Source organism: Perognathus longimembris, chromosome 25, assembly GCF_023159225.1.
Source record: "Perognathus longimembris pacificus isolate PPM17 chromosome 25, ASM2315922v1, whole genome shotgun sequence".
Classification (NCBI taxonomy): domain Eukaryota; kingdom Metazoa; phylum Chordata; class Mammalia; order Rodentia; family Heteromyidae; genus Perognathus; species Perognathus longimembris.
In genome coordinates this window covers 18,577,044-18,649,132 of record NC_063185.1, presented here as the reverse complement: position 1 = coordinate 18,649,132, position 72,089 = coordinate 18,577,044, and positions in this window count along the sequence as shown.

Genomic DNA, 72,089 nt, shown 5'->3' with positions numbered 1-72,089 from the left:
TCTGCATAGGTTCCAGATCCTTTCAAAATGTATTACAATTCAATATTCATTTTTGGAAAGTAACTCCCACTGATGTGAATTCTGTGCTCATCCCAGTAAAATGAAATGAGATTGGCTCTTGAGAGCCAGCAGCTGGCCGGGAGCAGGGGCAGGAAGGGTAGAGGTGGGAGAACAGGAGGCAGTGCAACCCAGTGGTCAGAACTCAGGCTCTGTCGGCTCTGCCACGGGCTAGCTGTGTGGCACCTGACTCCAGCTAGGCCTCACATCTCTGGGTCTCATTTTCTCACTTGCGCTGGATGTCTAATGTCTCTATTACTGAACTGGGCAAAGCAATGATTGCGGCTATAAAGGCCTACGAGTGGACAGCAGCGTGTTTAGAAGCATCCCTGGCTATGCACTAGATGCTGAGAGCATCTCCCCATCCCAGGTGTGAGAACCAAATGCATTTCCAGACAGCGCCAACTCTTGCCTGGCACACATCCTGCCGAGAAGCACAGTTTGTACAGAATGGGTTGTGGAGAAGAACGGGACAGGATGAGTCCTGTGTGGAAGGTACCAGGATGATGTCAACTTGGCAAATGTTCAATGGAGGTGTGCTACACAAATACATAAACTACCTGGAGGAAAAGCTTCTGCAGGCATAAACAAGGCATTTAGCAGACCTGCCATTTTGTGAATTTAACCAGTGATCCCATCAGCCTGAGAGCTTCCATCTAGATCTACCTCTTTCTCTTTCACCAAAAGGAGCCAGGCCCAGGGTCTCTCAAGTAATGTGGGCAGAAAGACCCTGCAAATGGGATATGACTGCCTTCACAGATTTAATGGTGCTTTTTTTTAATGTAGATAATTACAGGGCCTCTCCCAAGCAAGTGCACCGGTGGGGGGAGGCTGCGGGCTCTGGGGCACCGTGCACCCGCATAGCTCAGCTCCATGGAGCTGATGGTAATGTTATTAAATGTGCTCTCTCCTTTTATTAGGCATCTTAATAACCTCTAAGTTGCACCCAGGAGAGTTGGTGCAGAAAAGGAATTCTGGCCAACCTAATTTGTATTTGAAAATACCCCATAGGCCAGTGGAACAAGATTCAGATGAATTTCACAGGCAGCTGAGGGCTACACAAGGCAAGTGCTTCCAAATTGTTCCCCATCCTGGATGTACACCACCAGCCTCTCTGTTTGCCCCCATCCCTTTGCCCTCCCCTTTCATTCTGTGTCTGTGTACCCTACACAAATACATGCAACCCACACTGCAGCCACGGACTAACAAAGAATGCTCATGCGGGGCCCTCTGTCAACAGGGGAAGATCAGGGGAGCTCAAACTGTGTGTTACATGGGCAAGACCCCACTATGGTCCTCACAACAACCGGGAAAGCAAATGCTAACATCATCAGCAATTCACAGCTGCCCTCGGAAGGGTTAGTGTATTCATGTATGAAAATCTCATAATTAAACCTAAAATTAATATACACTAATAAAAAAAATTCCCAAGTTCAAAACAAGTCAGCGTTTTATCAGAATAAAATATACAACTAAGTCAATATAGATTGATGGCATAAGCCAAACTCTTGGTTTCTATCACCAAGGCTAACATTGTTTTTCAAGAACTGGCCAACAACGAGGAGGTCCCCAAGTGTGGGTGGCCTGGGGTGCAGATCTTTGAGGAATGCAGATGAAAACATGACCCTACCCTCAGGTATGTCATCATAAAAATCTCAAACACTGAAAAAAAAGAGGACTGTGACTGGGGAAAGTATTTTAAAGGAACTAGGAAACAGTAATTCAACTCACAGTCATTCAACAAACATCTAGTGAAAATTTATATATTCCAGGCAGTGTTCTACCAACTAGTAATGGTGCTTTGGCCACAAATCAATGCAAGAGATCTGCACCACACACGAAGAACGAAGCAAAGAGAATCTGGAGGCGTTGCCAAAATAGAGAAGGGGACAGGGACAAAGCAAAAATGACAAAAATTGCCCACACATGGTTTACTGTAGGGACCATTAGCAAACTATTAGCTAAGGCTGAGGACGGGATTTGGGAAAGAAGATGGTGGCTCTGCTTTCAGATAGGTTGAGTTGGTGTTGTCATCAGACATTGCATTCATATCCTGTTGTTTCTGTAAACTTGGGAGTTTTAAGCAACACAGATTTAATTTCCTTTCGTTCTGGAGATCTAAAATCCAAAATGAGTACTAAGGGAATAAAGTCAAGGTGTTGGCAGGGCTGGATCCTTCTCGAAGCTACATGAAAAAAATGGGAGAATCCGTTCTTTGTCTCTTCCAGGTTCCTGGAGCTGCCAGTCTTTCTTGGCTTGGGCTGTATCACTCCAGCCTGTTTCTCAGGCATCACAAAACTCTATTCAGCTGATGGCTATTGTGCCTTTCTTATAACATTTAAGCAAGTCTGCCCACATAATCATGGATAGTTTTCTCACATCAAGATCCTTAACTTCTGTCTCCTGCCTGCCCCCCCCCCCGCTCTGACGTGTGTGTGTGTGTGTGTGTGTGTGTGTGTGTGTGTGTGTGTGTCAGAGTTTAATCTCTGGGCCTCACTCTTGCTAGGCAGATACTATCCTACTTGAGCCACACACCCAGTTCTTCTTACTGCAATTATTTTTACTACAATTATTTTTTTTCAAATAGGGTCATTCATCCACCATTTGGTAATTATTGTACTTATTTGTTAAATAGTGCCAAGATGATAAATTTTACTAAAGTACTTGTTTTGAGGCTCCTGACTATAGTTCATCATTGGAAGACATCTAGGGAAAGGGAGAATTAGAAAGTGAATAGCACAGACTGGACGTGATGTGTTAATGTAATGGAGGAGCAGACAGAAAAAGGTAAGCCAGTGTATACTTGCCCAGCTTACAAGGTGGCCTGTCATTGTGTGAATGATTAACTTAGGACATGAGCAATGTGGCTTCAAAGCTCACTGTCTCCAGCACAGGCTGAAGGGGACATTCAAGTTGAGAGGGAAAGAGAAAGGGAAGGAGTGGGGAGAGGGAGAGGGAAAGGTAGAGGGAGAGGGAGATGGAGACAGAAACAGAGACAGAGATAGACACAGAGACAGAGACAGACAGAGACACAGAGAGCACACACTACAGAAACTGTAGTTCTGGGCTCTTCTTCCTCCTTTTCTTCACAAAGTATAGCCACTATGTACTTCACATCCAATCAGTGGAGAGCTAGCGTTTGGCTTCCCCGGTAATGGAGGCAGCAAGAATTTAATCCAGGGCAGCCTCAGGTGCAGAAAGATGATACTGAATATTTCATTCCCGGGATGATGGGAACTGGAAGCCCCTGGAGATGATCCGGCTGAATCTTTTAAGTGAACCCTTCCAGGAATCCATTGGGTAACAGTGCCGTTGGCAGTAATGACTGCCACTTGGGCCTTAGCTTCCCAATGGGAGGGGAACTGCATTAATGTGTAACAGTGCTAAGAGGCCGGCTCCAACTCGGGTTCTAGGAAATTAGATTCTTTTTTTTAATCGTGCTTTCAGAAGTTTCCTGTCACCTATTTGGATCCAAAACACATTCGCTGCCCAATTTTCTTTTTTTTTTTTTCCTTTTTTCCATACAGAGCCAAATGAGAGGAGAATAAAAAAAAAAGATGTAACGAAGATAAATCGTTTAAGGCATATTTCTTTTCTTCAGGAAATTACCTGCTTTGGCTTGTATCTTTAACTTTTCTCCATCTTCAGAGTGAGCACAAGAAGACAAGTAAGTATTAGAATGGTCGGAAGAAAACATGCATTATCCGGGTAGAAAATTGCATGGATTGTATTGGTAAGTAAATGTCATTTGCTAAGCTCTGGGATACTAATATTAAAGAAAAAGACAGAGACTATTTTTTTTCCTTTTAAAAATCAGGTGTTTTGAAAAAATGGATGGGAATTTTTTTTCATTACTCTTCTACAAACTTAAGAAAACATGGCCAGATTGAGAAGGTCAACTTTTGTTTGTAACAGAGAGGTTGGATGTCCTTCAGTATGACCCTTTACCTCTGAAGACCTGTGTGCAGATGTAATTTCTGTCTTTGGCCCAGACCTGCATAATCTACAGGAGAACCAGAAGTCAGAGACAAGGAAGCCTGAAGAAAACCTCTCGCAGAGATTTGGATGCACCCGTTTCACCCGCCCATCCTTCCACAGAAGCTTTTGGTGTCTGGGCTCTTTCCTTGATAACTGGATCATCACTCCATCACAGGTCTTGTTTCTTTCAAGAAAGCATTGACAGTTGGGGCAGCAGGAAGGCAACCATTAGGAACATACAAGCTTCCATCTCTCCGGCTCCCAAACTATTTCTGGTTCCTCTGCAGGTTGGCTGAATTTGCCAATGGAGCAGTTTTTATGCATCTTTGTGCTTAGTCTCCTCTGTGTTTACCACAAATGACAGCGCACTGGTCAATGAATGAAACATGACTACAGAGGGAGGGTAGATACATCTTCTAAAGAAAGCAGATTTCTAAATAGTAAACATTACTAGCAGCTACAGAAGAGAAAGTACTTCCTATTTAGTAGTCATAGTTATTGTTATACTTTGTCCTAGAAATATCATGACTGGGCTCAGTGGTAGAATGCTTGCCTGACTATGTGTGGTGCCCTAGGTTTGATCTCCAGCACTGAAAAAACAAAAAGGAGACTATGACAATGAAGTACAAATATGATTACACTGTCCAACGTGAATAAATAAAAAACACTAACAGTATATATGCACTGATAACAAAACTCATCAAGGTAACATGCAAAGACTAAACTGCTGGGGAAACACTGCTTGCTGTAGGCCATCTAGCACAATTATGTTATCCAATAAATAATTGTCATTTGTGTTTTTACCTCAAACTCTATGATTTTGTTTGATTTTGTACTACGGCTTGAGCTCAGGGTCCCTTTGATCAGATTTCTTGCTCACGGCTGGCATTCTACCCCTATAGCTTTGTCTTCAATTAGTCTTGCAGACTTTTTTGCCTGGGCTGGTTTCGAAACATGATCCTTCAGGTCTCAGGGGCCTGAGTACATAGGAATACAGGCATGAGCTACAGGTGCCTCACTTGAAAAAAAAATGCTTTTGTTCACTATCAATATTGTGGTTTTGTTTTTATTTAATCCTGAGAAAATGGCATGATGTTGCTTTAGCCTTCAACACAATATACTATGGTATCCGAACAGATTTTCACTCAAAATCTTGTCCTGTTATTTTCTAACTGGACTGACTCAAGTGTAAATAATTACTTGATCAGTGCTTCTGTGCTTCCTTTTGCAAAATCAGTTTGTAAGGAAGAAGAAATGAAATAATATAAATACAGTCCTATCTTGGCCCCATAGAAAGAATGTTGATTTATGGTGGTGATTACTATTAATTATGGTAGCATGGGGGAGCAAATAAAGCAGAAGGATGAGGAGTGTAGCCCAAAGGGTAAGGCACTTACTTAACAAGCACATGACTTTCAATTCAATCCCCAGTAAAACAGTAATAATAATAATAATATAATAAATAAGCTAATATTTTATACAAATACCTGTTTTTTCTGTCCAAAAATGTTACTAGAAAAACTGATTATTTATTTATATGCAGGGGTCTGAAACTTGATCTCATCTCTTGCCTTGTACAAAATTCCACCCCAAATAGATTGAATAATTCAATGTAAGACTATAAACATTAGATCTGAGATAAGAAAATATAGGAAAAACACTGGAAGTTAAAAGAATAGGAAAATACCTGTCTTTTAAAAGACTTTATCCATATGACGAGAAACATACCCACTACCTTATTATGTAACTGTACCCCCTCTTTACATCACGTTGTCAACAAAATTTTAATTTAAAAAGACTTTATCCAAGCATTAGAATTTATTCAATCCATGTATAGGGAACTAGTAATTACACAAGATCCAGGGATCTAACTTTGAATAAGAAATGTACAACTGCGTGGTAGGCAGTGAGTTCCAGAAACACACTCTAGAACTGGGTTGCCTATTTTATCATCTAAGCTTAGCCACTTCTGGTGGTGTGGTCTTCAGCAAGTAACCTGCATTTCCATACCTCAGTTTCCTCATCTGTAAAACAGGGATAACAGAAACAACCACCTTGCAGGGTCAGGGTGAGCATTAAGTGAGCTGGCAGATCTAAAGTGGATCAACATTTTGATCACAAATGTACAGAACGGCCTCACTTTGTCTTAGCTGCCATTGATGTGTTCGTTCTGGACCTCACAGGTCTACCAGGTCATTTTCCATATTCCTCACAGGAGCAACTGTTTTCTAAGCTGTGTATTTGCCACAAATTACACCCAGCCTACTAACTCAGAGATAAGGGTGGAGTTGTATAAGAATGTCTGAGAACATTTTATCATTGAGCCCAATCATCACTTCATGTGGATTCATATCATGCCAATTTTATAATTAAGATAGAGTACAAGGTCACCTATCTCATGTATTCTTTTAGCCATTAGGAAAATGCTCGCCATCTCTATAGTATCTGGAGATAGAGCTCACAGATAGAGGCACATAGCATACCCTTCCATTGCATCGGATTGCTTTATCAAAAGTTGTTATTGAGAACCATCGAAGTAGCTATTTGCTTCAAATGTGAAACTAAGGCTGATTTGGAGCATGCACTGGCATGGAGCCTTCTGGAAAAATAAGACTGGTTATCAGAACATGTTCATCTTTTCTGTGCAAACCCAGCAAAAGATATAGAGAACCCTGGTTGTTTTCTAATCTAACTAGTTGTTCCCTGTGGAAAATCCTGGTGGACACCTGCGTATCCACACTCATTGAAGATCATGACACTGCATGAACCCAACCGTGTTAGATTACACTTTGACAAGAGAAGCCAGCCAAGTCAAGAGACACATTGTAGTCAGAGACCGTGGCTGCTCGTCTTGATAGAAATAGCTGCTCCAGGGCTGGGGATATAGCCTAGTGGCAAGAGTGCCTGCCTCGGTATACCCGAGGCCCTAGGTTCGATTCCCCAGTACCACATATACAGAAAACGGCCAGAAGCGGCGCTGTGGCTCAAGTGGCAGAGTGCTAGCCTTGAGCCGGAAGAAGCCAGGGACAGTGCTTAGGCCCTGAGTCCAAGGCCCAGGACTGGCCAAAAAAATAAAAAAAAGAAAAAAAAAAAAAGAAATAGCTGCTCCAATCAGCCTGTGCCAATGTGGCCCCAGACAGAAAGATGATGAGGGGCTGTTTTCAAAGTCCAAAGTCTTGCCTCAGGACTATTTAGAAAACACTGCTGGCTAGGGAGCCATCAGACACACAGTCAATGAAATATTACTCCTAATTGAGTGGGCCATTTGAGAATGCAACCAGGAATGTGTCCAAGGAGTCAGCACGCACCTTTACAACTCCCCAAGCCCCTCCTGAGTTAGAATCCATTTAAAGAGAGAGGGGGAACACCACTTTCATCACTTAAGTGTAAATGAATCAAAGTATGATATAGATGGGGAGCAATCGGCTTCCCCAATGACTTATCTGTTAAAGGGAGTGACGTGACGGGTCATTCATTCCGGATGTGGTGTTCCTAACACATACTGCTGGATCATCGATTCGAGGCTTCCCGAAAACCCGCAGATATAGAGAGGCATTCGCAACTTCAGATGGAGTGGAGGATGAAGGAGAACTGGTGGCCTTTAAAACTGGAAAGACTTGGGTGTATCAGATGGGGCCATGCAGGGCAAGCCACTTTGACCTCTAAGTGAGTCTTTAATTTGGCATTAAGTCTTCCAGAGAGGCTAAAGGCAAAGCTTTGTCTGAAAAGCCAAATGTCTCCCTTTAGTAAAGAATATACAATATACAATATAAAGAATATACAATATAGTTGGGTACCAGTAACTCATGCCTATAATTCTAGCTAGTCAGGAAGATGAGATCTAATAATGATCAAACTTCTAAGCCAAACTGGGCAGAAAAGTCTATGAGACTCTTATCTCCAGTTATCCAGCTTCTGCAAGTAGAAGCATGTTCAACTGGTAAAGAACCAGCCTCAAGCAAACCAGCTAAGTGAGAACACATGACCCTAAGTTCTAAATCCAGTAACTAAAAAATGGTGAGCTGGCAAAACTGTTCTATAGTCTTTGGTCCAAACAGTACTGCTATTATTATCATCTTAGCTGTAAGTATTTAAATATCTCTGGGATTTTCCATGTGTTTGTAGCAAGAATCAGCCAGACCTAAGTAGCTAAAAGTTCTTCAAAACTGTCCCCACAGTCTGTACCGTGACTCTCTGACACATTTATGTCTACTGTTGGCTGCTGTAGGCACTGAGTTTGCAATTGCTGTCAAGAAGTCACTCTGGTGTCTTCACCAGAAAGGAACTATTTATCTATGTTAGAAATGAATGTGAACGAAGTTAGAAACTACTGACTTGACATGAAACTCCACCCAGCAGAGACCTCACACAGGGTGCTTTAAAAAAGTGACTCATTTAGAACCTCTCTCTTAGAAAATACGACAAGCAACTTGAACTAGCTGTTAGTTTTCCATGAGGCCTACCATATATGTTCTGAAAGTCCTGTCCATGAAGATTCAGTAACTATTATAACAAAGTCCTATTTCTGGAACTAATCTAACATCATCTCTTTCTAGAAATATTAAAGACAAAAAGGTATCCCTTCAGTGTATCCCCAAGTTCAATCCTCTCTATACTCTTAACTCCATGAGGCAAGTCACTTCAATAGGCTACAAAGTGCCATGACGTTGAGCAGGGCCTCAGAACCCTATCGCCGAGTTTGACTTGTAGTTCTACATCGTGCTACATGATCCTAATAAGTCTAAATGAATAAATATGTGAAAAAATGAGAATTGATTTGGAAAGGAAATGATTTCCCAAGCAGGGAAGAGATCATGACTAAAGTTACCAGAACTATGGCAAAGACCAGTTGTAGCCCCACATCGGGAAAAAAAAAAGAAAATCAAATTCATACAGACATTGAGTTTACTATGGATTTTAGTGCTGGTTTGTTACATTTATGAAATCCTATGACTAAGTCATAAGCATCTGAGCCTCTAACTCATACAAGCAATTATTGTTACTATTATTTTGTGCCAGTACTGGGGTTTGAAATCAGAGCTTCTTGCTTATTCAGTTTGATTGCTCATACCTAGTACTCTACCCCCTTAACTATGTCTCCAGACAATTTTTTGCTGGTTCCTTTGGAGATGGAGTATTGAAGACTTTTCTGCCAGTGCTGGCGTCAAACAGAAATCCTCTTGAGTAGCTAAGTATGAGCCACTGCTAGTACGCAGCAATTATTGTTATTATTTTATCTATGTTAGAGATAAGCACAGTGAGGCTATGAGAGATTAAGATATTAACCCAAGGTCACGACATCTAGTAAGTGCCAAGACCCAGAACAAAGCTCAGGTCTTCAGAATGTTCTGTTTTGGTATCTGATGACTTAGGGAGGCCGAGTACAGCTTCCGGACTATTTGATGATTTTATAATGTGCTGTGGGATTTATGGATGTTATTTTGTTGGTACCTCTTCACTCCATAATCCACAATGGCAGTGTCTGCCTTTTGTCTATGAAATGTAGAAAAGTACCAGAGACTGTTAAGTGGTGGGGACATCCAATAAATACATAAATCATAAAAATACAAAGAGCATATGATGGCTGCTTTCCTTTCTGACAAATCTGTTTCCTTCCTGACAAGAGATGCCGCCCTGTGGTTCTTCATGTGGGGAAATAAATGTCATAAGTGATCAGCCATTTAGTATTATGCCTTGTATGCACCTAGAGTCCTGGGGGATTTAAATTTCAAATTGAGGCACATCATTTATGAGACTTGGCCTAGCGCTGTGCATCTGCAATGTCTGTGGGCCCTTTTAAGAGGTTATTTGACAGCCCACAAAACTGTCTCTCCTGTCCCAAAATACTTTTGCCTACTGTCTTGCCACAGTCCCCCAAAACTCCACCTTTATGTAGTTTGTTGCATCAAGTTATTAAAGGACCTCCATTTATTCCAGAAATAGTTACTGTGTTGCAACACATTAGGCTTGGTTCTAGCTGCCCATGATACAGCAATGAGCAAAACAGCTAATGCCACACTCCATACAGAGGCTGCTCTCTCCTGAAAAGCAGAGGGGAGGGAGATAAAAAACAAACACATAATCATAAAATTTTGCTCAATAATTAAGTGCCCAGTGCATGTGCATTTAGCAAAGGCCCTAAAATAGTTTACCTCAGATGTCACTTAGGGTAACTTAGGGATGGGGACATGGCTCAGTTGTACAACAGAAGCTCTAGCATGCATATGGTACTTGGTTCTATCCCCAGCACTACAGAAAAAAAAGTGGTAATTTAACTCAGGTGCTTGTGGCTCACACCTGTAATTCTATCTATTCAGGAGGCTGGAATTTGAGGTTCACAGGCTGAAGCCAACCCCTGCACAAACAAATTTGAGAGATCCTTACATTCATTTAATCAGCAAAAAGTCAGAAGTGAAGGTGTACCTAAAGTGGTAGAGCAAAAGCCTTGAGTAAAAGAGTTAAACAAGAGCACAAGTTCCTGAGTTCAAACCTCAGTACCATCACAAATGCACACACGCACGCACCCCTAATTCATCAGATTAACTAGGGAGACTTCTGATACAATCAAGAAACTTCAGGTGATATCAAATCTTGTATCTATCATCTCTCAGTCTCTCTTTCCTGCCCAGAAATCTTTTGGCTTGGTTCCACCTCCAGATACAGTCCTCACTGGACATGGACAAGAAATTAACAATGCTAGCATCCACCTCTGTACAATGTCCCCAATTTATCTTCCTAACCATACTTCCTTCATTTTTTCTCCATGTCCTTATGAGCCTACTATGTATTAAATGTTAAAGATATAAAGATGAGGTAAGCCTGTTCTGAGGCCATCACAGCCTCTTGTAAAAACAAAAACCAGAAATAAATTATAGCCTCGATGTTGTTCTCAGAGGCTTTCCTGCTCTTCCTTCTAAATAAATTCACCCCCATATTTCCACCGGTTTCAAACACCACTAGCCAACAGAACTTCTGCAATGACAGAAATGTCCCATTAACGCTATCAGACATGGTAGCTATGTTCTTTCAACATACGGCTACTGAGCAGATAAAACTGGCTAGTAAAAAAAGGGAAACAAAGGAGCTCATTTTTTAATTTATTTAAATTTAAATCTAGGTCTGTACATGTAGCCAGTGGCTACCAAATTGGATAGCACCGATCTAGAATGAGAACTTGGTCCAAGGTGACAAGTCCTAACAAGAGAACTCCACACGGAGGGGCAATGAGGGGATAGAGTTCTAATGGACCACCACGAAAGTATTCCCTGGGTCCTTTGTGTCATGACTGACTACGAAAAAGAAACAAAAGAACATCAAATAGCAAATTTAGAAAACAGTTGCTGGTCAATAATGAATGAGCAGAAACATGAAACTATCATACAGAGGTAACAAAGTCAGACTTACAGGAGCCCAGCAGGCCATGGCTCCTCAGACAGGTCTAAAAAGAGCTACATGACTTACTGAAGGAGTCACCAAAAGTAACCACAATAATAGAATGGCTCCATGACAAATTCACTCTCCAAATATGTACTATATGGTTTCATAATTTTCTAATTCTTCTCAGCACCACAGTTCTGTTCTCAACATGGCAACCAGAAGACTTCATCTTGGGCTAGGAATATGGCCTAGTGGCAAGAGTGCTTGACTTGTATACATGAAGACCTGGGTTCAATTCCCCAGCACCACATATATAGAAAACGGCCAGAAGTGGCGCTGTGGCTCAAGTGGCAGAGTGCTAGCCTTGAGCAAAAAAAAAGAAGCCAGGGACAGTGCTCAGGCCCTGAGTCCAAGGCCCAGGACTGGCAAAAAAAAATAAAAATAAAAATAAATTTAAAAAAATTTAAAAAAAGACTTCATCTTCCCAATGCTGACTTAGCATTGTGTCTAGCCTGTGGGAGACCAGTAAACAAAAGTGGGGGAGAAAAGGGACACTGTATATATAAACACACAAATATACACACATACATTATATACATAAATATAACATATTGCAATATATTATATGTGTGTAATATGGTTGACATACATGCTTAAGATTGTTGAATGAGTAGTAGGAAGTCAAACACTGTAATCTGAACACACAACAAGTATGGCATAAATATTTAGGAGACTTTCATTAATATAGCACACAGTCAAATTCAGCATATTCAAATACTGATCATTGTAACATGATTTAAATTATATTTGTATGTGCCAAAACTCATGATTAATTTCTAGATACTGTCCATCAAGGACCAAAAAGTTTAGAAACAGAGTTTCCTGGAGTTACACTCTAGGCTATGCCTATTTTACGTAACTCTTTTTAGTGGCTGGTATTTGTCATATCAAAGGGATATTAAATTATGCTTAAATGGCTTCAGTTTATTTTATAACAGGCTCAGGTCTATCTATGGAACACTAAATTTTTACAGAAATCCTGAGGGAATAACAACTTTTTCTTGGTACTGGTATTGGGACTTGAACTTCAGGCCTCTTGCTCTCACGACGGCTGGCCCTCTACCATTTGAGACATGCCTCCACTTCCAGCTTTTTGCTAAGCAATTGGAGATGAGAGTGTGCCTAGGCTGACTCCAAATCTCTGCCTCTTGAGTCACTAGGATTACAGATGTCAACCAACAGCACCCACTAATCACTCATTTAAATACATTCTTTCAGTCATGAAAACAATCACATACATGTACTATCCACTAATTTGAGATATAAGCAGATGCATTAATAAGGATAACCACCCTACTAACCTCAATAAACCATAATGTTTAGGTAGTTTCACAAAGTGCAAAATATAAATTCATTTTTCAATGTAATAATCTTAAACTTTTATTTTTCTTCCACATGGTTTGGAAGCTAGGCCACTTTTTTCTTCTAGCTCCACGGCATCTTCTAGGCCTCTGTATTTAGGCAGTAGATAGAAAAGAAAAAGCAGAAAAGGCACATTGACTTCCTAGGAAATCTAGATACAGTGCCTTTTTCTTATAGTCATTTGGGGTGTTAGTCAAGTGAATGCAAAGGATAGCGGAAAATGTAGTCCATAGCTAGGCACTTGCTTCTCAGGGCTGGCTGCACACAACGGACGGACTGAGAATAACAAATTTCTAGTGGGTAACTGTGCATCTTTGGCATGCCCAGCGTTAGCCCTCTGCTGGAATCCTGAAGTTGAGCTTGGGAAGGCACCTAATATATGGCCCCAGAAAAGCTACTGCTCTCTCAGTGAAAATAGGAATTGCATTAATCAAAGTGTCACTGAACTCAATTCTCCAAACAGGAAACCAGAGGGGACATCGATGGCAAAAACCTAAGGTTAGAATGCCCTTCATATGTCCCCTTGCCAGAGCATGGGATAAAACTGCCCTACTTGCAATTTCTTCTCCTGCATTTGTTAAGTGGCCCTCCAGCCGTCCCCTTCTCTTGGCCAGTTTGCTGACTGACCCAGCTTGACACTTTCTCTATGTTTATGAGCTATGAGCAGCTTTCAAAGCTTGTCAATCATTTGAATATCCAAGGTTCTCCCTTGGATATTGAAATGTTAAGATTGTATGTGTCAGAACAGAAGAGAGAATTTGAATTATTTGTGATATATGGCTTTTATTTTTGTTTTGGCAGCCTCAGCTTCCAATTCAGGTTTCCTCAATGGTAAAACAACACAGAAAGCTTTCCTCTGTTGTCAGCATCATGAATTACAGTTGTATTGATGGCTCAGGTTCAGTTTTATATGAATATCCTTCCACAAATAATACAGTGTAACTCCCATATTTCTGTCTGTTCATTAGCCTGAATTACTATAGCAAGAACATTTTTATTCCAGATAATTCTCTGCCTTGGAATTTCATTGTTACTTTATTACAAGATAAATTAGGTTGCTGATGAGTAGAGTCATCCTTACAATCAGTTTACACTAAAAAATATATATTCATTTACATCAAATTCACATTATGGAAAGTGACCAATGATCCCCTGCTATTACTCCATAAGTAATAGAATTTACCTCCTAGGAATGTTGAGAGATACATGAGATAAAATGTAAAAAGTAATTGTTCTATCTCTTAACACACAGAGCAAGCACTTAATAAATCTTACTGCAATACTTTAGATGGATTAAAGGATGCCCAGATAGCTGGTGAAGCACTATTTCTAGGTATGTCTGTGAGGATATTTCTGGAAAAGACAGGCATTTGAATTAATGGACTAAGGATGTAGAACCATGCACTTGCTATAGGGGAGCATCATTCCATGTAGAAGAAAGGTAAATATCATTTATCCATATTCTCTTTCTCTCTCTTTCTCTCTCTCTCTCTCTCTCTCTCTCTCTCACACACACACACACACACACACACACACACACACACACACACATTCATACAAAGAGCACAGACCAGGGACAACCTTCTGTTCTTGCACACCTTTGGACCCAGGGATCTGTACACAGCCCCAGCTACCACTACCAACTTTTTGGACCTTTGGCCTAAGCTTCCACACCATCAGCTTCTCTCTGGTTTTCAGACATCAACTTCCAGCTTTCAGGTAGCCCATCATAGGACTGCTCATAACTCCCATGAGCCAACTCCCCTAAGAAATTCCTTCTGGACTGTCGTCTGTCTATTTATCCAAATATCCACTCATCCACCCATCCATCTGTCCAAGCTACTGGTTCTCTCTAAAGAACCCTGACTAATACAATTGCCTTTTATTATAACAAAATAAATTTGGTTTTTTTTCTTTGTTGCTGTTTTTATTTTTGTATTTTTTGTCTTATAAGTTTATCTGTTTGGGGAAGGGCAAGAGGGAGCACAGAACTGGTATGATTCGCTAGAAACTATGTTGAAACTTGGGAGGGAACTGAGAGAAAATGAGGGAAGAGGTGACACTGTTCAAAAAGAAATGTACTCATTACCTGACTTATGTAACTGTAGTCCCTCTGTATATCTTTACAATAACAAGAAATGCCTTTTAGTATTATAATGGGCCCTAGTACACCTCTAATACCCCCTTTGAATAAGATCCCACTGGTTTTCTTTTGAGAAGCATTTCACTTTCCTGACTGGTAGGACATAACTTAGAGCACCAAATAATTGCCATAGAAAGGTGGTATACATTCAAATAAAGCCAATAGAAAGGAAGAGTAGCTAAGAGATCAACAGAATAGCTAAAGGAGAACCTTCTGATCTATGTAGACACAGGGCCTGAATCCTAAATGTGTCTTCCCCAAAATTTTCCCTGATACAGCTTAGTTAAGTAGAATTTTGTCCACTTGCAAAGGTAAAAATAAAAGGGTAAAGTGACATAAATTAGAGGAATGTGGCAATTGCCAGCTATCTTTCAGCAGTGAAAGAATAATAATTAAAACATAAATATATAAGTAGTCTTAATATTTTACAGAAGACTTGCAAATATTAACATTTATATTGAGTTTTTGAGTTGCTACAAAAACATAAGTCCTAAATCTTGACACATTAAGAGTTCATTTGCCATTCACATCACAATCTACAGGATTTAAGGTAGCCCTACTGTCTTGTTGCTTTGCTATCTGGAACATGTGGTCCACATCACAGGGAAGGAGAGGGCTGCAAGACTACCTATGAGATTTTATCCTTCAGGACAGGGATCAATCCCAGGGCCTGACTCATGCTGAACAAGAACTTCACCACCTCTCTATAGACATCTAAAATGGTGTTTGCGTCTATACTGTCCCAGAGTCCAACGTGCCATGTTAAATACATGACTACTACCTTTGTACATCTTAGTATTTGTCACATTGCGTTTTAATGGCATGTGTGTATCACATTTGACAGACTCAGTGGGGCAGAGACTGTGCCCGTCTGTGATTCACTGCTATCCCTAAGACCCTGGTAAAGACAGTGGTTTAATAGATATCTATTATATTAACTAAGGATTAGTTAATCATTTAGCATGTCTTATGCTCTATTAGAACCTGTAACCGAACTAAAGTGTTCTGCTTTTATTCTCCAAGGGAAGTGGTACTCTGCCAGAATCTTCATGATCAGCATACTCTCTGCCTAGTTTCTGACACAGGATAAACACTTTCGACAGATGGATGGATGGATTGATAGCATATAGAGATGTAGAGATAACATAAGTGAGAAAAGAAATCAGGATGGATATACAATATTTTTACTAATTCTATAGCTAGGCTCTATACCTAGATTCAACTTTTGAAAATTGAGTATACTCATATTATCTTCTTTAAATTCTTTAATGTCTGTTTATAATATCTATATATTAAATTCCTATAAACTTACAGAGCCATGTCTTTAGCACTGATTAACATGGAGCAGAACAAGGTAACCTACTATGTGGGGATTAGAAACTTAAGATTCTGATAAAAGCTATCACTCTATTTCTTTTTTACCTGTATATGATTTTATTTATTTTATTTTTAATTATTGTTTTAGAGGAGATATACAGCAGGATTACCTTTATGCATGTCAGGTGATAAGTACATTTCTTTTCTTTTGCTAAGTATCAGCTGTTCCCTCCTTCTCTCTCATTCCCTCTCTTCCATCACTGCTCTGGAGTTGCTTGGTTCACTTTCATAAATGTCCAGTGCTGCTGATGGGCCCGGCTGCTGTATTTTTTCATGCGTTTTCCACTGATTCTATGCCCTCCTCCCAGCTTCCCTCAGATGTGCACGTGTATACACCATCTATGAGGTAAAGAATACAGAGTCATCTAAAACTGATACAACAAATTAAGGAGAGATCCTTTGTTTCCTTATCTTTGGGGTCCTTTCCAGTATATGTATATTATTTTATATTCATAGGAAGAGTATTGTTGCATATTATAATTTGATGCTTTCCCCCTAAGACTATCCTCTGTTGGCCTCACTGTGTATGGGTATAATCAATCCTGTTTACGTTGTTGTATCTCATTGGGTTTTAAATCTAACATCTGCATATCAGGGGGAATATGCGCTGTTTGTCTCTCTAATCTTGGCTCACCTCACTCAACATGATTTGTTCTCATTCCATCCATTTCCCTGCAAATGCCATTATTTTATCATTTCTAGTGGCTATATATAGCTCTACTTCTTAGGAAAAATTAAAAAGGCAAACTTTGCCAGGTGTTAGTGGCTCGTGCCTATAATCCAACCTACTCAGGAGGCTGAGATCTGAGGATCAGAGTTCAAAGACAACCCAAGTGGAAAAATCCCTTAAGACTCTTATCTCCAATTAATCAGCAAAAAGCCCAAGGTGGAGGTGTGGCTCAAATAGTAGAGTATCAGTCTTAAGCAAGTAGGCCAAGTGAAAGCTTGAGGTCTTGAGTTCAAACCCATCTTTTTAAAGGGCCCGGGGGGGGGGGGGGGGGAATAAGCAAGTCTTATGGTTGTGAGCATCTATTTTCACATACAGTCCTCCAAGACTGATGGGTCTTATGATATCCAAACCTGGAGCCTCCAGGGACCCATTGTCACAGGTCAGGGGCATGCCAGAGGCTACGTCACCTGCCCTCAGCCTGAGGAGGTATATCAGCTCTACTAAGGGCTGCTCTGCAAGCTCTTCAAATGTGAGGAAGGCCACCCCCACCTGAGTGCTACCTCTCTTTTAGTTAGCAATTCAGAATGACTGTTCAGAGCAATCCCTCAGTCTCCTGTGATACGAGTCTGACAACCCCTTAATCTTGGCAAGAGCTGCATTAAACCAACCTGTCATCATCCGTCGCTGCACACAGTAGCAGCTCTCAGAGAGAGACACACACTCACTAAGAAACAGACTCTTCAACCTCGTAAAAGAAATTATAATTCAGGGGCCCTGTTGCTCCACAATCAACACTCTGGAGTAGGCAGACAGGCATGCCGAGAGACGGGCTGGAGGTGAGCTGCTCCTATCCCAGGAGTTGTAGGAGGTATCTAAAAGGATGTTTAAATAGTCACTACACCCAAAGCCCAGGTCCCTGTCTCACTAGATTAAAACAAAGGAATGCAGCCAGGGCCTGAAAAGATGTCAGGAGAACGTGCTGAGAAAGGGCTCATCTCATGAACTCAGCTCAGAGAGCCTTGTCATTACCTTCCTTCTGGACAGGCAGTTTTGTCAGGCACTTTTGTGACCTGTAAAATTCAATTTCCTTTGTAAAGGGGCATAGCTATTTCCAGGTGACATCCAAAATATTTTGAAAATGTACAGGAAAAAAAAAACACTAGAACAAGTTGGATAAGAAAATGTACGTACTGCCTTACATATGAAACTGTAACCCCTCTGTACATCACTTTAACAATAAAGAAATGAAAAAAAAAAAACAAGAAAAAGCCTAGCAACAATTTTTTTAAAAACTCTCTTTTCCCACACCACCACTCCACTTCACTAAAGACATGTCACCTCTTGACAAATCCAAAACTTTCAGTTGATCGCTTCTGTGACGCACATTCATGTTTACCTTGCTTAGGGGATACCACTTCATTTGTTAGGAGACAGATTTTCACAAAATTAGGGGAAAGGAAGCCCTCAGCAAATCCCACAATGGCTCAGAAACAATAGAGGCTAGATAACACAGGGAGGACTGACCTGCAGGGTATGCATGCAGGAGTTTAAAATCTTTATTGTTAGAATTTCTTTTGATTTATTTTTTTATCATGCTCGTCAAAACCATGTGTCCTAAATCTGCAAATAACACAGCCTCACTGTGCTAGTTTTGTCATCATTATTGCGTGGCTGTTGCGGTTATATTGCTTGCTAAGGTTATTTGGTTGTTCTGGCCTAGTTTCTTACCCTTTCTATCTGAGCAAAACATAGACAGAACTGATTGGCAAGTCTGATAAATAAATCTTTATATTTTTCATTCCTCTAATGAGACCCTATTTATGGTAGATTCACTACTAAGGATTTAGCACTATTGGGCTGAAAGCAGAAACGGTGAAGGAAAAAAAAAAAACTTTCCTATAACTTTTACCCAGTACAAAATGAAAACACCAGGCCCCTTTCAAAATATCAGAAGATTGAACCAAGAATGATATGCTACCGACCCAGGACCTTTGTTCACAAGACCCAATAAGACGAGCATTTCCAGTATTTAAATCAGTGTCTTACCAAGAATACTCAATATTATGGTGTACACTCACTATCATGACTATCCATTTGCTGGTGTCATGTAGGGGCTCTCGTGTGATTTGAAGCCCTCTAATCGCTTCAGAATGTGATGTCAGGGCCATTTCCCCATGTGGTCTTCCTAAGTCACTAAGCAGAGCCAGAGGCTTCTGCACCCCACAGCTGAAGACATGGAAGTTACATAAGCGAGGGCGGCTTTTCAGAGGTAACACAGTACAAGTGTTGAAGTCAGTCTGGAATCTTGGATATGCCAACCTTCCCATCTTTCCACCAGGTCCTCCAAGCTCCACCTGACCCTGGCCATGAAAGCACTGCCACACCAACAAATTTACTTATCTGGTGTAAGCCAGAATGACCCAACTAGCAAGATGAGGTGACGAATTCACCCTGCACAGACAGCCAGTACATATCTGCAGTCACCCGGGAGGGAGGTGTTCAGGAGTCTGGGGGCCTGTGGGCTGGACCCGGGGCCTTGGCAAAGTCCTTCCATCTCTGTGGTGGCAATGATAATAGTTCCACTGCATCAGGTTCTTGGTTTGATCAAATGAGATCACTCACAGAAAGCATCACAGAGAGCCCAGCACAGAGGAAACCTTCAATGCTGCCGTGGTCGTCATGGCAATGGAGATGTTGAGAGGAAAGAGGAAGATGCTGACCAGGAAGAGGAGGAGGATGTGGGTGGCTCTCTCCTGTGACCTGCTCTAGCAGCCTTTTGAGAGCTGATGGGAGAGTCCACAACTCCACCTTTGTCCCTGGCCCACTGTGTAGAGTAGGACCGGTAAACCTGACACTAAAACCTCTCTCCCCATCCAGCCTTTCTCCCGCCAACTGTAGCAGCATTTCCTCTGGCTTTTATGAAACAATTCAAGTGGATTAAAATATGCATGTATATATTTACGTGGACAAGAAAAAGGAAAAGTGTAACTTGTAGTCAGAACCTCAATTTCCTGCCTCCCTAGCCCAGCTGGAGAGCAGGAGTTCTAACAGCAAACAGACTCACAATTAGCTGGAGTTCTGTCGCTGTCTCCAGCAGCCTGCTTACGCCCATGTCTCCATAGGTGGTCTCCCAGTTCATCAGTTCATAAATAAGTAATTTGAAATGTGCTCCTGAGGGAAATTTTCCTCCTGCTCTCCCCAACAGACTGTACTCATCAGTTTTCCCATTCTCCAGGTAGCTGCCGTCCTCATTTATAATGGCCAGAGGACCTGCGCTGTTCTAATTCCTGCTTCATTACGTTATCTAATGCGAGTTTTCACCAGCCTCACAACTCCACATCTCTTCATATTGATAAGAAAAAAGAAAACTTTGCATATATTATTTATTAGCACTTTGGAGGTGGCTTCGTTATAGGTTTAAATGGAATATTTTTACATACAAAGCAAGATAGGCAAGTTGTGTTCTAGACAAAGGTTTGGAAATGCTGTCTGGAAGTACACTACACAAGTACATGCATGAGCACACAAACAACATATAACACATGCCATACACATATATGCACCCGTGTGTGTGCATGCACACACACACATACACATACACAGCCAAACTGTTATCATCTATTTTCCCCACTTTTCCTCAGTTCCTATCCTCACAAAACATTATACTAGCATTGCTTCTGCACACATTTTGATGTGTTATTCCAACCCTATATTTTTTCCACTTGAGAAAATGTACAATCAGATCAAAAGCACCTGGTGGCTTAGGAAAGCCAGGGTGCCCCACTGGTGGAGCTAATGGGCTCAGTAATTTGCCTGGCCAATAAAACCAATGATTTCTCTACTAAAAGCCTTTGAGCGAAGCCTCCAGGGCTTGCTCCAGGGTAATGGAAGGGGGTAGTTTCCTCTTAGCCAATAACCTAATTATTTTTTTAAAGCACTAACTGTACCTTTCATTATAATAATGCATATAATTGATTTTACTGATTATGCCTTTCAGGGCATCTATTAGTCACTGGGAACTATATTTACTTCTTTTTGTTGTTTTTATGATTGTTTAGCTGTGGAGTCCCATAATAGGTAATTAATAAAATATGTTAATCTGAGAGTCATTTACCTAATGAGATCTCCAGGAATGCTTTTGTCTCTCTTGATAAAGGAGTTCCTCAGAAGGCCAACATAGAAGGGAAAGCTTTCAGGTTATATCTTGACACAACTGGAAACCAGAATTTGGGCTCATTGGTTTATTTGCCTCTGGAGGACCCCATCAAAAGAATTTAAAAGTGAATCTCAGAAATCATCTAGTTCTCTGGTTGAAAGGTCGTCACTGACACCTGCAGCCCCAAGATCAACCATCTAGTTAGGCCAATCATGAGCAAGGCCAGCAGTGACTGGAGGATTCTGTACACAACGAGGGACAAAAAGAAATGGAGACTATTATGATAGAAGAAAAGTGAAACTAAATGGATGAGATAAGGAAAGAAAGAAGGGAAATGGAGCTATCTCAGGTCAAATTTTATACTAGAGGTAATTTGCAGCCCAGACCCCAAGACTTAGTGGGAGAGAATGGAAAAACGTACATATTATGTCTCCCTCTGTAGTATAAGAACAATTCACTTGCATGTGTGCATCAGGCAGAAACATCAGGTCACTCTCTAGGAGGCTGATCAGAAAGGGGTAGGGAGGGCTAGAGCTCAGGGTGGGGCTCAAAGCTGAGAATTTCCACACAGACAGACCTGTCTCACATGCAAGGCCACATCTGAGACTTGATGGGGGTAGAGTGCGTGTGTGTGTGTCTGTGTGTGTGTGTGTGTGTCTGTGTGTCTGTGTTTGCCTGTGTGTGTGTATGTATATATGTATGTATGTTGGTGCCGAGGCTTGAACTCAGGGAGAACCATAAAAAACTCCATGCTCACTGAGAAAAGTTGAGGATTATTTAGAATTTATTCCTAAAATACCAAGTATAAACATCAATAAAACCCAAATTCACCCATTCTTGACCCCTCTGTATTACAACTTTCTCCAGAAATTCAGGTCCAAGAAACTCTTCTAACCCAGATTGTTTTAAGTTTAGATTGACTCATATGAATTGGTATCTTCCACTTGGGAAACGTCACCCGCCAGGTCTGATGGTACATGACTGTAATCCAAGCTATTTAAGAAGTAGAGATCAAAGGGACAAAAGCACCAAGCAAGTCCACAAAAAGTTGGCAATATCCTGTCTGAGCCAGCAATCTAGGTATGGTGATGTATACCTATAACCCCAGTTACACAGAAGGCATATGTTGGGGGATTGTGATCTGAGGCTAGCCCTTGGCAAAAGTATAAGGCCCTTATGTGAAAAGTAACTAAAGTAAAAAAACAGCTAGGGGTATAGCTCAAGTGATAGAGTGAGTACCTACCAAGCAAGCATAAAGCTCTGAACGCAAACTCTAGTATCACCAAAAAGAAAGGGAGGGAGGGAGGGAGGGAGGGAGGGAGGGAGGAAGGAAGGAAGGAAGGAAGGAAGGAAGGAAGGAAGGAAGGATGGAAAAAGTAACTCAAAAATTGAGTACAGGCCCAGGGAAAGAGCCTTTTTATGCTACATTAGTTGGCAAACCGGAACTGCCAATTTTAACAATCACTAGATTGCTTCATTCTAGAAAATGAAACCAGACCTATATTTACAATATACACATTTATACACCTATACTTACACACAACACACACATATTCATACTTGAATGTGCTAGTACCATAGAAAACCACACTGCATAAAAACAACCAAAGATGGGCTTGGAATATGGCCTAGTGGCAAGAGTACTTGCCTCCTACACATGAAGCTCTTGGTTCGATTCTCCAGCACCACATATATGGAAAACGGCCAGAAGGGGCGCTGTGGCTCAGGTGGCAGAGTGCTAGCCTTGAGCGGGAAGAAGCCAGGGATGGTGCTCAGGCCCTGAGTCCAAGGCCCAGGACTGGCCAAAAGAAAAAAAAAAACAACCAAAGATAACTGTTCCAACTGTATCTTCACACAATCTTTTCCTGATTCAGATACTCAAAGCTATATATAAACCAGATTACCCAAGCCAAAGCCAAACAGACCAAAAAAAAGTCTGTTCCAGAAGTCCTATTAAGCAAATATGAAATATAAAATAAAATGTTAGCTCTATTTGCTGCTTGGAAGTCTTCGTTGTAGTTGTCATGGGAAATATTAATCCCTTCCCCTACTTCCTGACGTGTCTGTCACGATTCTGCATTGTTGCTGTTTTCTTTTTAATTTTCAATTACCTATATTGAGTATCCAAAGGGAGCGGTGTAATTTTTTGAGGTATTCAGGTCTTTAAAATCTTAATTGAGCCCTAAGGCACACCCAAGCATTTCCATCTAAATTATGACATGTGGAAAGGCCTGCCCGTCGCTACTCAGCATGGCTATGCAGGTATCCCGTCGCTACACAGCATGGCTATGCAGGTATGTGGAAAGCACTTCATTTTGGAAGCTAGGAGGCCTGGATTCTAATCTTACTGTCCACCTCCTCGCCACAGACAACTTGCTCACATCTCATCCCAACTGTTTTGCAAAGGCTAGCAGCGGGTGCAACTTGATGCAATTGTCAACACGGTTCAGTCTAGCTTTGACTGCCGTGGATCCCCCTCCTCAAGGTCACCTCCGCTGTGGCTGGCTGACACAGACGGAACTGGAGAGCGCTCTGCCTCCCAGTTCAAGGTCTTTTTCTACAAAGCTGTGCCGGACACAAATGTCCAAGCTCCTTCCTTCTGTCTCCTCCTCCTCCTGCTGCCCCTGCCCTCCCCTGAGTCCAGCCCAGCCACAGAGTCCTCCCCACCCCCAACCACTCCTGCACCACAGGTACTCCAGTGGGAAAAGACAGTCAGGCACAGAGAAGGGGTTTCTTTGCCTGAGGACCCCTTTATCTGAAGTTGTCCTCAAAAGCAGAAATGAGTTGATTTGCATTTTCCCAGTGAAGCATGCAGAGTAGCGGAGGAAAATTTCTCATTACCCAGCACCAGTCTTCTCTGGTTTGCCCTGAGGCCTTCTCCAGGGCTGGAATGGTTCTGAAAACACCTGTATGCTGCCCACTTAAATCTATGCTTCAGACAAATCTTTTTTGGGGGGTTTCAAAAGGAAAAGGCTAATGCTCCCCTTCCCCCGCATATATTATCCTTCCTGCGAATGCTGAAGGCAGAAATTAACTCTCTCTCGACTGATTTGTTTCTAGTCCATGTACCACTCTTCACCCTGTGAAAATGAATTGGCAGTTCACAGCTTTCTCATTCACTGGCAGGGTCTCACAAACTGCTCACCGCTGAGGTCAGGAGGATGTACCCAGAAGCACCCAAATGTCCTCCGATGTTACCTAGGACCTCGCTCTGTAATAGAAACTGGCGTACAGGCTCCATCACCTGTGAACTCCCAGTCTTCCTTCTCTGAAGCCACATCTGAGCCTGTTGCCTTCATGTCGTGAGTTTGATAACTCAGCTGGAGAACTGAGCCATACCTCCAGCCCTTTACATTTCAGTTGCTTTTCAGATAGAGTCTCATTCTCTGCCTTAGAGCAGGACCCTCTGATCTCCGCCACCTGTATAGCTGAGATTACAGGCATGCACAACCACTGCCAGCTTCCAAGGTCATTCTCGACAGTAACAACCTTCATGTCCCCTATATGTGCATGCACACGCGTGCTCTCACACACATACGCTCTTATGTACACACACAGAGAGCACAAACAGTGCAGCACACGTCCCTCTTATTTTCTTTGTGGCTCTCAAAATCAGCTACATCCTAAACTTTATTGAAATCAACTTCTTAAATTATATTTAAAGGACAAAAGTTTCAGAATTTGAAAACAAAATACATTTCTTTGAAAATGGAAAAAAAAAATGCTGACAGTATCTGACTTGCTCCAGTAAATCCAAACGAGCGTGAGCAAAGCACCAGCCTCGAAGAGTGTGGCGAGCACATTTTGCCTACGGAAGTGCCTGGATGTTGAGAGGCAGCAGCTACCAACGGCAGGCAAAAGAAAAGGAGGAGAAGCTGTCTAGTTAGCAAGGACGCCTTTGTTCTATCAAAGTCACAGTTGGGTAAACACCAAAAGACTCCATCCAAAATTTTAACCAGTATTCTGTCTCTTGTTTCCATTGTGGGTCCTGGGAAATGGAAAGTGTAACAAAGCATATGTCATTTCAAGTGGCATGTAGCTGGCCTTTGGGTGGATCCTGTTTTCTGCCATCATTTTAATTAGGAAAGGCGAGAAAGTTCCCAATGCTCTCCCCCTCCCCCCATGTCCTACGTAAGGGGTCCACTGAGAACGGGCAACCCACACCATTTTGACAGAGCTAACTTCCTTCCCTCCTCAGCCTTCCTCCGATCCCCAGGTAATACCCCCAATTCCTCCCACATTAACGAACACACACGCAACTTTCTTCCTCCCACCCTCCCCAGCCCACAGTTCTCTCCAAAATGTATAACATAATTGTGAAGGCTAATTATCAAATAATGCCTAAGCCTCTGGGAGCAAGATAGGGGGTTCTAGAAGTGTTTTAAAAGTCCCCAGGCTGCAATAGAAACGTGATTAACTGAAGCAAAACGCCTGCTGAAAAGTTTCAAAAGCAAAGTCAGTTTTTTCATCTTTTAAACATATATGTAAAGCATACACACATTTGTATATAATTATATATGTATGGGTCGGCACAAAAATGAAATGTATCCATTTCTTAATCTCTCACAGAGCCAGACACTGGTTACGCACTCCTGTAATCCTAGCTATTCAGAAGGCTGAGATCTGAGGATTATAGATGGAGGCCAGCCCAGGTTAAAAAAAAAAAAATCCAAGAGATTCTTAGCTCCAATTAACTAAGAAAAGGCTGGAAGTAGAGGTGTGGCCCAAGCGGTAGAGTGAAAAAGCCCAGCACACAGGGTCCTGAGTTCAAGCTCAAGTACTAGCACAAAGAGAAAAATCACAGAAATGTGACATTCTAAGACAAGTCCACTAAAGAAAGAAACAACTCCAATTATTCCCCTTAAAGAGGACCCTTCTTCAGCTGGCAGGGACGGGAAGGAGAGGGAAGCTGGGCTTGGGAAGGAGAGAGCACACAGGGCAATATAATTGGTCTCGTGCCCCCGACATAAGCAGGTAGGGCCTGGCAGCTTGTAGTCTTTATCATGGACTGAGCTGGGCTCGCAGCGGTGTGCCTCACAGGTGAATGTCATGTTTTAGGGTTTGCCACTCTGCTGCATGCACTACATGCTACAGTGAGCAGAGCTGCACAGACCAAGAGGTTGAGACTCGGCTTTCCCCTCCTACGCTCCCTCCACTCTGGGCACAGGGAGGTGTTGGTTTCCTGCTTGCATCCTCACCGAGGAAGGACCAGCCACTGCAAAGGCACTTGTGGGCTTCGTCCTCCACTGGGAGGCACGGAGACATCCCAAAGACCTCTGTGACTGCGCATGTTTCAATGTCCTGGGACACTCAGTGCTCACAGAGCAGAAGGGCCTAGTAGAGGGAGTGGGAGAGATGGGAGAAAGCCTACTAACTCACAATGCATGGCTTATCAGGCAAATAGCTGCAGAGCAGGAAAAGGGGGGGGGGGAACTCCCCTCTATCAAGATGTTGATAGTGTGTACCCAGCAAGCCCTCTAACAGAAAAGAGAGCAACCCATACTCCCTGGTGCCAGGAAAGACAGGAGGACCCATGCTGAGATTCCACCCATAGCCAAGCATTGAGCGAGGGCCAGTTCTCCCCTCAGCACAGGGACTTCCTAGTACAGAGCAAGTCGCTCATATCCCAGGGACATCTCTGGCCTCACGCCTGGGATTCAGGCACGAACAGGAATTCTGAGCAAAAGGCTTGAGGGCTCACAAAGAAGATGTTGGGGCTCCTCCTCTCCCCTAAGTTATTGATTTAGGCCTGCACCCGCTCCAGAAGGGACTCGTGACACCTCACTGGAACTCTGTAATGCCATGTCACCCAAACTTGACACGCTGATCTCCACCTTTTCCCAGACTCCTGTTGCCCATGGAAGACTTGTGACATACTTTCCCAGATCAACGTTTCTTCCCTTGCTTCCTTAGTGCCAGGATTGAGCCCGGGACCTTGTGCATGCTAAAACACAGGACACTGAGCCAAACTTTTAGCCTCCCAGATTTTTGTTTGGTTCTAGAAAGTGGGAGCAGGGAAGAACGTTAGGCTTGCAAACATCACTGTAAACCAGAAAATTCATGCAGACTTAGATATAAAGGTAATCTTCAAAGAAATTACAAACTTCAAGACTATCTCTCCTAGAAATGAGTTTATTCTTCTCAGTGATTAGGAATTCTTTGGCTAAAAAGACCTTCTATATGGGACAGTGCATGTGGAAGCGCTATATGTATAGCCAGAAATTCTATTTCATCATTTAGGTGGTATTTAACATGCTATCCATTATATTTGCAATTAAAGCTTATATATGTGCTTATATATATATATGTATATGTACATATATATATAAACTGTAATTATAATAATTACTTGTTTCTGTTTAGGCTATTTGTCTTAAAGTCATTCTTAATGCCAAGGCTATGTCTCTTTTGCTTTCTGGAAGAACTAGAACATGATAACTTGTGTCCACCATGGCTACTGAATTAAGCACAGAATAGAGCTACTAAGTTCTTACTGAATGAACTTATGAATGAATCAATACACAATGCAAAAATTCCCTGCTTTCAGCATTCTGTATGCCTCTCCAAGATGCCTCTCCATATCTAGAAAAACCCTTTAGGAGCTAGCTACCTATTACCTGATGGAAAATCTTAAGTCCTTCAGTTCTGGATTTCAGCCTTTTTTCCTAAGTGAGCATCAAAATTTTTCCAAGTGGCTGCTTTCTTAAACATCCCACTTAAGCTAAACAGGCCTACTTTTGGACTTTTATTTGCAATAGTTTCTTCTTTCTCCAATTCTACCCTTGTAGGCTTTCCCCTTCCTTCATACTCATGTCAACTCCATTCAGCTCTTCAGACCTGACTCTAGTCCCATTTCTCCTCTAAAATCAGTCTTTGCTACTCCACCCCATTGTACATTCCTGTCCTCTGAACTTCAACAAAACCCATTACCAGCACTGAGAACTGAATGTACCTCACGGATACTGTAAGAGAACATTTTATCTTTAGGTGTTAAGAGTCCATAAATAAATTCTCTACTTTCTAGGTCTGGAACTGTGACTGACATTTTTATGAAATTGCTAAAGAAAACCTAGCATAATATTTTGTGCATAAGAGGACAGATCAGTAAGTGGATAGAAGGATGGATGGATGGAAAGAAGGGACAGATGGATAGACCAAGTTATCATATGTTTGTAAACACTCCGTGGGTGCCAGTAGACATAGACAGGTTTATATCTAACAGAGCCAGAATGCAGGCCTCCATTTTGAGTCAGGTAAAGTGACTGCAAGGTGGTGTCTCATCAATTATGAGCACAGATGTTTAGCATTTGGAAAGTGAAAGGTGAAAGCTAAAATGGATCACACTGAGCATGAGCGGATGAACTACTGCTGTGAAATATCCTTGCACTCAAAGTTTCACCCATGCCTGGACCTAGCAGCAAATCATACTCTTAAATTTCGTACAATTACCATGAAACTCTGAGACCTTATCTCTCAGTTATATGGCTAAGTTATGTATAAAAAAAAATACACATACTAGCCAGGCACCAGTTGCTTATGCCTGTAATCCTAGTGACTCAGGAGGCTGAGATCCAAGGATCACTGTTTGAAACCCAGGCAGAAAAGTCCCCGTGAGACTCTTATTTCCAATAAACTACTCAAAAAAGCCAGAAGTGGCACTGTGGCTCAAGCGGTAAAGAACTAGCCTTGAGCATAAAGAGGGTCAAGGAGAGTGTCCAGGCCCTGAGTTCAAGCCCCAAGATGGACAATATATATATATATATATATATATATATATATGGTGTGGATGGTGTCATGATGGTCCAGCCAGGAGGATCTTGGATTCAAAGTGAAACCTTATCTCAAAAGGCAGACAGACAGATGCAGAGAGCTCCGAGCTGAGAGAAACCCACCCTGCACGAGGCCAGCTGGTGGCATGACACCTGAATTCCTTCCTTAAGCCACTCATAGGCCTGACTGCCTTTGAAGGTGTAGCTGCAAAGAGAAGTCTTCAAGGACCAGACAGTTCAAAAGAAAAACATGCAAGTTTGAATGGAAATGTCAGGAAAATAAACCAACAGTTACAGATGAACAGAATGGGAACCTCTTAGAGCACCAAACTTCTTGTCCTTCACACTCCAGGCCGCCCTTCACGAGGCTGGGACAGAGGAAATGGGCTCACAGGGACTGGTTGACTTCCATGTCATGGGAACAGTTCTAGTTGCTGTCATTTTACTTAATCTTCTGCTTTAACGTGGGGAGAAAAAGTTAGCATACATGTTTCATGAATGATGCAAACTAAGATTCAGAGAGATTAGAGTCAGCCACAGGCACAAACCCAGCCAGTATGTGAGCTGGGACTCAAACCCAGGCTTAGTTTCCTCCAGAGCCCTGCCCATTATGTCAGCAGGAGAAATAGAATCATGGCATGTTTCAGCTGATTTGCATCATCCCATTTCATAGGAGAGGAAACTGAATGCAGGAAAGATAAGCAAAGGTAGATGACCAACACTGGCAGGCCCTCCGCTGTCACCTAGGCCTTCCAGTTCCCAAATGGGAGGTTTCAGCCCTTGTACACTTAGAGCCCTGCACAGAGGCCCATTCGGCAGAGGAATAGTAAAGCTTTCTAGGCACAGTACCACTGAGATGGCCAAGGGCCAAAGCCAGTGCTGAACCAGAGAGAGCTTTGGCTGAGGCTGTAGCTAGAGTCAAGGACAAGCTCTGAACTTTGGTAGAAAAAGCCACTACCTATCTATAGCCTGGCAGGGAGGGAGGGATATCTTCACCTCACTCTCTTCCAGCCCACAGGTCTCTAAGAGTGCCTCCCACGGGCTGGGGATATAGCCTAGTGGCAAGAGTGCCTGCCTCGGATACACGAGGCCCTAGGTTCGATTCCCCAGCACCACATATACAGAAAACGGCCAGAAGCGGCGCTGTGGCTCACGTGGCAGAGTGCTAGCCTTGAGCGGGAAGAAGCCAGGGACATTGCTCAGGCCCTGAGTCCAAGGCCCAGGACTGGCCAAAAAAAAAAAAAAAAAAAAAAAAAAAAGAGTGCCTCCCACCACCTGAACGACAAGAAAGCTCAAAGGAAAGGGATCATCATGATGAAGTTTCCAGGGGCCCAGAGCAAGAAGGAAGGAGGGCAGGGATGCTGAGAGAGACAAACGCAGACTCGGGAACACACTGCTGCACCACACAGGGAGGGATGATCACTGGACCTCGGGCAGAGTAAGCCAAAGCCCACCACAGCCCGTGTCTCATGCCTAGGCAGTGTGAGCCAGGAAGGCTTTGTATTGGCAAATAAAATCTAGCTCTTGATGTTATCAAAACCTGATCAACACGCCTGGGATAAAGTAGACAGAAGGTCCTGCTCTTACCACCTCAAGATGGAAGCATCATTTGGGATTTTCTGCTTTGGAACCCAGGTCAGTGCTGGTATTTGAGGACCAAGCTCTGTCTATTTCTGATGAGCGATGATAAGCATTTGAAGATTAAGAGTAAGAGAAGGAAATCAAAGCCAGATGCCTGTGGCTCACACCTGTAATCCTAGCTACTCAAGAAGCTGAAATCTGAGGATCACAGTTCAAAGCCAGCCCAAGCAGACAAGCCCAAACTGAGTACATGCCTCAAGTGGTAGAGTACCAGCTGTTGAGTGAATAAAGTTGAGTAAGAACATGATGCTCTGAGTTTAAGCCCCAGGAACAGTACAGGGAGGGAGGGAGGGAGGGAGGGAGGGAGGGAGGGAGGGAGGGAGGGAGAGAGAGAGGGAGAGAGAGGGAGAGAGAGGGAGGGAGAGAGAGAGAGAGAGAGAGCTCTCTACTGTTATTCTCCAGTTCTTACAATCAAATGCCACCTTATAAATAAAGTTCCTGCATGAAGACAGTTAAACATCCTAGTAAGGTGTTACTGCTCTTCTCTATGCCCATGGCACAAACAACACAGACAGAAAGATTAGGGAGGCAAGTCCCTGTCCCCCCAACCTTCTTGCCTGTCTGGAGTTTCACCCTCAAGTTCCCCAAAGCGCCCCCCCACCTTCTCGCTGATTTGGTTAGTCCTATTTCCTATTCAGTTGAAATCAGCAATCTGATTTTATCAACACTAATGCTTGACGGAGGTTGATTTCTTCAAACAGATTGTACTTGCCTATGCTATAAAGTTAATGTTATGTTCTCTATTCATTTCCCTAATCTGCAAATTACATCCTCCCATTCCCTGATTACTTACTATTGGGGGGAAAAACCAGTCTGCCCTCCCCCCCTTTTTTGCTTCCAGTTTGAATATTATCTCCCTTATCTTGATGGCCCTCTCTATCCCCTGGCTGGCCTCTCCAGGAAGTAGTAAGGAACCAGGAGGGTGCTGTGTGTTGGGGACACAGATACAGCTCCTCTGTGCCCCTTTCCCCACCTTTGGAGTTTCTCAAACACAGTGTGGGAAGAGGCTCAGTTCCAGTAGGGGATTAGAAAATCTGGGATCCACTCCATGCTCTCCAAGTCCTAGTGGGAAGACAGAGAACTTCTGACACTTGGAGGAACAAGGACAAAGGCCTTGGTGGTTGACGATCGGCTGAGACCACATGAAAAATGACTTGAGTCTTTTGTTGGGAAGTGTGGGTCCAGAGGGGGAGGGGCTCTGTCAAAGGATTGGAATCACTGAGAAAGGGGAGGATGGAAATGGAAACCGTGCCTACATGATGGGGATTTTTAAAGAGGATGAAAGAGAGATGACCCAGCTGTCAGAAATGTCAAAGAGAATTAGGTGTGATTGTAACTGCATAGAGGAAAGGGAGGAAAAGGAAATAAGGGAAAAGAAGAAATTGATTTTTTTAAATATAGTGTTAAATACAATTGAAAGAATTGAAGCAAGCCATGTGCTTTACAACAAAACCAACATACTCCCAAGACCAGACCCTAAATTCTACTAACTACAAAAGACTGATATATTGATGCTGCATATAGCAACCGATTATTTGTTTATTGTTACTTACCAGGATCAACCCATCCTTTACTGTTGCTTAGCCTATGTCATGTTTCTAGCTCCAGGCTTGTAGCTCAGACAATTAAAGCTTCTGTGTACTGGGTGGTGTATGCCAGAAGCTGTTTAAATGCTTTATATGTTTCACTGCACTTCAAACTCAAAGTAAAAATAATACCAGGAGACCAAGCGATACATGCCAAGAACTATGATAAAACTCAGAACTAAACTGTGGCCATCAGACACAAGGGGCCTTAACTCCACCTGGTATTGGCTGTGACATGTCTCCCCATCTACCCAGCCTCACCAAGACACATCCTCAGGGGAACCATATCCCTGCTAAGGGATGATTCTATCTTGTTGCACCATCAACAGCAGAGTGAACCTCTGTTTAGACAACCAGCCCCATTGCACATCCCTGATACCAGGCTGTCCCCAGCCCAGAGAAGCTACATTTCAAAAACACACACCAGTGTGATCTACTAACTAATATGACCCAACCACTCCACAATTTGCTTAAAAGCCACACAGTGTTTCCTGGACAATGGCTACCAGCCAAAACACACACATTCCAGCTTTTATGACTGTAAGGTAAGCGCTCTATTAATGGCTCTTTCCCTATGCCTCTACTCTCTCCGTGTTGGGTTTTGCATGTTCTGTCTCCTGGCTGTTTTCCTTTCTGAGTTCAGCTTGGGCCCTCTACCTCTCCTGCCTTCTAGAACCTCCTGCTTCAAAAAATCCCTTACCCCTCTCTTGCCTGTCTGTTGCACAACTTCCTCCGGGCCACGACCAACCCATCCTTCCAGAGACTTGATCATGTTTTCTCTAGGTACCGGTTTCCTTCTGTCTCCCTGTCTGCAGGGGAAAGCCTCTCTCCTCTGTCTTTTCAGTTTTGCAGCTTCTGCACTCAATAGAAAGTTCCATTCCCGTTGCACCTTCTGCCTACTTTCCGCAGGCTTTCATCTTCCCCCTCCATTATAGTTCCCACCCGATGCCCTTCCCTTGCTTTCTAGACACTTGGTTCTTCCTAGATGTCTGGCTCTGCCTGCTCCATCCACTTCACCTGCTTTCTGCCTCTGTTCTTTGTCTGCATGTCTCTTTCTTATCCCTCCCCTTGGGTCTCTTCCTGGCGTCCATATCATCCTCATCGTTGTGTTTCTTCCTTCTGACTGAGAAGCCAGGAAGAGCGTTGAAAGAGGAAATGGGATCTCAATGCCTACATACAACTTGCTCCCGAATGGAACTGAGGATGCCTCAGAGTGAACCTGCTGGAGTGCCAGGCACAAACCAGCAGGCAAGGTGCAGAAAGGACAGTTTCTTTTTCCCACTGTTCATGTCTAAGTCAAGGCCAAGGATCAGGTTGGGACATGTCAAGTGTAAGTTGCAACCTTGAAGTGGAATCTCATCTTTGAGACACACACACACACACACACACACACACACACACACACACTTTATTTACTTTTGTTCAGAGTAAAAGACCTACAGCTTTTCAGATGGGAGTGTGCAAAAAACTGGCATGCGACAAAAGAAATGCTATACCGGGAATCAGGAGCCCCTCCACAAAGGGAGACCCTGTGGGGTTGGGGAAAGAGCCGCCTCCCCGCCCCCTTCTGCCTCTGCCCATCAGTGCTCTTCAACTGCAGTTGTTTGCTGGGCTGAGACCTTGGTCAAGCAAGATGGGTGCCTTTCCTTAGAGGACAGCGCCATCTAGCAGGTGAAATGCCAAATCTATAGCTAAAGGACCTGCAAGGAAGCAGTCCCAACTCTGAGCTTCCTGCCCCCAACTCCTTCACTCTCAGTCACCCTTTGGCTTGGTTGGAGTCCTCAGTCGAGATGAGATTATCATTGGCACTTTTCCATGCATGCTTATCTCCCCTGGAGCCAGCTAGGAAGAAGTCCTAGCTGACCCTGGAAGTTTCTGTTTACTTGACATAAACAAGAAGCAAGGAGGGTTTACTGTAAAAGTGGTTTCTTAGGCACTGCAGGTTAGGGGACATGCAAACGCATGTGGTCCACAGAAGCTAGAAAAGATCAACTACAAGGGAGAGAATCATTTGTCAAAGGTTCTCTGGCATACATGAAACCGCTCAGGGACAAATATACTTGAGAAGTTAAAGATACCTACCTCAAAAGAGCGAGGAAGCTTGCTGAAGTTCTTCTGAATGCAGACTTCAGCTCCTTCTCACTCATCTTTCCTAGCAACCACCCCAGCTCACTTCTGGGGACATCTGGGGTAGATATCTATCACTCAGAAGACACAGCTCCTAAAAGTGAGCATACAAGAATGGGCAAGGTGGTTATGAATAGAGGAGATCTAGGTTCAAGTCACTGTCTAGCCCCTTTACGATCTCAGATTAATCATCGACCTCTTCTAAACCTCAGTTTTTCCATCATGAAAGTGGGGAGAATAATAATCACTATCTTACAGGGATGCTATCAGGCTTAAATGAGATTATGTTAACTGCCATTATGACTAGGATTATTGATTGAAGAGATATTTACTCTGGACTAATTGGGATACAAAGATGCCTGTGATACTGTTCTTTACTTCACAAAATTCAAAGTCAACTATGATTTCACTACCATATATTGTCCAGTGCAAATCATGGATGTCATATCCATGACAACATGACATTAGATATTCCAAGTACAAGGGGAAAATGATAAATTTGGTTGAGGACCAGGAAAAGTTCTTTTCACAAACTCTATACCACTTGAATAGGGCATGGAAGAGGAAAAGTATCTATCACAAGTTTGCCTCAGGACATCAACACATGCCAATAGAAAATAAAGCCTCCTCCATCGTGGGACCTCTGCGCCTAGAGCTCCAAAATTCTTGGATTTGTTCCCACATGGCACTCCATCTACCAGAAGAGATTATATGACCTGATCCTTGCTTGAGTGTCAGATAAGACAGGACTCTCTGCTTCATGTGCCTCAATGTCTTTAACTGCCAAGTAAAATTGACTTCCCACAAACAGATTCTACACAGCTTAAAACCAAGTGGGAAGTATGTAAAAGCGTTGGTAAATGAAAAGAGCTTCTCAAACACATAATAGTAGTAACAGATGCTTACAGCGCACCTGCTGCCCACAGGCACTTTGGCATTGTCATTTCACAGATGAGGAAACTTATCAGAACACAACTAGCAGGAGACTGAGCTAATGCCGATGTGTAAGTGAAGGTCAGTCATGGTATTCATCGTCTCTCCCATATACAGAAGCCACTTTCTAATTCACATGGTGCTGTGATAGTCTGAGCTTCCTCATGGCTTGTGTGAGAAACTGGGGTGATGTCCCCAGAGCTAGGCATGGGGAGACAGGGACAGTGTCAGGTTTGAGTCCAGCTTGCCAGCTCCTAGCGAGGCACAGATCCTCCCACTCCTTCACTAAAGAGATGACAGCCGTAGCCAATCACTCTTTTTCTTTGCCCAATGGGTATCAAGAAGAGCTCAATGCATAGATGACAAGTCTCATTCACATGTACTCCAGATACTGGAGCACACCTCCCTGGGGAACCCAGGAAAAGCGGGAGACGGAGGTAGTGATGCAGGGGACTATCGGGATGAACGTAGGTACTGGCCGTCCACCTGGATCTGCTACAGCTCCCTCTAAGTCAAGCCACCTGTCTAATTTTCTTCTGCCTCTATTTCTTTCTCCTCTTCTTCCTTTTCTACTAATAGATAAAATTCATTTGAGGAGGGAATTATGCTGGGACAGTTTCTAGTGCCTTATATGCATCACCTTATTTAAGTCTGTGTGACTGCACTATGAGATCATTCAATTAGAAAGATATTAGAGAAGAAGGAACTGAAGTTCAGTGAGGGTAAAACCAATTCCCCAATACACCATCTGAACCAAAACTGACTCCCTTCTAACACTGCCACCTGTCTCTGACACCACCTGGGCTACCTATCTTACTCTTCACTGGGAAAAGTTACCAGCTACATCACAGTGCAAATCACCAAAGGGAATTTGCTTCATAAAAGAGATATTGTGAGAGTGTTCAATTCTTAGGCAAGGATGTAACAAAGCCTTCTGCATTTAAGGGCTGGATAAAGAAGGACTCCGCCCCAGGAAAGAGAGTCAGAGGAGAGGAGAGACTGAAGTTCTAGGCTGCTGAATAATAGCCTCTGAAGTCAGGCCTTACCCAGTGATGCTGTTGACAACTTCTTCCCTGGGAAACAAATGGCCAAATCAAAGAAGCCAAGAGAATGTGCAAGCCTGGTGTAAACACAGCAGGATCCACGCCGAAGTCCCATCCAAGAATGTGCAGGATCATTCTACCAGCTGCACTGGGGGCCAGTATGTTCCACAGGAAAGGGGACCATATTCCAAATCTTTTCCTCATGGATGTGGAAAAGGACTGACCACCCTGTAGACTAAGCAAGCACCTAGGGTTCAGGATAACCCAACAGATGGTGGAAGACTGGGCCTCCTTTAATAAGCCACATGAGGATTTCAAGAAATTAAGTGGACAAATAAAAAGAAGGATCCTATTTTCAGCCAGAGTGGTATTTCTGAGCTTTCCTTTGGTGTTTTTTTTTAAATCAGGCTTTCCATTCCATTGGAATAAAATGACAAAAAAAATCAGTTGTACAATAACTCCCAGACCCAAAGATGGTTTCTCTCCCCCTAACCAAGTCAAAATCATCATGGAGTTTCTGCATTCACAAGTCCTGCACTCACCACTCAACAATACTGTCCACCTCTCACATGGACTACAATACAAATGGCTCCTCTGGGAATGACGTGATAGGGACACTGACTTGGTATCCCATGTGTTAATGACCAGACCAAATGCATCCTTCACTGGACAGCCTTCTCCCAACACCTCCTCACCCAGGATCTCCACTGCCAACCATCACCACTGCTTTGGCACTGCCACAATGCCCTCTGTAAGACACTCCTACCACCCAGCTTTATATGAATACTGTCTAGACTATGTATGGCTTTGAACCTTTTTGGAAAGATCCTAAGCACCTTTGAAAATCCAATCAAAGGTACAAATGCTTTGATTGAGGGGGAAAAATGCATACACACATACAATTCAGTATGTACTTCGAGAAATTTATGGCACAATAAATACTTGGTGAATAAAAGAATCAATTCTGAAGATTTTCGTTTCTTTGTGTTTTGTTTGGATGATGCTGGGGATTCAACGTAGGGCTTGGTATGTGCTAGGTAAGCATTCCATCACTGAATGATATCCTTTCCCATCCCTTCTAGAAAGTTCTTCAACAGAGGCTAAGATCCCTATCTGGAGGCTGGGACAGATTACAAGACAGTGGACCCTCAAGCCCCCAGGAATAATACTGACAATGCTAGTTGATAAATGACTGTTTAGCACCCTCTTGCATGGCACCTCAACCAATTCAAATTAGGCAAGGAAAATCCTCTAGGCTCCTAAGTACACCCAGAGAAAGCAATGCTTTTGTTTGGTGAGGGATTCAGGGATTCAGTCCTAAAACAATATACTTTTCTTACTATTTAGAATCAAGAATTTTTGTTTCCCACCCTTGCCATCCAAGGAGATAGATTTGTCCAGGTAAGCGAATGACCATGGTTCATAAAATAATAATTTCTTATTTGCAAACTAAAAGATCTTCTAAATTTTCATATGCATGACTTCTTCTAGACTTCAAAAAATGTCCAGTGAAATAGGCATTGTTCTCATTGTACAAATGAGAAAAGTAGAGGTCCGAGAGGCCAAGTAAAAGTTGTCCAGGTGATAACACTCACCAAAGGCTGGAACTCGCACCTTGAAATTCTGTTTCTCTTGCCTTCTTTTTGCTGACCTCAGACTGCCACCTAAACAATTACAGAATCACACATTAAGTGTCTTCTATCTGCAGATATCAGCACACTCTGAGTTTAGCCTATTTAGGTCATGCTCCTGCGTCCCTCTGCATCTAGCCAGAAAAGTTAATCTGCTCAGCAAATGTCACCTGCTATAGGCTTACAGCTGCCAAGAGTGAGGCTAAATCTGGCCTGGGCATGACACGGGACTCTCTTAAGTCAATAACCACCAGCAGCACGGTGGCCCCAGACAGCTCATCCTTCCTCCATGACCAAGTGTTGGCCAGAGGACTTACTCAACCATATCTCCTCCAAGGTGAGGAACATCTTCCTATCTATGCTATACATTGCAGTATAAGAGAAGAGCCTGAAATACCACATCCACAAAGTTTAAGTGATTGATGAAAAGAAAAGGAGACTGGACGGTGATGTGACAGACCTCTGGAAACAAGACCCTGTGTTCCAAGACAAAGGATTCAGTAACAGGCACTGGGCATGGTCTTTAAATGCACAGACCCACATACAGATCATTTAGACTCGCTTTCTCCCATCTGTAATGGAAGAAAGGTAGGAGTTCCAACTGCAACAAGCAAATTTTAGTAGGAATGAGAACATCCTGACAGCAAGAGTGAATGGAGTTGTACAATGTCTTACCCCAGAAAATATCAGACCAGGAATTGTACATCATAATACCAAATATTTAAGGGCAATGACCATGTTGGAAGACAGAAGTGTAGACCAGCTGGCCTCTCCCTTCCACTCTGCAATTATACTGTCACCTTAAATGGGCTTTGTGAAAACTTCCCAGCTTCCAGATAACTCTATGAAGACTATGTCACTTTGGACAATCCTGGGAAGTTCTTTGGAAAGAAATGCTTATCTCTAGCTTAGAAATTGAGAAAGTCAAGATCTAAGGTCGAACCACTAAGGGATCAAGACAGGATTTGAACCATGATCTTGGGACTTTGAAGAAAATGTTTTATCCATCTATGTATAGACAATCATAACTTGAGACACCAGCTCTATCTCCAATCTCAGAAGCCCAGTTCCCAAGGTCTGGATCCTTGTTCCAGCCATGTGGATTTCTGAGAAAGCACAGGGAAGCCCATATACAGACTCTCAGGCTACTACAGGCCTAAAGTGACAAATCGCAGTGACACCCCTTATCTAGCCCGGAGCTGCCTGCAGATAAGGTAGAAGATAATGTGTGTTACAGCACTTCCTGAGTTTGTACTCAGCCAGCCATTCCAGTCCCGTTATTAAAAAAAAAAAGACTCCCGTTGTGGATGGCTCCTCTCTTCCTGGCCCTTTGTCTTTTCCTTGTCCTCTACCCTCTCCCTGGACTCCTCCTTTATCTTCCTGCACCCGTTTCTCCAGGCAGGCCAGGCCTCTCTCACTTCTCACTTCTCACTGTCAAAGCCAAGATGACTTGGACATGATGACAGGTGTTTGGGAAAGTCCCCAAAAGATTTCCCACTCCCCAAAAGACTGCCTCAGATACTCTTTTTTTTTTTTTTTTTTTTTTTTTTTTTTTTTTTTTTTGGCCAGTCCTGGGCCTTGGACTCAGGGCCTGAGCACTGTCCCTGGCTTCTTCTCGCTCAAGGCTAGCACTCTGCCACCTGAGCCACAGCGCCGCTTCTGGCCGTTTTTTTTTTTTTTTTTTTTTTTTTTTTTGTATATGTGGTGCTGGGGAATCGAACCTAGGGCCTTGTGTATCCGAGGCAGGCACTCTTGCCACTAGGCTATATCCCCAGCCCTCAGATACTCTTATTGACACAAATCTATGGTTACTTGGTGGGAATCGTTTTTGCCAAAAGTAAATATAGTTGTTTATCCAGAGACAACAGACTGCCCAGCCCCAAGCTTCATGACAGCCACACAGAGCTTGCCTGACCCTCCTGCATGCACTCAGCCCTGAGGCAGGTGGGGCATCCTGACCCTGCTGACCACCTCCATGAAGTTCTGGGCTGTCCATTTGTGCATGTGCTGAGCCGTGACAGATTCAACCCTGACCTAGGCAGACCTCTATCAGTCGAATCCAAGGCTCTTTGACAGAAAGGGGAAGGGTGCACTGGAAAGAAGACCCTCAAGCCAGAGAATTGGGGTCATGAAGACAAATGTTACTTCATAATACACCAAGGAATTATCCCACTGCCGTGTTAAGACATAAACGCCACAACCCAACCTAAGAACTAGCCTGGAGATGATCTTTTAACCTTGATCGGAGAGGGAACCTTATAGCACTTGTTAGATCTCCAAGCCATCTGTTTCATTCTTGTCCTGGGCCTCCAGAGGTCTGAGAACTGAGGCGGCCCAAGGCCACACAATTAGCAACAGGGAAGTCAGATCAGATCCCACTGTCTCTAGGTTTGAATCCTGGCCATCCTCTACTAATTATGTGACCATGGTTTTTACTCACCTTGCCTTTTCCCTATCATTAAGAGATCACCTGCACTGTTGAACTCTACTAAAGTTTAAACAGATTACAGAGCAATGCTAATTGCTCTGCACATAAGTGTTTAATACGTTGCAGTAGTGTTTGTAGCCAGTTTGTGGAGAAGAGGTCAAGAAATTTGTTGTGCTTGCATAGGATCAGATCATTAGTTTTGATATCTATCCACTCCATGGGGGTCTCCCCCATCCTTTCTTAATGTCAGACTTTGAATTAAATTACAGAAGATCCTCTTTTCAATTGCAGCTTTGGTTTCAGACGAGCCAAAAAGAATCAGTGACAAAAAGAATTAAGAGACCCGATTCTCATCTCACCCATGATTCTTACAAAAGATAATATGAAAGGCTCATTCCCCCACAGAAGGACTTGAGTAGAATTGAAGATTGTACAGTTCAGGGGAGACTTGCTATATAATATCTGAAATCGCTAGACATTTGAAAGCAGAAATGTCTTTCTCCTTTGAGTATTGCATCCTAACTGCCACCCAGAGATGATTTATATGTGCCCATCCTTATTACAGACTACACATAATAAAGGCATGATAGAAATCATATCTGCATAGATTCAGGCAGCTCTGGGAGAGAGGCTGCCAGTTTTGTTTGACAAGACACTCAATCAAGCACAAAGCTTTAGAACATTCCAGGAGGATCTCCCTGCCTGCTCAAGACAGTATATTTTTATCCAGATCACAGAAATCCTAATTGAGCACATTAGTGCTCGTTTTTTCCTAACTCTTTCTTGTAATCAGCGGCATGGGAGGAAAGTTATGAAAACACGTTGCTTTGCGGCTCGGATACTGATGGAGAAGGGACTACTGTTCTTCCGTCATTTTCATGATTCAGGTACACCCATCGTTCCAGGTGCTTCTTTGGTAGGTAGTAAAACCTATGATACACTGTACTCAGAACAAAACACACACAGTCCTTGGAAGACAGGGGAAGCTATGTATTTTATATCCAATGGGTGAAATTTCCCTTCAGAATTTCACATTTTTAAAGCCTTTTTTTTCGGGGGGGGGGGGGGAGCTTGAACTTGGGCCTTGTGCTCTTACTTGGAATTTTTTGGTCAAGGCTGGTGCTCTACCACTTGAGCTACAGTTCCACTTCTGGATTTTTGCTGGTTAGTTGGAAATATGAGTCTCACAGACTTTTCTACCTGGATGGCTTTGAACAACAATCTTTAGATGTCATCCTCCTAAGCAGTTAGATTTATAGATGTAAGCCATTAAATCCCTTTCAAAGTACTTATACAGCAGGTCCAGATCAGGGGAAAGCAAGTAAGTCACTCACTTGGGTGCAAAATTCAAGGGTTGCTAAAAACTCAGGACAAAATAAAGTTTAATGCAATTGTTTGTTTTTTTAAAAGATATCCATGAGAAATAAAGTACTGCAGTTTTAAATAAAAATAAGAAAGGGCTGCACAGTGACATATATCTGTCCTTACTCTTACCTACACTAACCCTAATTGTGGCCCTAAAAAAAGATTTTAGGAACAAAAACAGGCAACTGGTCTGTGAATCATAGTTATCCAATTCTATTTTTATTTAAATATTTCATTAAGCTACCATGTATCTTGATATCTGTAATTGTTTTTGTGCTCTCTTAGACTCTGAGCAAGAGGGAAGGACCCATTCTTTTTGCCTATTCAAAACCCACAAGGAAACTAACCCATACACACCACACATATATTTACTCATTTAAACTCATCCCTGTTGCCATGGTATCCAATAGCACCAAATACCTTAACCCAATCAAAAGTGAACATAAGAGAAAAAGGTTTAACACCCATAATTCTAACTCCTAAAGAACCTTTCTCTCTCACTCTCTCTCTCTAGCCATTCTGAGAGCTGCCAGGTTGATGAAATGTTTAAGGATCTAATGTTCAAACAGAGGAAAAAATTAAAAATGTAATGATAAAGTTAAATGTAACTGTTTTAAAGTATAATTCTTCAGAGACGAGTTTTATGTTGGACCAGCACTTGAAAAAGCAGCAGTCATTATTAACGGGAACCTCCGAGAGAGAAAATTTAAATCACCAAAGTAATAAAAGCTGAACAAGGACTAGCACCTTGAAAGGCACTTGGAGAGAAGATTGCATACAAATGCAATTAAAACGATGCTTATAAAATACTAAAATGTTAATTGGGTTCAGTCCCAGAAGCCCCAGCAGTACAGTATGTCAGAAGTTAGCTGGTTTGAAGTTTAAAAAGAGTAGTTTAATTTGTACACCTTGTCCTAATTACCGAGCTTTCTGCAGCCCGCGTATCTGTATGGTTTATGGTAGCTTGGAGCTTTGTAAAACAAACACACACACCAGTTAATTGGGTTATTGCGATGGAAAATTGGGCTACAGAACAGCAACCTCTCTTGCTGGGGTACCTTTACAGCTGGTAATGAACGCCCCAGCCACGTCAGGGGACGTTGATTTGTAAGGTGTGCTGTTTACAGCTTAGCTATTCTGTTGGTCTGAGAAATAGGAGGTGATGCCTTGAAAGCAAGGAGTCACACCAGATAATGTATCCCTCACCACCGCACTCCCACCCCAGCTGGCATGGTTAGAACTTTTAGCACCGCCACCCCCTCCCCTCCCGCCCGGTCCCTTGTCCTTCCAAATAGCCCTGCACATCTGAGACCACATTCCCACATGAAAGACCCCAGCCCTGGGAAGGAAGGGAAGGAAAGGGTGGTTTGACCAGTAGCTCTGTTTTTAGCACACCTTGTGAGTTGATGGTTTTTCTCCTGGCCAGCAAATAAATACGTGCTATCTAAATAGGATCATTAAATTGGATTAAGGGTAAGCATGGCTGAATCATTTTCCAGCACTTCTACTGGAATGTATTTCCCGTGATTGGGATTTTGGACACTGCATGCCTGGCCAGCTTACTTCTCGTGAAGGGAAGCCATAAAAACGGTGACAAATCATAGTTTATGTCGTCGTTCCCGTCCCTTCTACTCCTAGCTGCCAAATGGAAGTCCTGCATGAAGTGAGGTGAGATTCTGGGATGCTTACTCCTACCTCAGCTAAATGATTCCACTCTAGCAGGCTCAGAAATAAAACAACACGGTGGCAGGCAGCCTGGGGAAATTATAAAGGCCAGAACCCCAGGTTGGATCCCAGCGAATACATGAGGGGCCCCCTACTCACAGACCATGGAGTAAAAAAGAAAGATTATCTCTGTCACAACCCAGGAAGCCCAGAAGAGCCCTGGGGACATGGCTCCAGGCAAAGTAGAGACTTAGGGTCCAACTCCAGCTTCTGATGCTAAGGGGGGCCCTAATTCCTTACCAATGAAGGGAAAAGCCCCAGCAGGTGGGGTGGGAAACCTTTTTCCTGCCCAGAGCCATGGAGGTATATAGGCAGATGGTTACAGGCAGCCTTTGAACATCCTCTGAGAAGCATGTGTGTACCTAGTGATTTCCCAGGCCTTACATATCCAGCAGGACAAGTGCTTCCCACTCCGGCAAGGAAGGATGTCATCAATGAAGGAGCTGACGTCACAACTTCCAACACTGACAGCCCCTGCATTCAAAAAGGACTTGCTTGCAAGGTGTAGACTTCAGGTTACCAGGATGGAGGAAGAAAGAACTGGGGAGCTGGAGAGCAAGTCCCTCATGGAAGAGCCTGTTCCTCACGCATGTGGTTTTCAACCCTCGAAACGTCCCTGTGCTGAGTGCCGGAGTGAGCACAGGAATGCAGGCTCTCTCAGGGAGGGGCGGGCGAGCAAGCGGGAGCCGCCAGCCTCTCACCGCCTCTCAGGTGCACAGCGGGTCTGAAGGGGTCATGGAGTAGGAAACCGCTATCATAGCAACTTCAGGAAGGGTGAGGAGGAGCACCTTGCATTAGTGATCACCTCAGAGCTGAAAACTCAGAATTTAAATGTCTTTACTTTGGAGTAGCAAACTGGTAAAAGGGAATTCCTTCTGTTCCTCAGCCTAGATGGGGTAATGCCCACATTCACAGCCACGGTGCCACGAGGATGTGGAAGGACAGGCTTGGACTCAGCTGGGGACAGCCCTGTAAGTGATCCTGGCCTTACCACTTAACAGCTGTGTGACCCACAGCAAGCTTCTCGCCTTCTCTAGGTGGTGATGTCCACGTGTAAGTCAAAGACAATTACATCACCACCCTAGGAGGCCGCCGTGAGGGCCACAGAGGACCACACAGGTGAGGTGCTCAGAACATGGCCTGGAACATAATAGGCACTAGGCATGTTGTCACAACCAGTATTAGAATAATTCTTGCTTCATGGATGATGGGTTGAGACTCAGAAAAGTTGAGTCATTGGCTTGTGGAAGAGCAGGAATTCCCATTCAGTTGCAAGGACTCAGAGCCAAAAGTCCAAGCTCTTACACACCAGGGTAGGCATAGTGATTACAAGAAGATACTCGCATGCCCTGAGTCCTCTCCAAAGCATAACCTGGGAGAGAAGAGAAACATTTGAGAGGGATACTTGAGACATGAGAATGCCTAAGACGGGTGCACCTGAGAAGAGAAGGCTATCAACTCGGGGTATCAATCTTAAGAATGATGGCCAGGAGAAACTGATGCCGTTGAAAGTTTCTATGGTGACAGCTTAAAATTTGCTTTGAAGCTAGATATGGAGATACATGCCTATAATTCCAGCATTTTGGTGGAAGAGGAAGAAATATCTTGAGTCAAGGTCAGCCTGATCATCAGGAAAAAAATCCCAGTCTCAAACAACAACAACAATAATAGAATTAGCTCTGAGGTTGTATTAAGAAGCAAAACAGCACCAGCTACCCCAGCCTCCCTCCTTGGTTCTGACAAGCCTGCAGCAGGCAGGTTATTATTATTATTTATTATTTGTTGATAGATATTCAAAGCCATCAGTCAGATCTCCCCTCAGGCCAGGAAGCTGAGAAGAAATGACAGTAGAAATTCTGTGTGTGGTTCCCAGAGCTGCCTGAGTGCTCCAAGTTATTAAAGTACACTGTGCTATTGCTCACTGCTCTGTGGGGTGCTTGACCCTACATCTAACTTCAGGTTTATGCTGTCCCTGCAGCACACACAGCAGAGAGGTGAACAAATTGTAAGGAAGGACTCCAGGGATGGGCAAGGAGGAACCTATGGGATGGAGGAAGATGCTGGAGAGAGTGGAAATGGGGGCTTTATACCCTTGTTTATAGTCTTTCCACTTTATCCTTGTGGACTTACCCAGTTACCACAAAGGATGTGTAGATGTCATTAACCTGTACAGTCAATTCACTTTAAGTAAAAGGAATTGTGCTTCATAATACAATTGGGCTGCATTCAATCAACTGAAGACCTTACGAGCAAAAAGACCTTCTTCCACTAAAATGAAAAATATCTGCCTTTAGACTATCATATAAAAGCCCCGTGTGAAATTCCAGCATGACAGGCAGCTCTACAAACTTATCAAACCCCACAAGTGCATGAGCTAATTCCTTAAAACTCTTTTACACGCATACTGCAAATATAACTGTAAGGATATACACAAGTAAATATGTAAACAAAACATGCATCTGCATCTCTTCTCGGTTCTGTTTCTCTGAAGAATCTTGAATGATGTAATCTTAAGTAGAACTTACCATTAAATAAACTTGCCAATATAAAAAAAATAAAATGTTTAATCTGGCCCTATAGTGAAAACAAAAACAAAAGAGGAGGAAAACTGGATTCATACAAGGTCAGTCTATTGTTAAAATGAAAAGGTATGCTTCCTTAGAGAGGGTGGGGGAGAAGAGCATGTGATCTTGAGATATTATGAACCATATTCCATGACAACTAGTGGATAATTTGCTAAGGATGTTGAAAGGTATATTGAATACCTTGATGTTCAGAGACTTATCACTCTATGATGCTCCTATGTCACTGAACCAGTCTGAACCTGTTTCTTCTATAAAAATAAGGGTTTAACTATTTTAAATGTATCTCTCAGGTCTGCATTAGTATCTGTATGTTGAGTCTAGACCTCCAGAGCGCTTGCCATTCTGTGGAGTGCTTATCTTCTAAAGAGCTGAAGACATAAAGACCAATCAATATATTACCTGGACACCATACTAGTATTAAAAAGGAAGAGGCCAAGAAAAAAACATAAGGCAAGCAACAACCAAGAAAACTAATCTCAGACCAGACTTCATAATTCATGAACTCAGAATGAAGGCAATTTTGCCCAGCCCCCCTCTGCAAATGGTTCATTACTGTAAATTCTAGGCCCTCATATATCAGTCTCCATTACATTATGACCCTACCCCATGGACAGTGTTGTAACAAAGCAACAAAAGGTTCCTCTTCGCCTCCAGGCATTTCACTGGCCACAACTCCCACCAGAATGGATCCCATCACTGCAATAAAGTGTACTGGCTAAAGTGAGGACATGATTTGTATCAATTAGGGCTCTTTGGTGGCAAGCAACAGAAATTGACTTAAGGGGGGTAAAGCAATTATTGGAATTCTACCATGAAGCTTACAGGATAAAAGAAAAGGTCTGTTAACCAAGCACAAGCAAGACAGGGTAGCAAAGGCCTCTCAGTCACTGACTTACACATTTTCCCTAGAGCATTCTTCCCTGAGAACTGTTTCTGTGTCTGTGTCTGTGTCTGTGTGTGTGCGCGCACGCACACACAGGCATGCGCATGCATGCGTGAGATCCAAATGTTGAGAGAAAACTCTGATAGATCTGCTCGGTACTAACCCCTGGGATCCAAGAGCAGTGACTCCTCCCCGATGAACAGTGAGTAGGTAAACAGTACATACATGTGTGCATATAACTGTGTGGTGTGTGTGAATGAGTGTATGTGCATTCTTGTGATGCCTGTGTTTAAGTACATATTCTATGCATGTGTATGCATTTTTATGTAACTGCGTATCCTGAGATCTATGAGAGTGTGTTAGTGCATCCCAGCTTTATCAGTCCATGTTTTTATGCACATGCTCAGAAGCAACACACTGGGAAAATAGTCTATAACAGTAGATATTTTGGTGGGAAGTTCTCTAAGACGGTTTGAATTTTGGCAACCTTCCCTACCAGATGTAAAACTAGAGACATAACTGATTCCCCCAAAGCTTTAGTTGTTCTCTCCCATAAAGTGGGAGTAGGAATAGCACCTTTCAGGATGGTTCCAAGGATAAAACAAGATCATACAGTCAGCAAGCTGTATGACTGCTTCAATAAACAGGAATTAATATTCTTCCCACATATTATCACTAAGGTAGTCTATGATGTTCAAAAACAGGTCAAATACAAGTAAAAAAAAAAAAAGTCTCTTCCTGCCCCAAGAGTATCCACATTAGGAAAATGATTCCATGTCCCCAAGAAGCTATTCAGTCACTTTCTACCCCCCGGGGCTTAACTAATGCACTTCTTTCCTTCAAGCCCAGAGTAAAATACAGGGCTGGAAGACTTCAGTAGTTCCTACAGGTCACCCCAAACTCCCATTCCCTCAAATGACAACAACCTTTAAAAGGAGAAATAGAACAGATCCAATGGCTATGACTCCCTGAGGGTGCGTGTTGAGGATTCGGAGACCATACCCACAGTGATCAATAAGACTGCGAGGCAGAATTAAGAGATATCAAGCCCAGACCCAAGAAGTAGGTGATGTAAACCACATGATCCTGCCATGACAGCACTTGACTATTTGCTGTGTTTCACTGTCCACTAAATGCTTCACATGAGCTCTTTTCTTGAAGCCAGGGACCATGTCTCCCACTTTTTATTTATGTCCCCACTCTAACTAGTGTGATGCCGAGAGTAGGCAGGGGATCAATCAATGCTGGTGGGAGGATTGATTCATTCCTTGACTAGTGGCCAGAAAGCATGAGGTCATGCAGAATGAACTCAGGATGGTGAGCAAATACCATCCCTCAAACTTCACCACAGCGAACACAGGACCATGTCAAGGGCAAGGCTTTGGAACTAGACAGAACTGGGTTAGATGACTCCAGTTTACTTAGTGATGGGAGACTGCATGACTCTTACATAACCATACGAAATCTGTTTCCTTGTTCAAAAGGGGGAAAAAAAAGAAACAAATAATATCCACACCTAGGGTTGTTGAGAGGATTAGAAAGATCACACCTGCATGTAAAAGGTTTGACCTAGATCTTGGCAGAGAAGGAGGATTCACATGTTATTTTAAGATGCAATTGAGAAATTTGAGCAAATGAGTTCCACAAGAAGACAATCCATGGTAACTCTTCTCTGGATCCCATCTTTGGGTTGGCACTTATGAGGAATCCTTTCTTCTAATCCCTCTTGGCCTCCATCACCACTTCCCCACTGGGAAATGCTCTGTGCCCCTTGTCATCTATTTGGCAGATGATCTGAACCTCCTCCCACCAGCACAACAGGTTCCCTCCAGGAAGGGTGAGAAGTTGTGCTAGAGAATCACACATCCTTTCTACTGAATCAAGCCTGCCAAGCTTATTCATACACGTGGAACACCAGCCAGGATCAACAGAGACCAAGGATTACTTTTGCTTATGTAATTTTCTAGGGAAATCCAGAACATTAAATTCATAAACTACCCAGCACCCGCTGCAATGGGACTTCCCTTTAGAGCCAAAAGCCAAGTGAAGACCAGCCATATATTTTCACCAAATGATGGAGCACTTAGTATTTTAAATGTGCTTGCTCTGTGCTAGGCACTGTGGCAAGAACTTTATAGACCAGTCATGCTGGGTGAACTGTCATTTCTCAAAACTGTATAAAACTCAGTCATGATCTGAAATACTGATTCAGTGGTAATTACAATTCACAGACATATTACTGATCCTGGGCTCTAGTTCTGCCCTGCCAACCAATCAGTACAATCACTAGGAGTCCAGCGAGAAGAGATGCCCAGGGGTAAAACTCGCATTCTTGTTTTAGAGCCCCCAGAGATTTCCTTCTAAAACATCCATTAGCCTTGGCAGACATCACTGATGTAAATCACCACCCAGCACTCAATGAGAATATAGTTATTATAACAATTGCCGCATCGTATGATGCTCTGTGCCGTTTGGAAATGTAGATCTAATTAGCTCTAAGCTGTAGAAGATTTGAGTGTGGTAGTTTCATTTTGGTTTAATGCTTGGTGCCTGGTGTAAAATCGGAATTTATTACTCTTTTTTTAATCATTTCTGCATGGCTCAACCAGTCGTATCAAAACTTTTGCATGTTATAGACTTTAAAAAGTGATTCCCTATAGGCATTTTAAGGTACTGGATCTGTTATGGGAAGATATATATTTGACAGCATTCTGTTTATTACTCAGTTCCGCTACATTGTTCATGAACCCAGTGAAAGATGTTCACAGTCATAAGTAACACTTTATTCCCGCAAGAAGACAGGGTAGTAAGTACCAGAACCTGTCTGTGGTACAATTACAGGATTCATGGGTAAAGGCTCTCATTCTCTGTCAAGACTATCAAAACCAAAGCAGGCTACCCAAGTGTAAACAACTGTACAGAAGTTACCCCCCAAAAATATTTTTAATTAAAAGTAGCATGTCTCGACTTTAGATAGTCTATTATCATTTTGATTTTAATTATTAAATATTTTATTGTTATTTTAAGGTGAAGTGCAAAAGGGTTTCTGCTTCATAAGTCATGTAATAAGTGCATTTCTTTTTAGACAATGCCACCCTTCCTTTGCTTGCTCTCTCCCAGTTTTTCCCTCTCATTCCTGACCATAAGTTGTATAGTTCATTTTCAACACGGTATCTACTGCTGCATTCATTCACCCTCTGTCCCTCCATTTCTGTGTCTCCCTTGGCCCTACCCCTGCCTAAGACAGATAAAAGAACAGGACAAAAGAAAAAGAAACCCTCGTTTCCATATCCCGGAGTTTATTTCTATTCTGATCATTTTTACCAAGAGAACTCAGGTAGCCTCACCCTCTTACCCTCTCCCCGAGGACAAATTTTTTTGGAAATGGGAATGGGAAGTACCTGTGATATTCCTTCCTATGTTTATTTTGGGTTTTGTTCTATTTGTGATCAAACCAGTTCAGCATCTTTCTCTGGCTGTGGAATGGAATCTTGATCAAAAAGTCTCACACCTCTTCAGATAAGGCCAAAGATCCCAGGAATGTTTGCAGACATGACTTGACATCCATAGTCCATAGTTGCTGGCTAGCCTCACTCTTCTCAACTTCTCTTATTCTCTCTGGGTTGAGCCTTAAGGCTGTGGCTCTGGCCAGCCTCTCTCCTTGGCTTCAGACTGTCTTTTCTATCTTCCTTAGGATCACTCTGCAGACTTTGGATCACTCCCGACACCCCCATACAGAATCTGGGCACCTAGTTCAGTGCCCCTAGAACTCTTTGCTTTCTAGGCTATGGTTCAGGAAATATTTTTGAGGAGAAGTTTTAGGCAAACACAAAGCAAACTGAGGAAGCTGGTCCTGCTCACTTTGAGCATATCATTATGTACCCTGCATAGGGTCTTACATGTGAGGTTCTTTATGTTACCCCTCACAGAACTTCGCACCATCTATGGAGTCCCATCCTTCAAAACGGGGTTTTCAGTGCTGTGAGATTCAGAGTCCTTATCTCCATGATTTACTGAACCAACTAATTTAAGTGTCACCTACCTCTAGGACTCTTCTTACGGGCAATAATTCTATTGCCATAATAATCATAATAAATCCATAATAAAACACTTTCCAATGGGCTGAAAGTGTCCTGATTCTGATTAAATCACTAAAATATTAGACTCTTCTATCTTCAAAGTAAACAAGACAATAGAGAAGGAAGAGCAAAGACATGAGACTTGGAATGAGTTGTACTCCCTTACTTAGTAGCTCATTTTTATGTATCTGTCAGTCTCCCAACCGCACTTGTAGCCTCTTCAGGGCATGGAAAATGTCTGCTTTTTGTTTAGAAAGAGGGGAGAGAGAGGAAGAGGGGAGAGAAGGGACGGGAGAGGTCGGAGAAGAGGAGAGAGAGAGAAGAGGGAAGGAGGGGGAGACAACAAGGGTAGGCAAGTAGGTAGGCAGACAGGCAAGAAGGGACAGAGCAAAGGAGGGAGAAAGAAAGGGAAAGGAATGAGGGAGGAAAGAAGAGCGGAAGGGAAGTAGAAAAGAAAAGAGGAAGGAAGGGAAGAAGGGCGGGAGGGAAGGAGGGAGGGATACTCCTAATCTTGTGTTTTGCCCTTGTTTCAAAAAAATAAAAAGGTCTTTGGTATTTACACATTTCCTAGAAGGGAGCTTTCTATGGCTTTCAAATTTTTCATTTTCCTTTAAATTGGTATGTCTTCATCCAAACATATACTCCCTCAGATTTGGAGAATGTCTTAGCCTGCCCAAACACCTACCCCAGGTATAAATAGATCTTTGGTGCACTATCCCTGAAGATGGCTCAATGTCTGGTTATGCACTTTGGGTGATAGACAACTCACTTGTGGAAAAGCCAATTTCCTCCAGCCACCATCCTTATGAAATGAGTGTTCCAGGGAATCTGGACATTAGGGTAATTAGGGCGGCATGCACATGGGTAGATGTGTTTTCTCACATAATGCTCAGATACTAGGACTGATTTATTTTTATCCTTCTCTGAATTCTGGAACCTTCATGTATGATAGTCTTCATTTGTCAATTAAAAGCCTTTCATCTCTGCCAGGGCTTAAAGAGTACTCCCACTAAAACAAACTCAGGACTGTCTGACTTTTCAATCTCTTTTGTTCCTGGACTAGCAGAGGCATGTGGTTGGGAGGGTGGAGGGACAACTGGAATAATGACCTCCTAGTTCTCCAATTATGTCGCCAATAATCCCCTTTATATTCTCATGTTTTGTAGCATGCTTATGGCTTTGTCTTACTTCATCCTAAAGCTGAACAAAGCTGACTTCAATTGCTACAAACACACAGGGCCCCAGTCACAGACCTCAAGCAAGGAAATGAATCAATAGAACGCATGGGAACCCAGCTTCTCAGTTTAAGTCTGACAATAGTGTAGAGTCCATATGTCTCAGGAAAAAAAAAAGAGGGTATAATTTTAAAAGTCCCCAGGGTGCCCTGCCAAATCAGGATCATGTAGGAGCCGTGCCATTGGTCATTTTTCATCTCAGTGGATTGTCATATGGACTGTCCTTCACTTATGCTTAAAGATGGATGGCCAATTGTTTGTGCTGGTGTTTTTAATTAATTACATCTCTACCATCAAAGCTTTAAGTGAAGTCATTTAATTTAGACATTGCATCGCAGGATATAGAAAACTGGCATTTTTTATTTTTACTATATTTCACTAATTTCTATTTTCTATGTGATGCAGCCAGCTACGAACAGGGTTTTGAAATTTTATGCACTGCACCTACATAACAGAAAACATAGGATGAATTATTTTGTAACTTAAGCCTAGGTATGTTCAGAGTAAGAAAAGAAGATACAAATTTTGAGTCTCTTTTAAGCCACAGATGGGATAACAATGTGTTTTAGATCATCTGTGACTTATAAGTGCTTAAAGACTCAAATATTAAAAAGATATTCTCTTCCACTTGCAAGGAAGGGCCAGGAAGGCAATCTGTTCATACCAACCATTACCCCTACTTAATGACCTGCTCGTGGCTGCTGTCAAGTAGGTACCTGGTTTCTAACAGTAGGACCTTATTTCTGGTCAGGGTGAGGGAGTAAGGAGATCCATGGCTTGCCTAGGGCCATGTGGTAAGTGGATCCAGCTTAGAGAAGAATTTTCTTATTGTTGTTTCCTTTAATTCCCTTGAACCCATAAGGCTCTTCTTTGGAAGAAACCTTAGACCATTCAAGTGGAGGGCCAAGCTAAAACTGGACAGGACCAATTTGAAAGAAACATGCTAATAAACTATTTCCAGAGCTCACATTTTCTTGGAAAAGAACACATTTAATTTTGACAATAAAATGTCACTTCACTCATTTCTAGGGGGGGAAAAAAAGCATTGAACAAAACGAAAGTAATTTGTGCAAGAGTGATGGGACCTTCTCTCTCCCCGTCAAGCCGCAGGGAAAACCAGCCAGGAGGACCAAGCAGAGGCCTGGCACTTGTGGAAGTGGCACTGCATAAATGGGTCACTCAATCACACCCATCTTACAGCAACAAATATTTGGTCAGGGATAAGTAACATTTCAAAATTCTTCAGCTAGCCCTAACCTAAGAACTAAAAAGAGAGACACAAAATGTATCTGGTCTTTAACGATGCCATCGAGACCTTGGCTCCTTCCTCTCTGGGTGATCTAGAAATGGGTAGACAGACAACTTCACAAGTAGAAGCACTGACCTATACTCTCAGAATACTAAAGATATTTGACATATGTGTTTGCTTAACAAACAAGAATCTTCAGAAGGAGCAATCTACTTATTCTCTTCAGTTCTGATGGGTACCCAAGGCTAAGGAAGACTTCTTATATCTTGTAATAGATTCTATCTGTCATCTTAACCCTACCAAATGTTAAGAAATTTTACAACAACCCTGTGATGGCCTATGCCAACCTTCATTGGGTACCTTGGTACTCTCCTTGACATTTGGAGGGCAACTTTGGGCCAAAAGCAGTATTTCTAAGAAGCCCGCTAGGAGTATAAACTCAGCCCAGGAGCATAGAAAGCCTTTCTTTCCACTGGTGACAAGTAGGAATGATCGTTTTGAGCGCTAGAATTATTCTCTTTGCCATCCCTTCTGTAGGCCAGAGCATGGTATCAGTGTGACTGCACAGGAATGGGACATGACTTCAGAATCACAACATATAAAAAGGAACTCATCAAGCCAGTCGAGAAATCCCACACCATTTCAAATTCCTTTTCTCAGTCATAACCAAGTTGCAAAGCTACAGACAGTTCATAAAACCCTTCCACGGCATAGAATAGGGTGGAAGAGATTATTGCTAAAATAATCCCAAAAGGCAGGGTAGACAGGATGACATCAATGGTATTAACTTTCACAGGTCTCTACTCAGTGCTTTCCACTGCCGGTGTTGGCTGTGGCTTCGTATATGTGTCCCAGGCCCAATAAAAGAGCTTTCCTCAGATGATCCCATCTCATTCCCAGGAAGTCTTCATCCAATGACTGAATAGGAGAAAATTGGTGCCTTGACAAAACTAGATGTGAAGATCTCACCTTCAATCCCACAAGGTCTTCCCACTTGTTTTTGTACCTTCTTACCCCAAATTGTTTATATTATTTTTAATAACAATGATGATAAATTATAAGTCTATGGACCAATATCCCCTGGGACTAGTTTATTTTAAATTGGGCAATAAAGTACCTTGAGTCAAGGCAGACTGTGAGGGAGTATAAAGATTTAGTAGTGTGCAGTACAGGAGAAGAGAGAACAATTGGAAAAAATCTCCAAGCACAAAGCACTTTATATGTCTTGAAAGCACTTTTAAAGTCAATCTGATCTGTAACTGAAAGCTAAGGGACCTGCACACGTACTTCCTTTACAAAGAGTCACATTCACTCCAGGCATGTAAAATCCAAGATGCTAAGTTTTACGGGAGTGGGAACCCATAATGGGTCTGCCAGTCAGGAAGCCAATGAAATAGGATTTCGGATGACTTAAGCTAGTAGCATCCTGGAAGACAGGTTGCTGTCTTCCAAGACCCTGTCCCACCAAAAAAGGGGGAAATTTGAAGCATCCTTTCAGTACACAAGGTCCATATACTCTGATAGTAATTCCTTTGTTAGAAACCATTCTGTCCAATATCCTTATCAATGGGTAAAGAAGAGAATATACTGGCTAAAGGTGCCTGAAGTAGATGCTATACTAATTCCATCTTCTTCTGTGTTGATGACAAAGCCCCAAACTTATGTGAGTGATCACCCCACAGTCATGAGCTCAGAAAAGGTGCTATGACCAACTCCAGAAAGAATGAATCATGGCACTTCAAAGCCAATCTCAGTGGAGTCATTACCCATAGCAATGACTGGCTGGCTAGTCATGAGCAACCCTTGCTAATGGAATAATAGGGTAGCCTGCTGGAGCATTTTCAAGAAATAATTTCTTAAGTTAAAAATAAGAAAGCAAGCTTGGCACTAGTGGCTCATCCGATAATCCTACCTACCCAGGAAGCTGAGATGAGGAAGAGAGATGCAAAACCAGTCAGGATAAAAAAGTCTGAGACACTCTGTCTCCAAACAAACAGAAAAAGGGTAGAACACCAGTCACAAGCAATCAGGCAAGCAAGCCATGTAAAAGCACAAGTCACTCAATTCAAGCCCCAGAATTGGCAAACGAAAAAAGAAAGAAAGAAAGAAAGAAAGAAAGAAAGAAAGAAAGAAAGAAAGAAAGAAAGAAAGAAAGAAAGAAAGATAGAAAGAAAGAAAGAAAGAAGAACAAGAAGAAAGGCAAGTATTGGTGGATAAGGAAGATGCCAGTTCAAGGCCAGCCAAGGCATAAATAGTTCATAAGACCCCTTTCTTGGCTAGCAGAGCTGGACAGAGTTGCCCTTCTCTCTCATCACAGTTTAGTGGGAAGCACAAGTGGGTAGATTACAATCCACCTAGAAGCAGCTGTAGTCTTTAGAATATGTTGTCAAACAGGGTAACAGCCTTACTCTCTTAAATAAACACTCATCAGAGAATGACCACACAGCCATTATATTTGTTTCCCAAACAATAAAAGCTCAAAAACATGAAATTTCTCACTTTCCTAGTCCTAACCAGGATAGGTTAAGTTAGTGTCTGTCCTCTTGTTCCTTTCTATGTAGATTTATATGTGCTCATTCATGTGTGTACATATATATACATGTGTATGTATGACCTTGTACACTGACATATATACATTTGACTTTTTACAAAATATTCTACACAACTATATATAATTTTATATGTTACTTTGATTACTTCATATTACAGATGTTTTTGCTTGTCAACAGAGAATTTCTTCTTTTTAATGATTATATAGTACTTTCTTTCACTCTGTGATATGCCATAATTAGGATTATATTATAAATATGTAATTTATATCATGATTTCTCCAGGAATGAACACTTTAAAGTGATTCTAATCTTTATCACACCAAAAATTGGTAGTTACCACCCTTTCATAGATAAGTATAAATATGTGTACAGAGATAATTATAGAGGCCTGTGACTCCTTCTGAATGGTAAGTGTGAGAAGTAGAGTTGCTGGGAGAATATATATGCACATTCCAAAAACAATTAATAGGTTGCCAAATTGTCCTCTGTTGGGGTCCATCTTCCCCCCTAGATGGAAGGGGCCTGAGGCACCTCCCCCAGCTGGGGAATGCGGCCTTTCCATCCTCTCTACATTGGAATCCGGAGAAACCGGTCGGGCAAAGAGACCCCCAACTTAGCTGGCAGCCAGCCTGGTGCCTACCAGCCCCGCCCTGGTTTGGCGCGCTCAGAGTGACGTAGCCCCTTGGAGGTCAAGTGACCAGCCCCTTGGAGGTCACCTGACAGCTCATGGCCTATGGGAATCCTGGCCAACCCCCTTCCCCCGATCATCTCCCCTTGCCCCTCTCTCAATAAAGTTAGTTCGCTCTCAGAAGCTGACTCCGTGGTCTATGTCCGTAGCTCCCAGGGTAGGATAGCGGTCACATTGCCACGCGGGTCGCGCGCACGCCAGGACGGAGACGCCCCTACGTCTCACCCTGACAGACCTGCAGGCCGAGGGTTAGGGGAGAGGACGATACAAGGGTAATAAGAGAGAAAATAAGCATTTGAGCCGGAGCAGAGAAAGCAGACCCTACAGTCCTCCAGAAGGTGTATACCAGTATACTTCTGGATCACCAGACACAATGACTCAGCCAACGGTTGGAGATGGATCCTCTGAAGCTAAATAGTGTGCTGGGATCCTTGTATATAATCAGTAATGAAGATATGGAAGCTATAGTTTCATAACCCTGGTCTCAGCGAGCCTACAAAGGAGAGGGAAGGAGAAAAACACTTAAAATGTGTAAATCATGTACAAGACAGATGCAGGGAACAGGTAACACTAAGGAGACTTTAGGTGAAGACTGTCACATGGAGAGACAGGGGAGGCTTCTGGAGAGAAGCAATGTGGCTAACTGCCACTTGTGGACATGGCTGCTGCAGAGGAGGCTGCCTACCCGCAGCTCTAGACAGAAGGGACAGTTTTTATGGGCTGCTGCGCTGACAAGATTGGCAAGTTTAGCTCATAATATTCGGGTCACAGACCTACTACAAACCAAGGCTTTACACAGCCATCTGTCTGGGGTCGTTTTCCTGCAAAATGTCTTAGCAACGCGTTGGTTTGAATGGTCTAGTGAAATGAGACTTCAGAAGGTCTGTTGAGTTTATCTGAGTCCTAAGCTATAAAACACAATTCATCTCTACCATTCCATCCCAAAGAGGGGGTAAGAGGAGGAAGAACCAACTAAATTACTCAACCCAACAGATACAGCTAAACCTTACAGGGCCTAGATTTTTATGCTTTTCCTAAGCACTGTAACCTTTAGCTTTCCATACAATCTTAGAACAAATAGACAAATGGAGTGTCATTAGTCTCCTTGTGAGCTTGGATTTCCATGGAAAAGATGAAAACCAGTTCCAAAGTTAAGCATCAGGATACAGAAAAAGCCACATCCCCTTCCCAAACTCTATCACCAAAACGACCTTACGCGTGGATTTATTACACTTCATGAACGAGTATAGTCAAAAATTCTTGTTTGATAAAAAAAATTTTCAAACACAGGAATTTTAAATTTGCATCTGTGTATTATGCAGCTCAGCTGATGCAAAGAAGCTTCTGGGTCAGTCCCGTCACTGTGAATTGTGTTGTAAACATTGGGTGAGCTATGTGAAAATACAGTGTATCTTCCAAAAACCAAGCTCAAAGAGAATGTGTCCAAGTAAGGCAGAGAAAACTCGAGGTTTCTTGAAAGTCACGCCTGTCTTTAGCAGAAGGCGGGTGGTGAGCAGAAGGATGGGAGAAGCACCTCGCGCACACGCAGGAGAGGGCTGAATACAAGGCATCCCAAGCACGTACAGTTTTTCCTCAATGGCGGCCTCCATGAAACCATAAATCCCCAAGACCTGGATACAGCCTCAGAATCCTCAACACAATCCTCCAAGCAACCACCACCAATCGACTGGCACTCACACTTGGTCTGGTCTGTAAGAACTTAATTTCCTCACCAAGCCTTCTCCTCCACAGGACTCTTCTTGGGAAGATGCCGTGGTTGTAGAGACCTCGCACAGTCCTAGAAGCTGTGCCCACCTGCCATAACAGCACCCTCCTCTCTAACTCCTAAGTTCTCATCAGAGAAACGGTTTCCCTTCACCTGTTCCCCCTCCCTCCCAAGTAATGACAGTAGCTTCCATCATTCTCCCAACCAGTATTTAGTAAAGGCCTGTTCTGCACAGGTCATATTCTACAGGCTGGTGGTGGTAGCTCCTTTGTAAAGCTGGTATGGGAGGGAAACAACAGTGACAAGCAGCAAAACAGACACGTGAAATGGGTAAAGTGGATGAGCTGAAGCTCAGTGCTAAAGAAAACCCCAAAACCTGGGGAAAGAGCCAGGGGGAACTAGATCGGAATTTTAGACAGGAAACCTGGTTTGCTCCGTTTGCTTCTGGCTCTTTCCATAACAGAAACTCAACAGATCAAAATCATTTCAAACTAGGATAGCACCTCAGGGATTCTGGAACCATACATTATTTTTTTTACAGCTCTGGAGAGGGAAAATTGCCATTCCATCTTTCTGGAAGTGAACCAGGCTTTCTCCATTTGTTATTTATGGTCATTACATGGAGGTTAATTGATGCATTTGCTCCCTGTGTAGACAGCATATATGGTGTCACAGGTGATCTGGGATATCAAACATGACGCACCCTCCTGCCTCCAGTCATCCTAAGCCTTTGTGTTTTTTCCTCCAACAGCAATGTTTACAAATCTTCAGGCACCAAGAATTTGTTGTTGTTTTCTTGTGCCCTTGATATTTTAAAGTTCATGGCATATTCCATACTCTAAATTAGGCCTCAAAAATATTTCTGATTAAAAATTGATACAGCTCATGACAGCCTCTTTCTAGAATATAGCCCCTAACTAATTCATGTTCACTTGCCCTGCAGTTTTCTATTTATATCTTACAATTTCTGTGTATTTGTACTATAAATTATTAAGTGACATCGAGGTTTTTATTTTGATGAGAGAATATTTGATGAATTTGACAGTGTAATTACTTCAGATCCTGCTCTGGATTGCTGAGAAAATATTTAATTTTATTTACCTCGATGAATAATTAAAGTGTGCAAGTGGTAGGCTCCCGTGCTGTGCCTCTAGCTTCTTACTTCTGTTTGCTTCTTGCTAATTAAAATAGTGATGCTTATGTGTGCAATGGCTTATAGAAATAAATTATGGGTGGGGGGAGCACTTGGCAGAATAAGACTTTAGAAAACTAAAAGGAGAGAGGAATGAGGAAGGTTATAAACACTTGGTTGTGTTTTAATTCACATTTTTTTCTTACGGAAGAAAGGAGAAACCATTTTTTAGTTGGGCTGGGAAACATCCAACCTGTGAGCCACATAAAGCTAGCAAAAACATGCAGTACATAACAGGACAGACACAAATGCTCACTGGCTATGTGCTGTCTTCTGCCTGCATCAATAGTTTGTATGGCCCCTAAACAATGTTCTAAGTATCCCAATGACCCTTGGCAAAGAAAAGGTTCTGCTCCTTCTCAGTTCCAAGAGCTGCTTGTCTACTAGCCTCCTCACTCCAACATCAGAGGTCATGTAGGCCTTTGACAACACACAACGCTACCAGAAAACCCAAAGGACAAGTCGTTGTCTTACGTGCATTCCTATTACCTACGAAGATCACATCTTTATATGATTTCCATTTGGTTATCATAACATTTGTCCCTCTACATCTGATCTTAAATACTAATAATGATGTAAAAAAGACAAAAACTGGACCCCAATGGCTCATGCCTGTCACCCAACTCAGGAGGCGGAGTCTGAAACCAATCTGAGCAGAGAAGTACCTGAGATTCCACCTCTAGAGCAACAGCAAGAATCCAGGCCAAGTGACTTCACTAGAGTAACAGAGTGTCAGGCACGAATAAACACAAGGACCTGAGTTCAAATCCCAATACCATCAATAACAGTATTGGTTCTTTAGCATGTTTTACCAGTAAAATGTATTACATGTATACCCACACATTAATATACTGTGGAAAAAGTACCAAATTACAGATCAACAGGAACCCTAGATGCAAAATCTAACCAGAGCTGTGATGGAAGAGTCAGTGTCCAACCCTAGACCTCGAGTTTTCTTATGTAAAATTGGAAAGGTGGGCAATCAATATTAAGTTATAAACATTTAATGAGAGAGCACCAACAAAGAACTCAGTAAAACTTAGCTGTTCCTAGTATGCAATCACACAAAGGAGGCACCAGCCACTTCTTAGGCATCTTTGTCCTGCCAGCCCTTCACATAATGCCTTGCATATTGTCCGTGCTCATTTCAAGGTTATTCAATTATGGGTTGGATGGGTAGCTGATTGGCTTTGGGCTATTTCGTGACCAGATTGAAAGTTCCTAATTGCATCCTAAGGTCCCTATGGGCAGGATAGTACCTGGATCCACTCAGTGTATTCCATGAATACAGATGATGCTAACAAACATGAAATAAAATAATATATATTTTTAAAGCCTGCAGATTCTTCCTGCAATGGACTACTCCAAGCTGTGCAAGGATTGGCAGGAGATTTTCCCATGGGTATTGCCTGAGGCAGGGGCTATAAAAATCCTGGAAGTGTGGAGGCCACCTTAGTAAAGAACAGGGCATTGTTTAGGATTAGAACCCCTGATGAGTGAGGTCTTTTTCAATCAAAGGCCCAGTCGCTGGCCTGTGTTCCACAAGCCCCTGGGGTCCTGCTCCCATTGTGTGGTGGAGCCACTGGGGGCAGCCAGGAGAGGAGGACGCCTCCTGCCAGACTGTATCGATTAGCTGTTCCATCTGCCACTCTGTACGCATGCAGCCGCGCTGGCCCCATTGGATGGAAATGTCACCCATGGTAACGGATCCTCACAGCTGGCGGCTGACCACAGGACCCTCTGGGAAGAAATAATCAGATCCTGAAAAGCAGACAGCCCACACCAAGCTCAATAAAAAAAAAAATGAAAAATACATGTCTTTTCTGGTCTTCCTCCCTGACTCCAATGAAACAGCCTCTGAACACCAGGTAGATTTTGCAAATTACCCTGTCATAGAAGGGGACTGACTGGTAGCCCACAAGGAAGGTGGCTTGAGGGTATAGTCCGTGAGTGATATAACCTACAGACCTCCAGGTGGTTCTGAAGTTAACAGAAAATGCCCCAACGCCATGTTCCACCTACTCCAAGTTGCAACTATTTCCTTGGATCTCTCTCCTCTCTCTCCTCCCCAATCTCTCTTCCTTCGTCTTCCCTCCTATCTCTCCTCTATCTCCTTCAGATGTCCTCTTCAGAACAGTCTTCCTCACCCCCTTCTCTCAGGTAAACTTCTTCAGGCCTCTCCATAAACATCTTTTCCTGAACACTCCCCCCTAAACATGCAAGACATCCAAGATTCCTCCCCATATTTGGCTTTGTGTCCTGCCAGAAAGAAGCGAGGGTCCAGCAGGAATCTTGTTGGCTAAGTTGACTATTATATCCTTAGCACCTAGCACAGTGGTAGGAAGTGGTACATAACAGATGCTCAGTAAGTATTTATTATATAACTAAACAAACATTACCAGGTGCAAAATGAGCTTTGTAAGGCCCCTGGACATTGTCAGGTTCTAAATATGCCCATGCTCTGAATTTCTCTGTTAATTTCCAGTTACTAACAAGCTGAAATAAAAAATAACAGAATCTGTCAGAAAGACATGGGAGAAGTATATAAAACACGAGAAAAAGTTTGGAGGACGAGGTAATTTCTGAGAACTGTAGAAATAAGGAACTCTGTCATTTTCTGTTTCTTCCTCTCTCCTGTCCTCTCCAACTTCCCGTCTTTCATTTCTCCTCACTGCTAGTCAAGGGTATCAGCTTCGTTCTTTCAAATATCATAAGCAGCTCAGGAATCAAATTTTTACTACTTTATACTCAAACAACAACTTGGGATTTTCTGCTACAGTTTCCAGCTATAAAATCTCATGAAAGAAGTCTATTGACGTGGCCCAAATCACATGCTTATCCCTGGACTAATCAATGCATCCAAAAGGATAGAGTGCAATGATAGGCCTCTTTTAGATCATATATCCAAATAACCAAGATTGATGTAGGGAGAGTAAGAGGATGGACAAGATCTTTTACCCCCAGGGGCAAGAAAGGAGTTCTGGGCCAAAACCAACAGCCACAAATGCACAGAAAAGAATTCTGTTTTCAAGATCCAAAAGAAATCAGAGGTTCCGAAAAATTCAATGACTAGACCTTTCAGTTCTTCATTGTAGAAGAGGCACCATGCTTTGGTAACATGTACCTTGGCCGTTTCCTATTGTTCATACATCTTTTTCCAAGAATATATACATCACCTATTAGCCATACTAAAGTCCCACAAGGACAGAGAGCAGAGAGAAGATCCTGCTTTCATCTCTTCAAACCATGTGTTACATCCAATTCCCTAAGGACATACTTAATGACAATCTCTCCTCGGTTCACCTCACAAGCAAGACTCTGTCACTGTCTCCTCTCTAGAGTCACATTTCCCCCAGTCACGTTTCATTCTAAATACATCCTAGCTCTTCTTACCCATTCATTTCAGCTTCTAGAGCTGGATCTATTCATCATTCATCATTGAGCTTCACTGGAGGCAGCATTAACCACATCCCAGTCTCTGCCCAGAAGCATGAAAGCTTATCAAATGGGTATTGGTTCATCCTTTGTTGAGCATACACCATGCACCTAACACAACTTAACATCACTGTCCATGCACTAGCTTTTTTCCAGGCTCCTATTTCATAGTTGATTACACTGAAATTCAAAGAGATATGAGTATTCGCCATTATCACACAGCTTAATTGGAGACCAAGAGCCACTGTCTGGCTGACTCAAAGCCCAATCTCTTCCTTCCAGGTATTCTGTCTCCTAACTGCCTTTCTTCTTTATTTCCTCACAATCAAGTCCTCTGGGATCCAGCCTGTCCCTGGGACTACTGGCAATGGCATGTTACTCATTTCCTTCTTCACGCTAGTCAAGACTTCCCCTAAAAACAATGTTTAGAACCCTTGTACACACATTTTCCCAAGATGTGGTCCCACTGATACTGAGGTGTCCAATGCTATCATCCTTGATACTTCAAGTATCTTTCCTTTTTCTTCATAAATATCTCTCTCCCAGGGTCATTCCCTCCAGATTCTGCTCCTCCTCCATCATATACTCCATCATATAATGGGGGCTAATAAATGAGACACTGCAAAGTAGCACGTTATCCACAGGAGTGCCTCTCACCACGAGCAAGGTCTACAGACAGTGCTGGTTGCCACACCTTAAAATGCCTTAGGGGCATCCAACAGACTGAGGTCAAAGATGCTTCTATATGCCCTACAATGCAGCCACTACAACCAAGAATGTTCTAGACCAAGTGTAAATATCATAGTGCAAAAGCTCTGATCTATATGGATAATATAAACTTAAACTGGCAACTAGAAATATTATTACTTCATATTAACTCTTTTACATCCTGACTATGCATCTTAAACTTGGAATGCAGAGATACAGGAGGCTTCTTGACCTTTTAATCCTGCAGGAACCCCACTCTGTGGATATGTCCTGGAATGAACCCAACAAGCTGCTCAGAGGTACTTGTTGCACAGAGTCTAGGGTGACACACCTCAGAATCTGATCATTACTATATTTCCTTGTTTCTAATAATAAAAAGTTCATGTCCAATATTTAAGCCCAATAGAATTTGATAAAACTTTTAATCATATTTCAATTTTTAATTATATTTTTATTACCTTTAAGTAGTTGTACCAAGGGGTTACCTTTCAACAAATCCACTTTTCTGTACAAGGTCACATTATCCTTTTTCATCATTCTCCTTCATCCCTCCCAAACGCCCCTGCCCCTCAATACATACTGCAAGTTTTTAAACATGACAGGGAAAGCTGCTAAGATAAAATTTCATATTTTATGTCAATATTCCTCAAATTTAATGATGTGTTTTTCTCACCATACTGAAGTTTGAGCCCGGAGCCTTGCATTTGCTAGACGAGTTCTCTATCACTTGATCTGTACCTCTAGCCCTTTCTGTTCTGGTTATTTTTGAGATCCACTTTTCCTTTTTGCCAGAGCCCATCAGGACAGTGATCCTCCTACTTACACTTTCCGCTGTGTCTAGGATGACAGGCACAGGCTACAACACCCAGATTTTTCTGTTGAGATAAGATCTTATGAGTTTGGGGTTGAGTTGGGGGAAAGCCTGAGCTGGGCTCCTCTGGGCCTTTCAATCTCAGCCTCCCAAGTGGCTAGGATTACAGGCACGAGTCATCAGGCCGGACTAAATTCTATCATACGTTAAAGTGATCTATATGGGAACTACTACTATATACTGATCTGCCAATATCCATTAAGCTGCATCTTGAGTGATGTGAGGTTACAAGGAAAACTAATTGGCATTATTCCTTCCTTCACAGTTCTTGTAACCTAACTAGTACCAATGACAGATGTGAAAAGAAGCTAGGACTGATTCAAAGATACTCATGGTAAATGGCTAAATAGCAACAAAGACATGCTGAGGAGCACAAAGGCTCAGAGAAGATGACAATTATGTACTGAAGAAGTCAGGAAAATATTCACACACAAAATAGATGGAGAGAGAGAGAGAGAGAGAGAGAGAGAGAGAGAGAGAGAGAGAGAGAGAGAGAGAGAGAGAGAACCACTACCCTTCCCAGGCAAAAGGAAAGGAATAACTGGGGTGAGTTTCAGAGACAGTAAAAGGCCCACCTAATCTTTCACATAAGAATTCTTGTTGGCACCTGTATAGGGAGAACAATTTATGGAATAATAATAAATTTAGATAATGATATCCCTGCAAAAATAAAAACTAATCTTGGTCTAAACATAACGAAGTGATGAGTGACTTTAAAATATCAAATAGGCAGAATGTGGTGGTACGCCATTATAATCCTGGCTACTTGGAAAGTGCAGGTAGGAGGATCACAGTCCGAGGCTGGCAGGGCAAAAGCACGAGACCCTATCTGAAAAACAAACTAAGAAACGTAAAAGGACTGGGTGTGTAGCAAAAGCACCAGAGCACTTGCCTAGCAAGGGCAAGGGCTTGAATTCAATCCCTACTATCATCAAAAACAGAAATGAACTTGAGAGGATGAATGGGGTGGGGATGGATGACAGGAGCCAAGAGCTGTGACTCATACCTGTGAGCTACTCAGGAGGCTGAGACCCGAGGACTGCAGCTCAGAGACTCTTATTTCCAACTCATCACCAAAAAGCCAGAAGCAGAGCTGTGGCTCTGCTAACAGATCACCAACCTTGCGCAAAAGAAGCTAAGAGATAGTGCCTAGTCCATGAATTCACGCGATGATCTCATAAACCAACATGTTCAATTAAAACACCTTTGTACAACTGCTCAAAGATAAATATATAGCATAAAAACACATTCCTTTAAAAAATAAAATGTCAAATAAGACGATGTTGATAATTCAAGCATTAATCATCTAGAAACTATCTTAAAAAAGAGAAGCAATACAAGCAGGGGGAACACCAAAAGCTCTTTTAAACTAATTCCAACACCCACTCAAAAGACATGAAAAGGTTTTATGAATTCAAGAAACTGGCCAGAGACAGAGAGGTTCCAGAAAAGTCTGTGCATACTACAACAGTAGTTGAGAGATTTGGATGCTACTCCAAGTTAGAAAAACTTAATTTAATCCCCAAAGTGGGAGTTCTATAATGAGTGAAATTCATTACTTTAAATTTTGGGCTATGAGATGTAATTGCTAACCTCTGCTGCTTTGGCTTATGGCTCCCTTCAGTCAAATATATTGTTTAGCATCAAAGTTGATGTGGGTTAGGGGCTGAACATGCTCCCCTCCACTCAGATTATATTAATATACCAAAATCGATAACATGCCATAGCTTTCAGAAGTAGTAATAAAATTGCCTAAAATATTCCCAGAATACATCTATAAATTATTTGTTCAATGTACTTATGTTAAAAAGGTTGTCAGTTACAATGCTCTGGCAGACTCTAAAATTACAGGCCATCGTATTTGTATTTGATAAAGCTCTTGCTGTTTGGGGTCAGAGGGGGTTATGCGGTGGGGGAAAAAAATCATTATTTTCCCTAATAAATAAATTACTTGCCTATATTTCATGTATCACTCAGGCCAGCCAGTATTGAAAGCTTAAATAATAAATAACAAATAGCTCCATTCATTTATTAATAATGATGCATCACTAAAGGAGTGTGTGTGTGTATGTGTGTGTGTGTTCTGTGTGTGTGTGTTCTGTGTGTGTTATGAATTCTCTTTTAGACTCTTATGGATAACAGATTCAACAGTAGACATCTGAAATGGAACCAAAAGTCATGCCTCCAGGATAATTAACATTTTAGTAGGTCAAGAAAATCACCTAGTACCAAGAGACTTCTCCACATGGCCAGTGCCTAGTGTTTTGAAGTCTATGCTGGGTGACATTCTTGGAAGATATAGGAGTATCTAGTATTCGTGGAAGGTATAGGAAGATACAGGAGCTTTGCTAAAGAGTCCTTCTTACAACTAACTATTCTCAAAGGGGCACTGAGGCAGACAGAATAAATAATAGGAAGAAAAAAGAAAAGGGAAAAGAAGATATACTACTCTCTTTCCAAAACCATCTTCTTTTATTTAGCTAAAGGCAAAAGGAGGTTAGTTATATTTATTTGGGAGCAGTTTCTATTACCCAGAAATTCACTAATCCAAACAGAGTATTATCCTCCATCATAATGCCACATAAGTTCCCCTCCCCATTACTTTGCAAGGTCTCTCCTTTTATTATTTGAGGCAGGCAGGGGCAGGTCATCCCAGGACTCCAATTCTACAAGAAGCCAGCTAAGTTATACATTACACCACACTCCATCCCCATGGAATACCCAGGCAGGGAAACATCTGGATCTAGCAGTAAGTTACCACTGGCCCTAGGCCAGAGCAAATGAAATCAGCCTTGCAGTAGATCCTGAAGCAGAGGGATCCTCTCGTTAGTCCTTCCCTTTTCCACATACCTAGGGTGAGCAGAGAGCTTGGCAGGACCACTGAGGGGACACACACACACACACACACACACACACACACACACACACACACACCCTTAAAAGGACATAGGTCCTAGGACAACTTTTTCATCATAAATTGCATATTTTGTCCTCCATTATTTAGCTGCACTGTTAAAAAGATGCCCAGCTCTGAAAATACATATGAACAAAAGGAGCCTGCTCCAGTGACCTAGCTAATTGGACCCTAGAACGCTAGAAGGGTCAAGTTCTGCCCATGGTTTAAGGGTCTGTCACAGATTTCTTTGCACCCTGGATAAATGGCGTCTCCTTCTTTGGTCTCTTCTTTACGTGACCCTCTCCATCCACTGGGAACATGGAGCAGAGCACAGCAGGCTGCCACACCATGAGTTTTGTTTAAAGAGCAGGGTCAGCTCCTTGCTGTGAGCAGATTTTCCTGTGTGGAGGCAGGTTCATGTTCATCTTTCAAGTTCTAGCAGCAAACTCAGGATACCAACATGTGCAGCACAGCTGCTCACAGTGCCTGATTTATGAACGAATCTGCATATAATTGTGATGGGTTTTTTTCTTGGTTGATTTTTTTTCTTTAAATAAAATGGCCTAGACCAGGTTGCATAAAGCCCCAATTCTAAAGTCATATAATTTTATGGACAAGGAGCAGGAGGGAATTGTGTGGAGTTCTTTTGTATGGCACCTGAACTCATTAAAACCCCAAATTCCATAATTTTACACTAGCATGTGCCACAACTGAACGGCCTAATTGTTTGCCATCTTTATGGGATCCACAAATAGGGCAGGAAAACCAGAGAACAGGTGGGAAGGCCACACTGGGGCTTGGGGCCAAGTCCTGTCAAGGGATGACAACTAGAATACAACTGGATGACTGTATTGTAAGCAACTTGAGTCTACAGAAAGCCAAATGTTCTCCAAAGTAAGGAGGGCCATGGTGCACGTCAAAATAAAGAGATCCTTAAAACTAGTTATCTTCTTGTTATGGTTGTTGATTTTAAGATTGAGTACTAGAGAATGAAGTAGGACTAGGGAATTAATCCTATCTCCACCTATGCATTCACAAGTTCCTGGATATAAATAAAGACTGGGGCTTGCGATTTACCACCTACACACTCAAAAACAAAGTTATTTGGATGGCAATAGATCACACTTCTTACCCAACAGGATCTGGTGGTTTTGAAGTCTGAGAAAAGTCATCACCACTTCCTTGTCAAGAGAGTACAAATAACTGACTGACCAGACTTATGGGAAGTTTCTGTACTCTGGTGATCAGCTTGCTGATCCCATAAAAGGATATCAGTACCTTCAGAGAAGGTGTTATAGTGTGGTGACTGTTAAGAGCCCAGAAATGTAAGAGAGAACTTCCCAGAGTATTTTCTTTCCTTTCATACTAGCAAAGATGAGACCAGTCAAGGCCCAGTTGTCATACTCATTCTCAAGACTAAGCTGCCCTTTTCCTTAAGGAGATAAGCCAGCCCCAGGTTGCTCACACCTGTAATCCTAGCCACTCAGAAGACTGAAATCTAAGGACTGCTGTTTGAAGCCAGCCCAACAATAAAAGTCTGTGAGACTTGGCTTTAATAAACAATTCAGAAAAAGCCAGAAATAGTGTTGTGGTTCAGGTGGTAGAGCACTAGCCTTGAGCAAAAGAAGCTCGGAGACAGCTCCCAGGCCCACAGCCAAAGCACCAGGATGGGGGAAGGGGAGGGAGAAGGGAAGGGAGAGGAAGGAGGGGGGAGAGAGGGGGAAGAGGAGAAGAGAAAGAGAGGGAATGGGGGAGAGGAAGAAAGGGAGGGAGGGAGGGACAGAGGGAGGGAGAGGGGGAGAGAAGAAGAGGGAGAGAGGGAGAGAGGGGGAGAGGGAGAGAGGGAGAGAGGGGGAGAGGGAGAGGGGGGAGAGGGGAAAAGAGAATAGTTTCAAAGCCTAACAATTAATTCAAGCTTCACTCCTGGAAATTAAGGTATCCTTATCAGACTACAGGCCTAGATACCCATGAGATGGGATAAGACCAAGTTGAGAAAATCCAGAAATCCACTAAATCATAAAGGGGTTGGAAGATATCAAATCATCAAGGAAGCTAGAGACCAAGAAAGGTAGTAATGGAAGCTCTGAGTGAATGATATGCAAAGCAAAGCACAAATTAACATGAATGGTGAGTGGGGTGCTGGGACAAAGGGAAAAAGGGAGGAAGGGAGGGAGGGTGGGGAGGAGGGAGGAAGGAAGAGAGGGAGGGCAGGAGGGCTAGTGATAACTAGTGATAAGATCTGATGATTGGAAAGAGTTCAAGAGGAAGAAACTGTGAAGAGGTGACCCTGGCTATCCTGAAACTGATCACAGTTGGAAGCTGTTGAGAACATAGCTAATGAGAACTGTTCCTAACTAAAGGACAGAGATGACTTACCAATAAACTGGCAAGGCCTAGAATTATGAACCAGTCCATACTTCCCAAGGGAACTTCCAAGGACAGCTTCTAGATCTGGCCAAAGCTTTGCCTACTCAACCATATTTCTAGTAAGCAATGCCAAGTTCTTTAGAAATATACAGAAAGATCAGACCCAGAGGGACAAGACTGTTCATCCTAATCTTCTGCAGAGGCCTGGGAGCTCACGCCATGAACATGATGTCCCACGTTAGGAACTTGCTGACACAAAGTATTGGCCAGCGAGATGTCTGCAGTATTCAGGGAAAAACATTGGACATGAATTCCTATGTCTAGTTTTGCCAAGTCCAAAATCAGACCCTAAATACCAGATCCTTATGGCTCACCTGCCCTCCCACTTTCTCTTCATTTTTCTCAGACTCTGGGACGAGGTGCGGGTTCTTCTGCTCAATAGAACCTTGCAGTACTCACCACTGATCAGTTTATGACTGCCTGAGCATTGACTTTGCGTAAAACATTTTGTATTCATGTATCATCAAATCCTAGTGATGGCCTGCAGAGGCAGATACCCTAGTTATTTCCATTTAGCTTAGTAGATGAGGATGCTGAGGCTCAGCAAAAAATACATTTGACTTACATTTATCTTACTGGTGTCATTATGTCACAATGGGTGCCTAACCTTCCTTTCCTTCCCTCAGTCCTCAAAGGTCTAATTCCTGTAATCTGTGGCTTCTTCAGCCACCAGGTTACCATCTTCCCTGCTACCTGTTCACCAACAGTAAAGATTGTGAAAGTGTGTCATAAGTCAGGACTAATCAAATGCATATGAAGGTGTGTGTGTGTGTATGTGTGTCTGTCTGTGTGTGTGTGTGTGTGTGTGTGTGTGTGTGTGTGTGTGTTTTGCCTGCAACTGAAGTTCTGTTTTGGTCTGGTTTCTCATTCTACCTAGCCTTTTTCCTGAATTTCACCTGAAATTCAGACTCCACAGCTCCACTAACGCCCATCATCAAGGTGGTCCGCACACACATTTATGATATGCCTTCAAACTCTCAGTCTGAGTTGCTTTCAGATTTAGAAATAACCCAAGGCCCTATCTGTGCTCCACCCAGGGTGATGTGCTGCCTTGCTGAGAGAAATCTGTATGACACGTCCTCAACCTCTGCATCCTATGGCCTGTTCATCTGCCCCCTCCATCCCCCCATCCCTCCCGATGACTCCCACTGCGTAGGAAAATGCACTCTTAAAGCCAGAAATTAACCTATCCATTAGAGCTCCACCTCACGCTGGAGGCTAAGGAACACCACCATGCATTTCAGCATTTATTATTGTCCCGACATTGCATTGCATTTCCTAATTTGGTCCCTCTGTCTCTGTGAGGTCTACAGGACATCAATCCCCATTTGGTGGATGAAAGAATCTAAGTTAGGAATGTGCCTAAGATCACATATGCTCACAGGCCAAGGCAAGATTTCAATTGTACCTTAGGTGTATTTCCAAAGCCTGTGCTCTTACCTTTCACATGCAATCCTCCATAATCCAAGAGGTCATTGGTGCATTAAAATTTATTCTCTGTAATTAATGAAGGCTTCGTAATTCTACCAGATTTGCCACACATCTGTGATTCCCAGGAGAATGTGCAGTCATCTCGGGCACAATCCTTTGGCAGGGGAATTACACATAGAACAGCCTGTGCCCCCTTTTATTTTGGTGACTCTGTTTACTTTTTCTGCAACAGAGCTGCCCTCTAGGTACCAGTGTCATATTTAGTTCACCTTAGAGAAGGGAGGGCACTGAAGTACACCTCCAAGACAGGGGCTCACTGCACAGTGGTCTTCTGCATAAAGGACAAGTCATGGCACTGTAGGGCCTTTCCTTTTCTGGTTACTAGGGTGCATCTGCTTCCTGACTTGGATACCTACTATCTCCCGTCTAGACCCTGTATTCCTTCCAGGGTTCCTGCCCACCAGTACATTTTCTTACATGAAAAAAGCAGCTTAATAAATCCACCCAAGTTAAAGAAATGGCAGACAACATCTGCAGATAAGAGGGCTGATGTTAATTCTACTAATTTGAGAGCAAGTATCTTGACATCTGACCTCCTAGATGAGGTCTCTGCTTCATCCACTTAAAAAAAAATCCCGACTCTCAGTTTTCTTAATTGTCATGACTATCAGATGAAATAACATGATTTAATCATTTAGCCAAGT